The 62,401-nt window shown below is 34.2% G+C and overlaps 7 protein-coding genes across 9 annotated transcripts; 3 read left to right on the top strand and 4 right to left on the bottom strand.

Annotated features, from left to right (window-relative positions):
- Window positions 1-2,278: 2,278 nt before the first annotated feature.
- LOC111395127 (kinesin-like protein KIN-14Q) lies at window positions 2,279-4,730 on the bottom strand. The gene is made up of 9 exons (XM_023021139.1): window positions 4,504-4,730; window positions 4,324-4,401; window positions 3,415-3,962; window positions 3,158-3,326; window positions 3,013-3,071; window positions 2,708-2,918; window positions 2,559-2,635; window positions 2,380-2,479; window positions 2,279-2,298 (listed from the first exon to the last, which is right to left on the bottom strand). The coding sequence occupies exons 1-9, from the start codon at window positions 4,601-4,603 to the stop codon at window positions 2,279-2,281; spliced, it is 1,362 nt and encodes a 453-aa protein (XP_022876907.1). The 5' UTR covers window positions 4,604-4,730.
- A 1,118-nt stretch (window positions 4,731-5,848) lies between these two features.
- On the bottom strand, window positions 5,849-15,272 carry LOC111395781 (translation initiation factor IF-2, chloroplastic). Its single transcript, XM_023021931.1, has 12 exons — window positions 13,440-15,272; window positions 13,324-13,356; window positions 13,104-13,217; window positions 12,783-12,932; window positions 12,590-12,688; window positions 12,440-12,502; window positions 11,954-12,109; window positions 11,727-11,792; window positions 8,927-9,163; window positions 7,884-8,159; window positions 6,639-6,827; window positions 5,849-6,363 (listed from the first exon to the last, which is right to left on the bottom strand). The coding sequence occupies exons 1-12, from the start codon at window positions 14,853-14,855 to the stop codon at window positions 6,202-6,204; spliced, it is 2,961 nt and encodes a 986-aa protein (XP_022877699.1). The 5' UTR covers window positions 14,856-15,272; the 3' UTR covers window positions 5,849-6,201.
- A 2,961-nt stretch (window positions 15,273-18,233) lies between these two features.
- On the top strand, window positions 18,234-20,955 carry LOC111395780 (potassium/sodium hyperpolarization-activated cyclic nucleotide-gated channel 4-like). 2 transcript variants are annotated; one of them, XM_023021929.1, is made up of 3 exons: window positions 18,234-18,472; window positions 19,133-19,382; window positions 20,737-20,955. In XM_023021929.1, exons 1-3 carry the CDS (start codon window positions 18,384-18,386, stop codon window positions 20,938-20,940), a joined length of 543 nt encoding a protein of 180 aa, XP_022877697.1. In that variant the 5' UTR covers window positions 18,234-18,383; the 3' UTR covers window positions 20,941-20,955. The 2 variants fall into 2 exon arrangements, with proteins under 2 accessions (XP_022877697.1, XP_022877698.1); XM_023021930.1 differs by lacking the exon at window positions 20,737-20,955 and adding an exon at window positions 20,326-20,361.
- Window positions 20,956-22,699: 1,744 nt separating this feature from the next.
- LOC111395779 lies at window positions 22,700-38,750 on the top strand. 2 transcript variants are annotated; one of them, XR_002702867.1, is made up of 9 exons: window positions 22,700-22,934; window positions 23,595-23,844; window positions 30,889-31,012; window positions 33,259-33,602; window positions 33,694-35,434; window positions 36,718-36,974; window positions 37,355-37,411; window positions 38,215-38,281; window positions 38,447-38,750. XR_002702867.1 is itself a non-coding variant. In XM_023021928.1 (8 exons), the coding sequence occupies exons 1-7, from the start codon at window positions 22,846-22,848 to the stop codon at window positions 37,406-37,408; spliced, it is 2,859 nt and encodes a 952-aa protein (XP_022877696.1). In that variant the 5' UTR covers window positions 22,700-22,845; the 3' UTR covers window positions 37,409-37,411; window positions 38,447-38,750. The 2 variants fall into 2 exon arrangements, 1 of the variants encoding a protein (XP_022877696.1); XM_023021928.1 differs by lacking the exon at window positions 38,215-38,281.
- Window positions 38,751-43,764: 5,014 nt separating this feature from the next.
- On the bottom strand, window positions 43,765-46,483 carry LOC111396485. The gene is made up of 2 exons (XM_023022910.1): window positions 46,247-46,483; window positions 43,765-45,977 (listed from the first exon to the last, which is right to left on the bottom strand). The coding sequence occupies exons 1-2, from the start codon at window positions 46,272-46,274 to the stop codon at window positions 44,542-44,544; spliced, it is 1,464 nt and encodes a 487-aa protein (XP_022878678.1). The 5' UTR covers window positions 46,275-46,483; the 3' UTR covers window positions 43,765-44,541.
- Window positions 46,484-47,009: 526 nt separating this feature from the next.
- LOC111395778 (DNA-directed RNA polymerases II, IV and V subunit 12) lies at window positions 47,010-50,020 on the top strand. Its single transcript, XM_023021927.1, has 3 exons — window positions 47,010-47,139; window positions 47,229-47,321; window positions 49,768-50,020. The coding sequence occupies exons 1-3, from the start codon at window positions 47,100-47,102 to the stop codon at window positions 49,788-49,790; spliced, it is 156 nt and encodes a 51-aa protein (XP_022877695.1). The 5' UTR covers window positions 47,010-47,099; the 3' UTR covers window positions 49,791-50,020.
- Window positions 50,021-50,106: 86 nt separating this feature from the next.
- On the bottom strand, window positions 50,107-51,380 carry LOC111395777 (CASP-like protein 2A1). The gene is made up of 3 exons (XM_023021926.1): window positions 51,080-51,380; window positions 50,881-50,998; window positions 50,107-50,559 (listed from the first exon to the last, which is right to left on the bottom strand). The coding sequence occupies exons 1-3, from the start codon at window positions 51,283-51,285 to the stop codon at window positions 50,287-50,289; spliced, it is 597 nt and encodes a 198-aa protein (XP_022877694.1). The 5' UTR covers window positions 51,286-51,380; the 3' UTR covers window positions 50,107-50,286.
- Between the last annotated feature and the right edge of the window lie 11,021 nt (window positions 51,381-62,401).

The following is a 62,401-nucleotide window of genomic DNA, read 5'->3' as shown; positions in this document are numbered from 1 at the left end:
CCTCGCATCAGAAATGTTTAATTCAGCCTCTACTTCCTGATCATGTTCCGCTTCGGGAACGTCAATATCATCCAAATTAATTGGATAATTTGGATTGCCGCTTACATGATGATGATGATCCAAATCTGGAATATTTTCAGGTAGGGGGTAGGTCATTTAGACCTTCAAATTGATTCTAAAATTGACTTTACGGTGTCATAGGCGATTCGTTTCCTCCCACACCGAATAAGTTTTCGACAAATGAACGTGGATCCATTTGTTTAGTTGTAATAAGTAATAACTAATAGAAGAATAATTGTATAAATGTAGTGAGAAATGAAAATTGGATGAAATTTCAATAAATATAGTGAGAACTGAGAAATGAGAATTGGATATTATATAAATTGTATATAAAAATTGCAAGTTATCAACACAATAAAAGAAAGTTGAGAGAAAGATAATTGAGAGTTGAGAGAATTGTAAAAAAATTTGTGACTAAATGCCACTATTTATAGAAGAAGAAAAGAAAATATATATATATATATATAAGGACCAAAACGGTCACTAAAAAAATTCAGTGACCGTTAACGGTCAAAAAAAAGAAAAAAAATGGGGGACTGAAACGGTAAGAAAGTTGAGAGAAAGATAATTGAGAGTTGAGAGAATTGTAAAAAAATTTGTGACTAAATGCCACTATTTATAGAAGAAGAAAAGAAAATATATATATATATATATAAGGACCAAAACGGTCACTAAAAAAATTCAGTGACCGTTAACGGTCAAAAAAAAGAAAAAAAATGGGGGACTGAAACGGTCACTGACAAAAGTTGACAGTGACCGTTTGATAATGTGACCGTTTCGGTCACATTTCACACGAGCCGCTCGTGGGTTCGCCGCGAGCGGCTCGTTTTTTGTGCGAACCGAGCGGGCTCGGCTCGCCCACCGAACCAGCCCGCTTGGCTCGTGCTCGGGCTCGTGTTTTTACGAACCTGAGTCGCCCACGAGCTCCGTTTTCGCGAGCCGACGAGTCGCTCGGCCCATTTGCCACCCTTAGCTAAAGGTTATAGTTTTTTTAGAAAAAGTGACACAATGTCACTTTTAAAAGTTTAGTATCACTTTTTTATTAAAAAATTACATATAATGTCACTTATATTTAAAAATGATGTTTATCACTAAAAAAGTGATAAATTTTCAAAAAAGATTGAAAAAAGTAACAAATAGTAAAAAAAAAAAGTGACAAAACTTTAAAAAAAAATAAAGTGAGAATTACTCAAAAAAGTAACAGAAACTCAAGGAAAGTGAGGGGCATAGAAATCAAACGTTAAATGCCATTTTTTTTTTTTTTATTAAAAAATGACATACAATGTCCCTTTTATTTAATAGTGATGTTTTGGCACTAAAAAAGTGGTAAAAACCAATAATGTGACTAAAAAAAATGACAAAAACTTTAAAAAGGTCAGCGAAACTCAAATGCAAACAAAATTCTTATCTTAAAAACAATCACATTGTGACCGTATGCATGAGCATGAATCACTTTTGTCAAATACTTGAAAAGTGATAAACATTCAAAAAAGTAACACAAAAAATGACATAAACTTAAAAAAGTGACATAAGTGCAAAAAAAAAGTGACAAAAACCCAAGAAAAGTGATATAAAATGTTGTAGTATACTAGTTTATGTGTGAAAAAAAGGGTTTTTGAATTTGTTCCTTATTTTAAGTTTCCTTACATTTAAAACCCTATCATGCCAATTCAATAATTTAGCCCTTGTTTGAGCCTTATTTTGAAAAGAAAATGCATTTTTAAAGAATGTGCAGTTAAAAAGTAAGATTTTTTATTTTATTTACGTATATAATTATTTTAATGTTCTCAACCTATTATAAAATTTCTTATTTTAGGTAGCAAACTATAACAAAAAGAGAAAAATCTGATGCATCCAAGATCAGTAAAATGGAAACAACCAACTGATCACCAAGAAGGATGAAGAAGTGCATCAGCTTACCTATTAATTAAGTGAGAGTGTGTGTATTTCATAGCCCTGATTTTTTAACAAACTCCACTAAATTTTGCATCAGTCACAGAGAAAAAACATACCCCAGAACTAAGAGGAAAGCAGCAACTCACATAACAACTTTTGCGTTTAAGGCATCCCAATCCCAATACAACCAACCAACTCACATAACAACATATATTAGTCTTCACTTTGTCCCCTAGACAAAACCAATTCTTCACTTCCCCTATACTCTTTCATCAGTCAAGTCAAGTCAAGCCTCACACTAACATCACTTTCATTTTCCTTATCATAGTGTGTGCTCATTTACTGTCAACAAATGCACAAGTATAAATTAAAATAACTAATGTTTATATTGATGACCAACTTGTATGATATGCAAAAAATTACTTTTGGAATGAATGATAGAGCTAAAACCGTTCATATCTGCCATGCATTGCTTAAAAGATGTAGCCTCTTCCAAAAGCGTGATATGATCCATCTTCAAAAGCTGTAGTAAAAGAATTTTCATAAATAAAAATAAAAACCTGTTTTTTGACTCGAGATGCATCAAAAACACTATAGACTACCTTGAGTTTTCTTGTCAAGTCTCTCAGTGATGAAAACCATTTGCTCTTTTCTTTCACTTGCCCCTCAATAGCAAAGGCTGAAGAATCGAAAATCAGAAGAAAATCTAACTATATAGACTATAAATTTAATTAGAAATGATCTTCCTTACCCAGAGATCCAACATGCATCGATTTACGCATAAGCTCATTCCGAAGCTCATTCAAAGACTTCAAAGCTTCTTGGCATTCTCTGCTTCTGAGCTCATTCTCCCTCTTAACCTCCTCTAAAACCTTTTTTGTTTCTGCAAGTTCCTTCTTCTGGGATTCATTCTCTATTTGAAGCCTATGAAATTCTTCATCCATGGAACCATAACCAACATCCTAGACACGTGTAATTTAGGAAAAGTTAAAAATGAGACTATGTATGTTGAAGCCAAAACTCCTATTTTGATAGGTTTCGAAAAAAATAATTTACTTGCGGTGACTTGCATTGGGGCATGTACGTCAATCCCATTCCTTCTACCTCTTCAGACTCTGAGATAAAATATATATGCATTCATGAGAAGTTCACAAAATTTTAAGCAGTTGAAGTGCAAGATAACACTTAATTATAAATTTACCTGCCGAAGCACTATTCCTAATGGAAATACCACAAACTATTGGACTCCCAATTACTCCCTCAAATCTAATAGACAATCCCTCATCTCCGTTAATGCAAGTTTTAAGATCAGATATCACCAGCGGTGTATTTGAGCCAACACTAGCATAAATATCTAAGCAAGATACAACCTGCAAAGTTTCAACTAGTTTAACACATTTGATCATTTTATGCACCACAATGAAGTAAGAATTTGTTTGTTACCCCATGAATTCATACCTTTTGGTCCTGCAAGCAAACATCAAAAACTCTCTTTCCTGGAGGACCATCAGTAAATACAATCTCAGCAAAGTACAGATCAACCATGTAAGTTCTGGGTTCTAAATGATCAAAATGATACAAACAATTCCCAAAACGTGCAGTCTGGTAAAGACTAAGGCCTTCTCCATCCCCAGTTACGGGATCATTAGTCCTCACAATATCACCTCCATTGAAACAACTATCTTCAGAAAACTGTACTTCTCTTTGGAACATTATACTGTCTGTTGACCCAGCGTTGATGCTCATAATATGAGTGCAGTATTTGAGAGAAATCTGTTCCACAAATGGTGATGCAGCAAGCTCGAAAGAAGAGTCTGTATAAATATCTTCAGAATTTCCTGCTCGATTCTCAAGGGATTCTTTCATTTCAGCCCCCTTGATTCCATTTTCTAAAGAGACATCAATTCTATCACCCTTCAAAAATTCAGGTGAAAATTCATATCCTGGACTAGGAACATCAGGTGAACCCATACATATTACCAGATCAGGTGATGCCACAGACCTGCCTGAAATAATCAAGAAAAGTCATGACTTTTGAAGCTGACACTGCTCCGGATAACCCATGCAGCTTCGCTCACGAATCCTTAGGAATCATTAGAAAAGAAAATCCCCACTTGAATTATTGTTCATATTGAAATGAATCGACATTATTGATTCGAAGAAGAGGGGAGTCGAAATAGATATACATATTTGAGTGTTTCTACACCAATTAAGTCAATTAATTCGATCATAATCAAATTAACAAAAATTGGGACTTTCCTGAACTTCTAACAGAGAAATATAAGCAAAATCTGATCAAGATATGTTCATGAAAAACTAAAATTTACAACTACCAAATTTCAGGATTCAAAATGTCGAGCTAAATACCATCAATCTCGGTTTGACTAGAGTCATCTGAATTTGCCATGATTAAAGCTTCTGAGATACACAACGTGGAAAAAATGCCTGCCAATTAAAGCAAAACCAAGAAAATAAAGAACCCATAAAATATATGAATAAAATGTACTAATAAACAAGAACACATGAATGTAAAATATATTTTCTTACACTTAGAGTGAGTATGAGAGTTAGTATGGGTAAGATCTTGCTGTTGCAGGAAAGCAACGTCAGTTATAAGAAGTGGGTCATACCATTCAAAATCTTCCATTGATAAAGAAACAGTTTTTTTTTCTTTTAATTTTCTTTTTGAAGATTTGAAATGCAAGAAAAAGAGTGGTAGTAATAAGTAATCAAAGGTGAAAAGGGAATTCAATGTTTTTGTCGAATCATTAATGTTATAGAGAGTGTCAAAAGGAGAATGCCGTTAATTTCGTTTTGCTGAAGAAGATCCCTGTTTTCGAAATTTGAATTATTTGAACCGGGAAAAACGGCTATTTTGTTCTCTCTTGGCGGGCAGCCCGCATGAATTATCGCCGGTTTGATTTGGATATTTTATGAAATAACATTTATTTATTTATTTTTATTTTTTTTGAGAAATACAGATAAATTTATCCTTCGTCATACCTTCTAATTCTTGACTTCGATTTAGAGTTTTGATGGAAATTTGTCATGTTAAGTAACTGTGACCTTAATAATTCTTGTGTGGCCTTGTGTAGTGTAAACTATATGTAACATTAGTAGTTTGATTAGTTTTCTTTTATTAAGCTCGTGGTAGGTACAGTTTAGAATTCATATTTCAATCTAAATCAAAGTCAATAATTAATTTTAATCACATCTTTCATGATCTCACAACTTTTTAATCACACATTTTATCAACTTTTATCAAAATATGATTTTAATCTCTACCAAACAGGGGCTCAATGTTGTATTTAGTTAAACTCTTTCAATGCTTGATTTCATACGTAACTTTTCAAATGTTGAGATTTTGTCTTTTTATTATCCAGAGGAGACCTCAAATTTAATCTTGAAAGCAAATATGATGTCTTTAGTAATAGTAACGTTATTATCCAGAGGTGATCTCAAATTTAATCTTGAAAGCAAATATGCAGTCTTGGGAGTGGAGATAAAAATTTTCACTGAGATTTTTTGTGTTTTCACGGTTCTAATTTACAGTGTTAAATTGAGTTATTAATTTCAACCTTGAATGGAAATGTCATGTCTTGAACAATAGTGACCTTATTTACTCGTGTGTGACATCAATTCCACAGCCGCGAAGGGAAAAATAGGGATATCTCATTCAGTTTTTTGTGTTTTAATAGTTGTAATTGAGTTATTTTAAGAGAATCGACTGGTGAGAAAGAAACTATTTTAAGAGATTCTGACAGAAAATACTTTCATTTTAATTTCCTGTCTGTCTTGATTTAAAAAAAAAAAAAAAAAGACTAAAACCCTGAATAATCAAACAATAATACAATTGCAGTATTTTCAGTACAAGAAACTTAAAGATTCATTGTTTTGGGAAAAAATCTTACTGTAAATATATTTCTTCTTTTCTTGAACAGAATACAATTGATCCTACAGAGGCACAATGGAACTTGAACTGTTACATGAGGAATGGATGTTTCCCGATTGAATTTTGTGAAATAGATGAATGTTTAACCTGTTGCTCTTTACAAAAAGAAGCTCAATCCTAACATATATGAATATTTACAACCAAACAGCATAGAGTCGAGGGCAAGAATGCCTGCATCTTTAATCGGCAGCATAAAATAGGATGAGGACAAGGCCATGATGAGTTGTGTCAAATGCCTGGCCATTCTTCGGGAAAATCCAACTGGGTTCAAATTTATGATTTGATATCTTCTTCTACAGCTCAATACCCGCTCCTTCAAGCGCAGCTGTCATTGAGGCCGATGCCTCTTCAAGTGTTCGTCTCTTTTGAATGGAGTTGAAGGCCTCGATACTATCTCCCTCCTCCCAGTCATTGAATTCCTCCACCCCAATGCCACATTCGAGTCCAGCATTCACCTGTCAAATGGAAGAGGATAAAAAAACACACATTTCCACTTCAGCTCCTCTAGAGTTGCTTACATATTATTCTCAACAAAGAAATATTAAGACAATGCGTATAATATTTCAAAGAACAAATAAACCAATTACAAACAATTTTTCCTATTGAGTTACAACACACACACACACACACACAAATATAAAAAAATAAAAATAAAATTACGACATCATTTCAAATAGTTAAGAGTGCTCGTAGAAGAAGAAAGAAGCGACAAATAGACTTCTAAATGTACCTCTTTCACAAGCTCCTTTACCCGTCTCAAAGAACTAAGGACACCAACATGAACTTCTTTGCCTTTTCTCAAAACACGAATTCCAGAGTCTTTAACTATCTTTCCATCTGTTACCATGCATCCAGCAACACGACCACTGCCACTGCTGAATACGGCCCTTACTTCTGCTGAACCAATTGGCACTTGTTCCTGCAAAAATACAAAATTAGAAGTGTTGCTATTTTACCAGTGACAATGATATCATGAAAGTACATCAGCCCCCATATGCCAAGATTAAGCCTGCAACCCAAGAGATCAGGAAACTGAATTCTAAAAGCATCTTACTAATGCAACCTTCTAAAAGACAACGAGAAACAGGTGACTAATCTCCCGAGGAGGATAAGATCTCTCTTTCTTTTCCAATTTTTATTCTTTTCCTCTTCTTACACAAATTCAAGGAAATTTCAAAACATGGAAAACGTTGTAGTTGCATCATGCTTATGTATTAATCTATGATACACCGACACAGACATGTGAATCCAACACAATACATGTTGGATACGCCGACGTTGATTGAATTTTTTAAAATTCATTATTTATATAGTATAAATTTAGTTTTATACTTGTTATTAATTTTTCTTGTTGAAATCTTTAAAATATGAATACTTATTTGTTATTTACTTTACTAATAATTTTGAGTTAAAAATATATAATATTTATAGTATAAAAAATAAAATGATTGTGGTAGAGTAGCCGAAGTGTCTCGTCAGACACGGACACGCTATTGTAGTTGAAATGTCCGTACAACAGAGGTATTAACTGGACAACTGAAAACTTTGTGAGACCATCTCGGTATCTTATCCGCTTGGGGACTTCTCGTTTGTGGGGAATCAAACTATCACACAACTTGCATTCCAGTTGTCTAAGGATTCCGTGTTGCTGGCATAGCAGGGACTAAAGAAAGCATAGTTGCACAGAAATTGCCTTTTGGAGTCCATATAATTACACAAGTTTTTATTAACTTTCAGCCCTCTCTACGCCTTCAACAATGAGATTTCAAAAGATTATCCTTTCTCCTCTGCTTCCTGACGAATGATAGGTTGGTTAAGTTTCTTGCATGCCTAAAGTCGGATCAACCACCTAAAGTGTCCTTTGATACTAAAACAGGCCAAACACATTCATCCAATCGTGAAGTATCTTTCCTACTAAAGATACTCGTGTAATTAGAAAAGGCAAACCCAAAATAGGATATAAAAACATGGTTACCTCAACAGGCTCCAGAAGTCCCTCCATTGCGTTTCGCACATCATCAATGAGTTCATATATAACTCTGTATAGCCGAATCTCAACGCCTTTGTTATCTGCATAGCTCTTGATAGAGCCAGTTGCTTTGACATTAAAACCAAAAATTATGGCTTTACTTGCTACAGCAAGATCAACATCACTAGTGCTCACATCCCCAGTTGCTTGTAACAAGAACTTCAGAGTAACATTAGTTTGTGGGAGCACCTGAAGGGCTCGTCTGACAGCCTCAATGGATCCCTGGTCAAAATTTAAGATTTTAACTTGACTGCAGATAGTACTAACCTTCCACATTGCACTGAGATGCTTTGAAAACATTAACAATGCCTTCAATTTTTTTTATTTTTCTTTAGTAACGTCTGTTAACAGCACCAGTCAATAGTAGCATCTCAATACATTACAGCTATAATTTAAACACTACTAGTTTAGCAGGATGAGCTGATCTTTTTATCCATGATCCATCAATTAGTTAGATTTTTCCCTCTTGCAAGATAGAATATAACTGAGCTCACGGTAAACCTGGAGAAAAGGTCTTACCTAAAATGACAGAGAATAAGGTAATTACAAAATATTTGAGTATTTATGGTGCAAAACTGTTCATATGGACCTTCATAGAGCAGAGTCGAAGAAGAAGATTCATGTAGCCAACCAATACAAATATGGGTTAAGGTTTAGTTGCATTGATTTCAGACTGCAAGTGTCGAGTTTCATTGCGATTCCACAAACATTTGACCAAGTGACAATTTAGAAATGCAATGGATATACAACTGTTCTTTGCAGTGACAAGTGTGATCTATGAAAGATACAAGGATATTCAAGATGCATATTTCCTGGTAGTTGTATAAAAAATTATCACACAATATTATCAATTGACAGATTTTCAAAATTTTAGTTTGTATATCCAGCTCTCAATCAACTCTAAACCATCACTCCGTCCTCATAGTACAGCTAATTTTGCAGCATATATAACAAAAAATTGGGTTATGGAGCATCACTGATATGCATACCTGAAGATCAACCTTCAGAATAATATTGAGTTGGTGCAAGTCCAATCCAGTAAGCTTTCCTGCTGAAACAGCAGAAGCCAAAGAGGATAGTGTCACCTTTCCGTCCCCAGCTTTTGCTGTTATACGCTTATTTCTCAGATACTCTGCCCGTAACTCTGCTTTTTCACGAGCAACATCAAGGGAGCCAACAACATCAAATTCATCACCAGCTAAGGGAACATTGTTCAATCCAATGACCTGAGTGTGCAGCATAAATATTTAAATTTAAGTTTTGGGAAAAACACAGCTACATAAGAAAAGTAGAGTCCACTACTTATCAGAGCTAAAGAGACAAAGCCTTTGAAAAGTCATCAAATGAGAAAGAAACTTAATACAGATTAGATTGTTTTGAGTTCATTGAAGAATGAAAGCCAAGTTGCTTATTATATTCTCTCTAACTCAACCAATTGTTGTCATAGAATTTTTCTACTCGCTGTGAAACATAATCTATTCTAGATCAAGTACCTCGTCTTTAAGATTTCACTTCTGAAAGAGGAAATAAGAAGATAAGAGAATTTTAAGCAGGTGAAAATTATATCTTTATTCTTTCTCGTATACATTATTTTTGGAGGAAATTCAAGTTAGGCTACTTTTACAACAAATAATCAGTTTGTTTTAGCATTAGTAACAACAAAAGAGTGATTGATGTGTGCAGATCCTAGTCCAAAATCACCCAAATTAGGATGCAGGAAACAAAAATAATAATCATGATAAGAAATTAAAAATAAAGTGGAAAGGCTTAGAGATTAGTGACAAATCTTATTTAAACTAGGATCTTCACTTTGTTACTTACAAGTATCCTTTCTTGCACCTTTATCAAAATATTTGAATTCTTTTGCCATCACAACAATATCAATTTTGTCTCCTTATCTAATATTTTAGGATTCATTAATATTTTAACTTTTCATAGATGTAAAAAACAAATTGTTGTTATCTTGAGCTGCTTAAAATGCCTTTACTTGCAGTAAAAAAAACATAGGTTTATCCGAAATTCTATCCAAAAACATATGTAAAGGTTACTACTTCACAACAAGCAAAAATCTTTCTTTTTCATGATTCCAGGCAGATACTTTTTTAATACTTTTTTTTATTTTTATTAATTTTATTTCTTGAACATACAATTCTAAATTGTAGCTATTGGGACAAGGCCTGAAGCATACTCTCATTCAACTTTTGACAGAATGAATTTCTAGAATGTTATGGTTAAATTTGGGCAGTAAGAACTGTGGCCCATTTGAAGATTTCTACCCGTAGTTTTTACTAGGGAAGTGGAAGAAAATAAAGGACATAATTATTCCTTTCTTTTGGATTCACACGAGGGGACAAAGCAAAATGAAGTGGAAATAATTACTTTCCATTTTCCCCATGAACCTCTTGAAAAACATATAAGAACAAATGTCCAAATATGGGAAGGCTATATTTCCATCCAGAAATCCTTTTGGGCCACGGGTTTATTTCTCTTTTACTTTTTCCCAACTTTATGAGTGAATTACCCAAATGAACTTTGCAAAAGTTTTTACAAGGTCACTGAAATTCAGTGATTTTTAAAGTTCAGCGACCCCGTGGAAACCTTTTGCAAAGTTCAGTAATGAATTGAGTGATTTTTAAAATTCAATGACCCCGTGAAAACTTTTTGCAAAGTTCAATGACTATTTGGGTAATTCACTTCAACTTTCTTCATGACCAAATAAAGAAAAAAAATCAGAAAAGTAATTTATTCTCTTCTTTACTCTTCTCTTTCCTTCTTTATTTTTTGTTAAGAGATATAATTTCACATCGAATAAAAATGAAAACATAGATCAATTTATAAATGTTTGGATTACTCCTCTTAACAAGGTTGATATTTTAAGATAGAATCTCAAGTCTTAACATGATATCAGAACCTATTAAATTCTAACGAGCGATTCGATCCGATTAAGACTTAAAAAAATGAGCACACGGATTTAAAGATTGGTCTGCTCAAAAGAGCCACATCTTACGGAGGCATGTTAAGGAATATAATTCTATATCGAGTAAAGAAGAAAGTGTAGGCCAATTTATAAAGATTTGGACTACTCCTTTTAACAAAGTTGACATTTTAAATGGAACCCCAAGTCTTAACACCTCTCAACTGAACACAGGTAGTTATTTTCAACTTCGGATATGATAGTGGGTTACTTAAGAGTCAAAGAAACTGAATATCAAGTTAATAAAATAAGCAAAAGACTAAGAACTTTTAGCAAGAGAAGGCCATTACCTTCAAGTTATGATGGGGAACAGAATAGAAGAAAATGACCAAAATTTAAGTATACAACATACTTGAACGTAAAGATTCTTAAAGATAAAGCAGAGTAGCATTTAGTTGTTGCTCAAGTTGTACTTCAGGGGTGAATCTTAAAATTCCAGACAATGTAACGAGGAAAAAAATCTAATATATTTTCCTGATAACTGAGTTAATAGTACATGCAGTCACAGAAGACCCAAAATAACAGCTTTCCCAATTGGAATAGCCATAATGAACCAACCAGCTGGAAAACCCAGTACTTGATAGAATGCTGGAGAAGTTAATGGCCTCAAACATGGCATCTTCCCAATTGCAACAGTCATTTTGGAGATCAGGCAGAAACTCAAATTTGAAATTGAAATAATAAAACTGTAAATATTGAGAAGAGCGTGGCCTCTCTTGAGTGAAATTAGATACAATATTATGACACCATGTACATATGCAATAATAAACAAGAATTAGAATATTAAAAAAAAAAAAGAGTAACTAGCAACATACCTGTACAGGCATAGAGGGTCCTGCTTCATCAACACGCTTCCCTTTATCATCAAACAGAGCCCTCACCTGATTGTTGGCAAAATAAGGAAGTCCTTGAATATAGGATAACAAATTTAATCAATTCAAGTACCTAATCTGGCACCCACTATCAATCACATTTTAGAGAACGTAACAGTGAACTTTTATATCATAGATAAGTTCAACACATTCAAGTCTTCTCCACCAACCTTTCCAAATGCTTCACCACAAACTACAACATCTCCTCTTTTCAATGTGCCCTTCTGCACAATAAATGTAGCTACAGGTCCCTTAGATTTATCAAGACCAGCTTCAATTACTGTTCCCTTAGCATTCCTATGTGGATTTGCCTTCAGGTCTTGTAACTTGGAAGGAAAATCACAAAACCCAAATTTAGAATTATACACAAGAAGAAGACATACAGGTATGTTCAATAAAAAACATAAAAAATCTAACATCTGCTAGAACCTTCAAAATTTTTTATTCTTAATATTTAGGGGATGTGCCCAAGAGAGTAAGATCGTGAAAATGTGCCACTCAAGTACAAGGAAAAGCCAACACATGCATATTAATGCTATCAATAGATCATTAAATGCCTAAAGCAGTAAAATGGATGAAAGTCTCTATATAACCAGAACTGCTAAGAGATTAGGAATCAAAATCATTTTTTCATTGAAAGAAGAGCGTATAGCTACCTCAGCCACAAGCATAATGGTTTCCAGCAAATCATCTACATTCTCCCCTTTAAGAGCACTTATCTGTTATAGAATATTAAGCAATAATTTTGAATCAACAGGACACGAGATTAGAATGCAAATAAAACTTCCCGGTTGCTGTTTTGTCACCTTAACCATTGGGATGTCACCACCCCATTCTTCTGGCATCAAACCAATTAAGGAAAGATCTTGCATTACTCGATCAGGATTAGCTCCATCCTTATCGATCTAAAATCATTGAATAAAATAAAGAAACACTAAAATTCTGAAAGCCAATAGGAAACAGTTAAACAAGCAATAACCAACAGCATACCAAAGATACCTTATTAATGGCAACAACAATGGGCACTCCAGCTGATTTGGCATGAGCGATTGCCTCATTTGTTTGTGGTCGGATGCCATCATCAGCTGCTACAACAATGACAGCAATGTCCGTCACTCTTGCTCCACGTGCTCTCATTGCTCCAAAGGCCTATGGAAATGGATAAAAGGATTAATATTTAGTACAAAAAGGAGCTACCATGTTATTCCTGGAGTTGATCTCGTGACACTGTTAAAATGCATGTGTAATGGAGAGAACAAATGAATTCAAGTACGGCAATAAAACCTTAAGATAGAAACACAAGCAAAATAATAAGATAACCTCATGTCCAGGAGTGTCAAGGAAAACACATGTTTGTGGCTTGCCATCAATTGGTACTTGAACCTTATATGCCCCAATTCCTTGTGTAATCCCACCAGCTTCAGATGCTGCCACCTAAACAAAAACAATAATAACACATGTTGCCAGTATGTTGTAGGTCATCACCACATTAAATATGGGAAAATAAAAACAAGAAATGAATGTCATGTTAACAGCATACCTTGCTCTTTCGTATGTAATCCAAAAGTGTTGTCTGCATATGGAGAAAAACCCATTAACTGGAGCTTGCAATGATAAAGCATCTATTAAAACTTTGAAGAAACTGAGTAACCTGACCTTTCCATGATCAACATGGCCCATTATAGTTAGAACAGGAGACCTATCTTCTAATTTATCTATATCGTCTTCATCAAACATTTCCTTCTTTTTTGCCATTTCTTCCACTCTGACAGGGGCAGCATCAATGATTTCCACCTCATACTCTCTGCATATCATTTTTACCATGTCTTTGCTAAGCTTTTGCACGCCATCAGGCTTAATTCCCTTCGAGTATAAATGCCCAAGAATTTCACCTTCACTGATGGCCAAGTTGAAGGCCAACTCTTCAGTTAACATACCATCTTCATCAACCTCCATAATTTCTACTTTCACAGGTGCAGCATCTTTAGCTGCCTGAAGTCTAGCAGCCTTCCGGCTTGCCTTGGTCCATTTTCTCCCCTTCCTTGCAGTAGCTGCCCCCGGAATAGAAACATCAAGTTCAGATGCATCTTCGTCAGGCATTTCATCATCAACCATTCGTCTACGCAGTCCTCCGGATGGACTGCCCTTTTTCCTAAACTCATCCTTAAACTTTCCAGGTGGAGGGCTCTTCCCAGGTTTCGTAGGGGCTAAAACGGCTTGAGAAATCAGAGGATCAACCACAGGTTTCTTAGAGGCAAACTTGTCAATCAAAATTGGCTTGCGCTCTTTCATTGCTGCAGTTGAATTGGTTGCATCAGCAACAGAGGACTTTGCAGCTGCATTTACATCCTTCAAGATGACAGGTTTTTTGACAGAAACCGGTGGAGCTACAGAGGGTTTTGCTTGTAACTGTGGCTGAATTTTCTGTGGTGCCTGAGGCGGCCTTGGTGGTTCCTTCACAACTTTTGGTGAAGTAGCCACAGGATTCCCCTTCCGCCAGACACTTTTTGAAGTCTTAGACTTGCTATTTGAATCGGCCACAGAGTTAACTGGTTTACCATTCTTTAGGCCTGCATTGTGATTCGCTGGTGGTTTATTTACAGAAACAACTGGCTTACTTTTCTCTAGCTTCTCGGCCATCTCCAACACCTCTCCCAGTGACTCGATTATTTTACTCCTCTCCTCCTCACTGTCACTTGCCTTTTCATTGTCTGAATCCTCTTTAAGTTGCATTCCATCCCAAGGCATATTAAGAACGGGTTCAACCTTCGACACCGGTTTCAAAATTGGCTTGGGTGCCGCCTTGAGAAATGTATCAATGTCATTATCTTTACTACCTCTACGTGTAGAATCAAGAGATTTTGAAGTCCCTTGTTCCGTGACGTAATTAGTTGTTACAGAATATTTACGCATACCCACATATCTCCATCTCTTGCCACCCAAAAACCTCACGAAATTACTCCCATCTCCACGAAAAGCTACACGTCTAACTAAACAAACAGACCCTTCAAAATGACCAGAAGAAATCATACTCACGCTTCCCAAATTTACAAGGGAAGCTAAAGAGGCCATGCGTAACACTTATATATCCTTCACCATTAACACGAATTCCCCCAAAAAGAACAGATTTCGTTATCAAAATCAGAAAAATCTATCTTTTAAAACCCTCTTCACTTTAAATTCTCAGTAAGATATTTCCAAGAATTGATAAAATACGTAATATTCTTCGACAACTAAGAAAACTCAGTTCGGAGAAACATCATCAAGAAGACACATGCATATTACAAGATGAAAGAATTGTATGTACCTGTAGAAATTAGAGAGTGGTGTGTCTTTTCTTGATAGGATATTGAAATTTCCCTGTAGTAAAGAGGTGAAGAAAACAGTGTGTCTGAAGAGCGAGGATGCAGAATTTGGGATGGCCCTTTAGTCGTTGGGTTATGCTTGTGTGGCTGGCTCTCTCTGCGCCTATCAACTGGCGACGTTGCATGATAAGGCACTGGCTAAGGTTTTTCCCCAAAATTTTCTTAATTGTCCGAAAAATAAAGCTGAATTACATTGGCTCTGTAATTACAGGGGCGCCACTTGGCGGCCCACTGCCCAAATGGTCACTGTTCCTAAGTAGGATTGCTCCCCAAAATTTAAAATATCGAGTTTTGACAATTAAATTTTTCAAAACGTTAGACTGTACTACTTTAAGAGTATGTTTGATTGGCATGAAAAATATTACCTAGAAAAGAAAATATTTTTCATCTTTCGTGGAAAATAAAAACCATCTCCACTCAAGGAAAATATTTTTCTTAAAAACAAGGAAAATTAGACATATTTTCAAAAGTTGGAAAATATTTTTCATGGAAAAAAATAATAATCAAACACTTCAAGTAGGAATTTGTGCGAAAAAATTGATATTTTTCATAGAAAATAAATATAATCAAACACACCGTAACAAAATTAGTGATGTGGCGAATAGAATATACATATGGTGCCCCATCGTACGCATTAATAAATTGTTACGTCTTTGATTGCTTGTCGAACTTTGAGGTGATCAAATTTTGACAACTAAATTTATAAAAATGACTTTGACCTATTTTCGTTAAAAAACATGTAGCTCAATCGTATAGGTCGCGTAAAAATAATAAAGTTGACAAATGAATTCAAATTGTCGTTTTCATGAGAAATGATTACTTAATTACACAATAGTTAAATTTAATTTTAATATATTTTATAGAATTTTTATTTTCATCACTTGAAAAATTCATATTTCTTGTGTATTTCATTGTTCAAATTAAATTAATATTTGAATTTTGCAATGAAACAACCAATAAATTTAATTAAATTTGGATTTTCATAACGAAATACAATCAAATTTCTCGGAGGGACCAAAAGTGAGTGAAATTCAATTAATTAAATTTATTGTATGCTTGGTTGCAAAATCTAAATATTAATATAATTTTAACATCGAAAAATACAATAAATTTGAATATTGCAAATGATGAAAATAGCTTAAAATTCTAAAAAAAAATGTTAAAATTAAATTTAACTATTATGTAATTGAGTAATCATTTCTCGTAGGATCAATAACTTGGATTCGTTTGTCTATTTTATTACTTTTATGTGATCCGTGCGATTGTACCATATATTTTTTAATGAATAGTAAATTGACATCATTTTAGCCCTTATTTGATTCCTATTCTTCCAAAAATTAATTTTCTCAAAACTCATTTTCAATCACACATTTTTCAATAAAATAATATTAGACGTAAATTTAAAAATTTTCCTTAATTTTTAACCACACATTCTCCATCAATCACTAATTAAAAATGCATTCTTTCACTTAAAATGGAAATCAAACAGGGGCTAAATAAGTTTAGTGATCAAAATTTGACATCTTCAAAGTTTAATGAGCAATCGAATACGTTTTTCAAAGTTTAATAAGCAGTCAAATATGTTTTTCAAAATTTAGTGAACAATTGAAAACATTTTTTAAAAATTGTTGAGTAATTAAAGATGTAACAATTTTTAATGACATTATGAAATGTAACATGTATATTCGGTTAGCAATGTCATTAATTTCATTAAAAGAATTGAAACGGATGTTAAGATAGTGAATAACGTGCAACATTTTTGATAAGTTTAATGGTCAAAATTTGACATTTTAATCTTCAATGAGCAATAAAAAACATAGACATACGTTCAATGGCCATTGGGACAATTAATTCAATTTTCTTTTGATTTTTCATTATCCTCTAATTCTATTTTCAAATATTTGGGGCCAAGACAATTTTTTACTATCAAACAATGAAACAATACAAGTCGAAGACATTTTAATGCATGTGATCACGGCTTACCTCCGATTTGATTTTGCATTATGCATCGCAAAACAGGGGCTCAACGAACTTTGATATTGATTTCTGAATAGTTGAAATTATAAGTCACGAAAATAAAACTCAATTTTAAGACTATCATACTTTTATGAATTTATAAATAAAGTGCTTGAGAAAATTCTCTCTCCTCATATAGCAATGAAGGATGCTAATGATAAAGAGAGAGAACAGTGAAAAGAAGGTAAAGAGAAAAGAGTATTAAATCCAAATTTTTATTTTGTTCCCTTAAAAACTATCATAGCATCACTACAATTTCAAAGTTCAAAGTGTAAATTTTTTAAAGATTGTAGTGAAGTTTGCTTAGATTATGACATTTTAAAATTTCAGTGATGTGTTAATATTATATTATAGGAACAACAAAAATAGAATAAATAATTTAACCTCTAAATAGAACTCAATAGACTAGCGAAAAGTTAAAATTAAATATCTCGATCCTTGCAAAATTTTAAAGAAAAAATTTATATTCTTGTACATAAAATAAAAAATAGTACTTAAGTTAGCACGGATTAAAGAAACTTGGATTCAGATTGAGTTAGAAATTGTCAGGTAAAATGATTCATTAAGTTATATCATAGCAACAATAATTGAGGATGTAAAGTCTAACGTTTTTAATTTGACATGTCGAGTGGGATGCATCCAAAAGGAAATGATTATTCATCTTTATTGCCTTGATTGTTGCTTATAGTTTTTATACAATTCAGACCATGCATATATGCATTATTGTGGACGACTAAATTTGAGTTTAATTTTAATAAAAATGTTTATAAATTTTTTTTAAAATAAGGCAAAACGTGTATTAAAATCGTTTTTGAACTTGCAAAAACTGTACAATAAATTATTTAGATATAACGAAATTGACCAAACTATTCAGCTTGAATAATAAGTTAAATTCGAATATTTCTTTATATGCCACAATTTGATCAAAATCGTTATACTGTGACCACGTAATAGCAAAATTGCTACTCTGAAAGTGCGACTGTAATTCATAACTGATCCCTGCACTGAATGAGATAAAAAGATAACGCTTTTGACCAGTGACCACCTATAATCACGCGGGTTATACGTGATGAAGCACACGCGCCACAAATTGAAGGAATATTCTCTACAAGATACCACTGAAAGAAACCCACAGCACAGAGCTGACTCCAAGGGCTGACACTTAGAGGGAGAGGAAGAGAAGAGAGCGATATAGAGAAGGAAGTGGGAGGGATTAATTATGAAGGACGAGGTTATAAGCTCTTCAGGGGACCCGCTACTGCCCCCCAGATCTTCTTCTCCGCCTCCTAGCCTCACTCCTGCTGCCAGGTAAATCAATTACCTAATTGGCTTGCAGTGTGATGTGTTATTGGGATTTGAGTGTTTTAGGAATGCCTAATCGTACCGGTTACACGGAATTGGGAATTTGGGATTTTTTTTATTTATTCATTTTTTTAATCATTTGTATGTAAAAAATGTTCTTTTTGGGGGAGAAATTGTTCTGGAAGTATGTGATTATTTTGAATGCCTTTTGATTGTGAAATATGGTAGCGTTGAATGAAGTTTGGGTGCTGGAAATCTAAAAGGCCTATCTTTTGCTATACATTTTTCCTTTTTTTATTTTTCCTTTTTTATTATTTTTTTAAATGTTCTGGGTTTTCATCTGACAGTAGAGACATGAATTGGAGAACTAAAGTTTAAATATTAGACATGTTTACATTACAATTATGCATGAAATTTGATGGAGTAGCTTTGTAGTTGCTATGATGTTTCACTATGGAAAAGGAATTTAAGTTTTTATTGTTTGTGGCTTTGTCCTCATCATTGTTGAGAAAAATTCTGCTTTGAAATAGAATCTGAGAAGTGGAGTTGTAGGCTTAACAAGTGGTCTCTTTTTAAAAGATGATGGTCTGTTACAAGCTACCAAGAAATATCTACTATCATTCCTCTATATGATTCACATTGTTTCTTTCCTCTTCTTTTGGGCAGTTCTGTAGGGGCATCATCTCCTGCTGTTCCTACAAATGCTGGCAGCACAGACTGGTTTGGTCAAGTACAGAACTCGAAAGGGGGTTCTCTTTCTCGCATTGGGTCGCAGCCCATATGGACTTCATTGAGCACTAGTGCTGGTGATTCTGCTCTTGGATCATCTCAACCTTCGTGCAGACCATGGGAAAGAGGTGATTTACTGAGGCGTCTCTCAACTTTCGAACCTGCCAATTGGTTTGGAAAGCCCAAGGTGTGATCTTGTTCTTCCTTTGACAATTTTGTTGGATGAAGTATCAAATCTTCTGTTGCAAAATTATCATATTTTCTTCATGTAAATAACTGGACTTTCTTTTTGTTCTTATATATGTACTCTTTGTTATTGTTCTTGTTGTTTTTGTTTATTCCCCACATCATGACAAGATCATTCCTCGCTGGATTATGTTAACTAGATCCATGGGTCCAAGCATGAGATCAAGTGACAGCTATATTATGCATAACATTACCGACTCAGCCAATATAAGATCCTTAAAGGACAAAATTTACGGTTATGTCTCAATTAGGTTCATTACATATAAAAAGCAAATTTTGGTAACTGAGGTTTTGATTTAAGAACTAAGCGTCATGGCTCTACAGATATGGAGAGACTCTGGAGCAATGAACTTAGGGCTTTTTATAGTGGAGAAGGCTACACAAGCAAAAGGATTAGTTATAACCATATTTTCAAATGATGGATGGTGTAAAAACTAGAGAGAATTTGATGGATATCTATGTTCTATATATTTTCACGTTGGCTTTTTATTTGTTTCCTTATCTAGGAGATTTAATTGAATTTCATTTTTGTTGGAAGGACGTATTATGTTAAGTATTTTAAAGGAAACATAATTTTTAATTTTTTAACACAAAAACTAAATGATGTTCGATATGAAGATGATGGAGCCAAATTTGGCTCTATCCAATAATATTTTTTTTGGCACTATTATTTATTTTAGATAGAATAGCCCGGTTTTTTACTTATGCACCTGTTCATCCTCCCTTAGACCCTAAAACACAGAGTTGGGAAAATGACAAAAGATTAACTGATAGTTTAGGAACGTTAACACACTCTAGTGAGAGTGGTGGTGTCAAGACAATTGCTTTTTGGTAAGTCGCTATGGCTAGTTTCTGGTGGTCAACTTTGATTTTTTGGTTTTCAGGGCAAGGGCTATAGCCTATAGGAAGTGAATTGATGAGATGAATCTGTGATATGGTTAGTTGCCCATAATCCAATCTCCTGAGCACTAGAGCAACGGAATTTAGAGCACCGAAGGCAAGAGTTAAAAAGTACTTACATATTTTGCCAATGACAAAAGAATTTTATCTAGTGATGCTGACAATTTACATAATGATTCGATATCTTCCTTATTAAGGTCGTTGATTTCTGTTGCATTACAGACTGTATTCTCCTGGTGAGAATTATCCTTAGAATGAGCTTGGTTGGTCTATCGAGAATTATGGTTCCCATTGTTTCTATTAACTAACTATGATTTTCATTGAAGTTATTAGAAATTCTCCTTAGTACGTCCAGTAGGCATACTCGGATTATTTTTGTTGATCATTCTATTCAGGTTCAATTTTGGTCAACTTCCAGAGCTGTGCTCATTTTTACAGCGCCCAGAGGCAATCCTTCTATGGCAGTAGCGTTGGCATCACATCACACACCTTTCTCAGCTGTGACGCCCCAAATTTTCATAATTTTGAAGTGTTACCAAATATTTACTTTCCTTTATATCAAAGGCGAACCGATAAAAATAAAATTTCTTAAAGAATAAAATAACTGAAATATCCATGAATTTAAACTAAAGATGGAAAATTGTACCTTTAAAAAAATAAAAATATTCAACTAACTAATTAAATAACATGACTTTGAAACAAATTTAACTAACTAAATACTTTTTGTTTTCGAATCCTCTAGGCTATCCGCATTACATCCCGCCACAGTTCTAATCTATCCGAACTAACTTTGTAACATTTTGTAAGAAAGTATTTAAAAATATCCAAAAAGATATGTGCAGTTTTCGTACACAATTATATATAACAAATAAATAAACACTTCATATAACTCTTTTCTTATGGAGCATATCGGTGACTAAGTGACACACCCATATTAGGTCATTTTGAATTCCCGAAGGATTTCATATCTCTTATTAACGAACCCGAAAGTTTACTGACAATTCATGCATATTTAATTGAATACATAAAAGTATAAAGAAACGAACAACTTGCATATAAGTATCTTACCTTGATACATCAAATGAATAGACATACGTTCAATGGCCATTGGGACAATTAATTCAATTTTCTTTTGATTTTTCATTATCCTCTAATTCTATTTTCAAATGTTTGGGGCCAAGACAATTTTTTACTATCAAACAATGAAACAATACAAGTCGAAGACATTTTAATGCATGTGATCACGGCTTACCTCCGATTTGATTTTGCATTATGCATCGCAAAACAGGGGCTCAACGAACTTTGATATTGATTTCTGAATAGTTGAAATTATAAGTCACGAAAATAAAACTCAATTTTAAGACTATCATACTTTTATGAATTTATAAATAAAGTGCTTGAGAAAATTCTCTCTCCTCATATAGCAATGAAGGATGCTAATGATAAAGAGAGAGAACAGTGAAAAGAAGGTAAAGAGAAAAGAGTATTAAATCCAAATTTTTATTTTGTTCCCTTAAAAAATATCATAGCATCACTACAATTTCAAAGTTCAAAGTGTAAATTTTTTAAAGATTGTAGTGAAGTTTGCTTAGATTATGACATTTTAAAATTTCAGTGATGTGTTAATATTATATTATAGGAACAACAAAAATAGAATAAATAATTTAACCTCTAAATAGAACTCAATAGACTAGCGAAAAGTTAAAATTAAATATCTCGATCCTTGCAAAATTTTAAAGAAAAAATTTATATTCTTGTACATAAAATAAAAAATAGTACTTAAGTTAGCACGGATTAAAGAAACTTGGATTCAGATTGAGTTAGAAATTGTCAGGTAAAATGATTCATTAAGTTATATCATAGCAACAATAATTGAGGATGTAAAGTCTAACGTTTTTAATTTGACATGTCGAGTGGGATGCATCCAAAAGGAAATGATTATTCATCTTTATTGCCTTGATTGTTGCTTATAGTTTTTATACAATTCAGACCATGCATATATGCATTATTGTGGACGACTAAATTTGAGTTTAATTTTAATAAAAATGTTTATAAATTTTTTTTAAAATAAGGCAAAACGTGTATTAAAATCGTTTTTGAACTTGCAAAAACTGTACAATAAATTATTTAGATATAACGAAATTGACCAAACTATTCAGCTTGAATAATAAGTTAAATTCGAATATTTCTTTATATGCCACAATTTGATCAAAATCGTTATACTGTGACCACGTAATAGCAAAATTGCTACTCTGAAAGTGCGACTGTAATTCATAACTGATCCCTGCACTGAATGAGATAAAAAGATAACGCTTTTGACCAGTGACCACCTATAATCACGCGGGTTGTACGTGATGAAGCACACGCGCCACAAATTGAAGGAATATTCTCTACAAGATACCACTGAAAGAAACCCACAGCACAGAGCTGACTCCAAGGGCTGACACTTAGAGGGAGAGGAAGAGAAGAGAGCGATATAGAGAAGGAAGTGGGAGGGATTAATTATGAAGGACGAGGTTATAAGCTCTTCAGGGGACCCGCTACTGCCCCCCAGATCTTCTTCTCCGCCTCCTAGCCTCACTCCTGCTGCCAGGTAAATCAATTACCTAATTGGCTTGCAGTGTGATGTGTTATTGGGATTTGAGTGTTTTAGGAATGCCTAATCGTACCGGTTACACGGAATTGGGAATTTGGGATTTTTTTTATTTATTCATTTTTTTAATCATTTGTATGTAAAAAATGTTCTTTTTGGGGGAGAAATTGTTCTGGAAGTATGTGATTATTTTGAATGCCTTTTGATTGTGAAATATGGTAGCGTTGAATGAAGTTTGGGTGCTGGAAATCTAAAAGGCCTATCTTTTGCTATACATTTTTCCTTTTTTTATTTTTTATTTTTTATTATTTTTTTAAATGTTCTGGGTTTTCATCTGACAGTAGAGACATGAATTGGAGAACTAAAGTTTAAATATTAGACATGTTTACATTACAATTATGCATGAAATTTGATGGAGTAGCTTTGTAGTTGCTATGATGTTTCACTATGGAAAAGGAATTTAAGTTTTTATTGTTTGTGGCTTTGTCCTCATCATTGTTGAGAAAAATTCTGCTTTGAAATAGAATCTGAGAAGTGGAGTTGTAGGCTTAACAAGTGGTCTCTTTTTAAAAGATGATGGTCTGTTACAAGCTACCAAGAAATATCTACTATCATTCCTCTATATGATTCACATTGTTTCTTTCCTCTTCTTTTGGGCAGTTCTGTAGGGGCATCATCTCCTGCTGTTCCTACAAATGCTGGCAGCACAGACTGGTTTGGTCAAGTACAGAACTCGAAAGGGGGTTCTCTTTCTCGCATTGGGTCGCAGCCCATATGGACTTCATTGAGCACTAGTGCTGGTGATTCTGCTCTTGGATCATCTCAACCTTCGTGCAGACCATGGGAAAGAGGTGATTTACTGAGGCGTCTCTCAACTTTCGAACCTGCCAATTGGTTTGGAAAGCCCAAGGTGTGATCTTGTTCTTCCTTTGACAATTTTGTTGGATGAAGTATCAAATCTTCTGTTGCAAAATTATCATATTTTCTTCATGTAAATAACTGGACTTTCTTTTTGTTCTTATATATGTACTCTTTGTTATTGTTCTTGTTGTTTTTGTTTATTCCCCACATCATGACAAGATCATTCCTCGCTGGATTATGTTAACTAGATCCATGGGTCCAAGCATGAGATCAAGTGACAGCTATATTATGCATAACATTACCGACTCAGCCAATATAAGATCCTTAAAGGGGAAAATTTACGGTTATGTCTCAATTAGGTTCGTTACATATAAAAAGCAAATTTTGGTAACTGAGGTTTTGATTTAAGAACTAAGCGTCATGGCTCTACAGATATGGAGAGACTCTGGAGCAATGAACTTAGGGCTTTTTATAGTGGAGAAGGCTACACAAGCAAAAGGATTAGTTATAACCATATTTTCAAATGATGGATGGTGTAAAAACTAGAGAGAATTTGATGGATATCTATGTTCTATATATTTTCACGTTATTACATATAAAAAGCAAATTTTGGTAACTGAGGTTTTGATTTAAGAACTAAGCGTCATGGCTCTACAGATATGGAGAGACTCTGGAGCAATGAACTTAGGGCTTTTTATAGTGGAGAAGGCTACACAAGCAAAAGGATTAGTTATAACCATATTTTCAAATGATGGATGGTGTAAAAACTAGAGAGAATTTGATGGATATCTATGTTCTATATATTTTCACGTTGGCTTTTTATTTGTTTCCTTATCTAGGAGATTTAATTGAATTTCATTTTTGTTGGAAGGACGTATTATGTTAAGTATTTTAAAGGAAACATAATTTTTAATTTTTTAACACAAAAACTAAATGATGTTCGATATGAAGATGATGGAGCCAAATTTGGCTCTATCCAATAATATTTTTTTTGGCACTATTATTTATTTTAGATAGAATAGCCCGGTTTTTTACTTATGCACCTGTTCATCCTCCCTTAGACCCTAAAACACAGAGTTGGGAAAATGACAAAAGATTAACTGATAGTTTAGGAACGTTAACACACTCTAGTGAGAGTGGTGGTGTCAAGACAATTGCTTTTTGGTAAGTCGCTATGGCTAGTTTCTGGTGGTCAACTTTGATTTTTTGGTTTTCAGGGCAAGGGCTATAGCCTATAGGAAGTGAATTGATGAGATGAATCTGTGATATGGTTAGTTGCCCATAATCCAATCTCCTGAGCACTAGAGCAACGGAATTTAGAGCACCGAAGGCAAGAGTTAAAAAGTACTTACATATTTTGCCAATGACAAAAGAATTTTATCTAGTGATGCTGACAATTTACATAATGATTCGATATCTTCCTTATTAAGGTCGTTGATTTCTGTTGCATTACAGACTGTATTCTCCTGGTGAGAATTATCCTTAGAATGAGCTTGGTTGGTCTATTGAGAATTATGGTTCCCATTGTTTCTATTAACTAACTATGATTTTCATTGAAGTTATTAGAAATTCTCCTTAGTACGTCCAGTAGGCATACTCGGATTATTTTTGTTGATCATTCTATTCAGGTTCAATTTTGGTCAACTTCCAGAGCTGTGCTCATTTTTACAGCGCCCAGAGGCAATCCTTCTATGGCAGTAGCGTTGGCATCACATCACACACCTTTCTCAGCTGTGACGCCCCAAATTTTCATAATTTTGAAGTGTTACCAAATATTTACTTTCCTTTATATCAAAGGCGAACCGATAAAAATAAAATTTCTTAAAGAATAAAATAACTGAAATATCCATGAATTTAAACTAAAGATGGAAAATTGTACCTTTAAAAAAATAAAAATATTCAACTAACTAATTAAATAACATGACTTTGAAACAAATTTAACTAACTAAATACTTTTTGTTTTCGAATCCTCTAGGCTATCCGCATTACATCCCGCCACAGTTCTAATCTATCCGAACTAACTTTGTAACATTTTGTAAGAAAGTATTTAAAAATATCCAAAAAGATATGTGCAGTTTTCGTACACAATTATATATAACAAATAAATAAACACTTCATATAACTCTTTTCTTATGGAGCATATCGGTGACTAAGTGACACACCCATATTAGGTCATTTTGAATTCCCGAAGGATTTCATATCTCTTATTAACGAACCCGAAAGTTTACTGACAATTCATGCATATTTAATTGAATACATAAAAGTATAAAGAAACGAACAACTTGCATATAAGTATCTTACCTTGATACATCAAATGAATCTTTGAAGGAAAAAACAATGATTTCACGTTCCAAATCTTTTTCTTTACTTCGATGAATATGGGTGTGTATAATGCTTTGCAATAATGGTTAATGAATGAAATTTGGCTTCCTGCTTTATGATTCCCAAACCTATTCTCTCTCTCTGCGCCGTGTGTATATAAAATTTATGTGGTGAATTATGGGACAATTGCACTCTTTATAGTAAAAAAATTGTAGTCGAGTCATAGTACAATTGTTATGGAAGAAAACATGTACCAAACTTGGATAGGATTTAAATTTTGGTAAAACAAATCATGTTACGACATATGTACTTTGATTGAAAGCTAGTACTTGAATATTCTACAAATAGGATAACAATTTAACTTTTCATCTTTATAAAAATAAATATAGGATACCCATTAACTTTTTTTTTTTTCCACACGTGAGACATGGCTGCCACCAATACATTAAATCCTAAAGCAACTTAATTAATTACAAAGACATCCATTCTTAGAACTACAATATCTTGAGCCTAACTTATCCAAATTAACTTTTTTTCGAATCAAAGACTTCTAATAATTACAACATACAAAATGAGTCCAATATTGATATACTAAATCTCATTCCATCAATATCTAATTATTTGGCCTAAATAAAATATGAGTTTTAATACCTAATTCATTTTGGTCCCCAAATTTTCTAAATATAAAATATAAAACAAATAAATTTCATTCTAAAAATTTTCGGGCACTACAATCTTCCCTAAAAGAATTTCGTCATCGAAATTACATCTGTTCGGGTCTTTTATGGCCTATTCCTAGGCTAAAGCAAAAGGTCGAGCCTTTTCCTTTTCTGGCTCATAATGCTTCTTCGAAAGGTCTTCTTTGCAATTTTTGGAAATATGCCCTGTTTTGCCTCATTGATAGCACACATGTTTCCCAAACAGACATTCATCCCTATGCATCTTGTCACACTTTAGACAGGGTGAAAAGACTTGTCCAAAACTTGATCCGAAGTTAACCTTCTTGTTTTGTCATTTTCCTTTTTCTTCGTTGGACCCATTCCATTTCCACTTTCCTGAAGGCTCGTTCCCTTGTTGAGAAGTTTGGTCAATCTCTAACCTATATGAAATTGCTTAGACAGTCTGCAATGCTTGACTATAGGTGGTAAATTGGTGGGATACCAGTATATCACGAATCTAAGGACGCAATTCCAGTTCGAACTTCCTTGCTTTCTTTGCTTTCGTGTTCATTAGGTGTGTTGCACACCTAGAAAGTTTTTCGAATTTTCTCTCATAATCCTCAAACTTCATCTTTCCCTGTTTAAGTTGAAGAAATTCTCTCCCTTTGATCCCTCGGAGCTTGTGAGAAGTATTTTCCTATCACGTCATCCTTGAATTGTGTCCAAATTAGAGCACATTGTTGTGCTTTTGTCCTAGTGTGCGATACTGACTCTTACTAGTGGCTTGCAGCATCAACTGACATGAACTCCACGCATAATATTTTTTGAGCATCTGTGCAAGAAAGATGTTTGAAGATTCGCTCCATTCCTCTTATCTATTAATGGGTCTGCCTTGCCATCTAAGGTTGGAGGTTTATAATGACGAAACTGTTCAACAATTGAACTGGTGTTGTTTGCATTCTGGGGACCAGCATATGCTGATTGTCTACCTAAATCTTGTGCCGCACTCAACAAATCTCCGATGATCGTAGCTTGGTTTTGGTAATCTTGCCATTTTTTTAACACAAATAAAACTTCAATTTAAAAATATTTGATTACACAATAATAATAATAATCTTTATAATGGCGAAAAATTTAAAAATTTCCAAATCTTTACATATAGTATTTTGTTTTCCGGAAAAAAATATTAATAATATCAAATAGATAAATAAGTAAACTTTTCCTAAGTAAGCAAATAACATTTATTTCTAATTTCTATGAGTCTTCAGAATCTTCTTTTGGTAGAGTCTCATCGTCTGAAGTAATGCCTGATTCGTGCTCAAAATTCATAACTAAATCAATAAAATTTTGTGGCTCGAATTCTTATTCACGTTCTTCCGGCTCCATTTTGATTTCCTCATCTGGGTCCTTCTCAGGCTCTTCCTTTGGGTCCTCATTAGGGTTTTCCTTTGGCTCTAGTTCGGGCACTAGCTCTTGTCGTCCTTGGTTTTACAGGATTATGATTCATAGTATCCATTAAAGTCTATCATATCACAATCTTGTTGCAAATATAGCCCATGATCCACATCCCTCACGAAATAAGCCATGTCTCTCCATTGAGGTTGCAAAGTACTTATAAGATGGTATATCGAGGGGACTGTCCCCTCATTATATCCGAACGATCTTGCTTGCTCCTTAGAAAGGAAATCTTCAACATGTAACACCCGAAAATTTTTAGAATGAAATTTATTTGTTTTATGTTATATTTAGAAAAGTTGGGGACTAAAATGAAATAGGTTTTAAACTCCTATTTTATTTAGGTCAAATAATTAGATATTGATGGAACGAGATTTAGTATATCAATATTGGACTCGTTTTGTAGATTGTAATTAATTAGAAGTCTTTGACTCGATGAAAAGTTAATGTGAATAAGTTATGTCCAAGATATTGTAGTTCTAAAAATGATGTCTTTGTAATTAATTAAGTTGGTTAAGGATTTAATGTATTGGTGGCAGCCATAGCTTACTTGTGAAAAAAAAAAAGTTAATGGTTATCCTATATTTATTTTGACAAAGATTAAAAGTTAAATTGTAATCCTATTTGTAGAATATTCAAGTTCTAGCTTTCACTCAAAGTACATGTGTAATATCATGATTTGTTTTACCAAAATTTAATTCCTATCCAAGTTTGGTACACGTTGTCTTCCATCACAATTGTACCATGACTTAACTTTTTTTTTTTTTTTTAAAAATGTCTACAGGAGGGTAGACCTATGGCTCTGATACTAAACTGTAACACCCCAAATTTTCGTAAATCTTGAAGTGTTATCAAATATTTACTTTTCTTTATATTAAAGGCGGAACGATAAAAATAAAATTCTTAAAGAATAAAATAACTGAAATATCCATAAATTTAAACTAAACATGGAAAATTGTACATTTAAATTTTCAAATCAAATTTGATTAAAATTTTGCCTGGATTTCGTTCATTGTCATGTATCAAGTAAAATTTGACTAAAATTTCATCTGAATTTTGTTCATTGGTGCGTCTTCAGTCAAATTTGACTAAAATTTCCCATGCGTTTGGTTCCTTGGCGCGTTTTCAATAAAAATTAACTAAAATTTCACCAAGATTTAGTTCATCGTCTTGTTTCTAATCAAATTTGACTAAAATTTCATTAGGATTTTGTTCTTTAGTGCGTTTCACATCAAATTTGACTAATATTTCATCTTGATTTTGTTCATTGGCGTGTTTTCAGTCAAATTTGACTAAAATTTCACCTGAGTTTGGTTCATTGACCCGTTTTCAATCAAATTAGACTAAAATTTTACACGACTTTGGTTCATTGGCACATTTGGTATCAAATTTGGCTAAACTTTCAAGCGAATTTTTTCGTTGGTGGGTTTCCACCCAAATTTGACTAAAATTTCACATGAGTTTTCTTTAATTTCACGTTCCAAATCTTTTTCTTTGATTTGGTGAATATGGGTGTGTATAATGCTTTGTAATAATGTTTAATGCATGAAATTTGGCTTCCTGCTTTCTGATTCCCGAAACTATTCTCCCTCTCTTCTGTGTGTGTATAAAATTTGTGTGAATTATGGGACAATTGCACACTATTTATAGTAAAAAATAGTAGTTGTACTATTATGTGAGCAATAGGTATATACAACCTTAGGGAGGAGCAAAGCCCTACCTCTACAAAAGATGACGACATAGATTAATTCCAATTGATAGCTACCTCTACCTCTAGTAGATGACGTGAGAGTTAACCTATCCAATACAGGTCTCATCAATGAAATGAATAACTCAGCTCGAAGATTAGAAATGCATATAAGCTATCAGTACACAATAAGTTACTCTACCACACTATTTACAAGTGATAATGATTCTAGAAGATTGTGAAGAAAGACCCATTGTTGCTAAACAATCTGCCACACCGAATGAAGCTAGTAGTTTCTGGTCTTCATTTTGTGGTTGTTGAGCAGCAGTGGTATAGCAATCATGGTTGGCAGCAACGTTGGTGGTTGCAGAGGAATTTATAGAGTTTTCAGACATGTGGAAAGACATGGATAGCTGGTAAATCAGTAAGAGGTTTAACTGAAGCCTGAAGAGGAACTCTGGCAACAAAGCCAATGAAATTTTTTTCTATGGGCACTGAAGGGCTAGAACTTCTTCGGTCTTTTTTTTTTTTTTGTTCTCCTTTCCCTGGAAATTGAGGCAGGAAGAAACAGAAGAGAGTAAAACTCAAGGAGAAGAACTTAGGGCTCTGATAACATGTGATAAAACATTTTTTTCCCTTCTTCTTTTTTTAAAAATCATTTTGAACAAAATTTATCTTATTTACACCGAAATTTTACAACCTAAAAGTATGATTTTGAGCATCTGCTTCTATTGATTCAGCCCTATTGACTCTTATTAATTAAATGGCAACACTTCAAAACAAAATATTTACGAGAATCAAATTTATATGAAGATAAATTCATATTTCTATGAATCAAAAGTCAGGTAGGAAATGAAATTTTTTCTTCCGAAGGGATTTTGAATTCATTGATACTGTATTATGTTTACACAGATGTGAGCTTGATGAGATTTGTGTTTATATATTTCTTTTTGTGCTATTTTTAATTCAGGCTGCTAGTGCACTGGCCTGTGCCAGAAGAGGGTGGGTGAGCGTGGATGTTGACAAAATTAAATGTGAATCTTGCGGTGCAAGTCTCAAGTTCATTTCGTCAGCTACCTGGACTCCTTCTGAAGGTGAATCAGGATAATAATTAATTGTTGCAATTACGTTCACTTGCGGTTCTCATTATTTAGATGTATAAATGCTTCAAGAATCTGAAGATTTTTAGATTCTTCTTGAGATTTTGTGAAATTATCTTGTCTTTGTTGATGCGGTTTTTAGTTCAAGGTTCCTTTTGAACATTCTCATGATCAGCACTGCCGTTGTGGACATCTTCAACAGGATGTTACAGGCTTCTTTTGCTTGTATACATCATTATGAGTTCCACATGCTATGCCCACCAACTCAAACACTAATATAAAAAATTTGAACGTGGTTTTTTTTTTTATAAATATCGAAGTTCTTAATACAAGTAATGATGACGAAATAATATTTTACTAAGAATTTATGGAACTGAGCCCCCGTTTGGCCCCTATTAATTTTCAATTTATTACATTTCATTTTTATCTCTTCTATTTTCAACCATACAATCTTCCATAAAATAATATTACACGTAAATTGAAAACTTTCTCTTCTTTTTCAACCACTCATTTTTCAAAAATACACTATTTCACCCATTAATTTTACATAAAATGGGGGCCAAACTGGGGCTGAATCTGTTATATGTTCCGAAGTTGTCAATTTCTAGATTATTAATACCACTTTGAGGATAGTTAGTAGATATGATATATTATTATATTGTAAAATTTCGAGAAACTATATCCTATGCTTCTATATGTTTGTGAAATTTTTTGGCTACGTAAATATTGAATTTTGTATGTGGTATAGATATGACACTTTGCGAGTGAGACTAGCAAGTTCATATTATAGCAATCAGACTATACAAGTATGTCTAAGTTGAGTCCAAATCCTAGAAGAACATTCTCTTATTATCTAAGCTTAAGTAATTTTCAGCGAGCAAATGCTTGCCACAAAGCCTCTTCTTTACTCTCAAGACTTGCCTTTTTTATTTACCCTTGAATCCTCTTTTACTCTTTGTCTGCCTATGGTTCAGAACATCATCTAATTCTTTGAGAAAATGTTTCATTGATACTTTTTTTGGACAAAGAAGCTTCAAAATGCGTATTTTCTTTGGAAAACTTACAAAATCTTTATTCAAAGAGATTTAAACAGATTTTTCCAAACCATAGATCAAATTTCAGACCTATCCTACTGGTATCTGTCCTTTTTATTTAGAGACTAGGATACTGTAAAGGTTATGAATACATTTTTTATTTTTGTGTCACTATATCATAATTAGGCATGCTACTTAATTACTCAAGTCTCTAATAGAAAATTCTAGGAATTTTTGGCACATATAATCTATATTCATATGAGCGTGAATAATACTAATTTTGAGTCCTATCCACTGACATGCAGAGCCAATAAATATTTTTTATCCATAATCTACTTAACAGATAACATTGAAGGTAATGTTCTGGTGGAACCTCTACAATTAGCTGCGAAGAGAGCCTAGCTTCAGAAACATGAATCATTAATAGATTACTATAAATAGTTGATATTCTGTTTTATGAAGAGAACTTTTTCCAACTTCATACCCTCTATGGTCCTCTCAACAAGTTCTCAATATCAACGATCGATAACACTGAAACAAACCTTCCATGAGTCAAAAGGTATGAAAGCCATCTGTTAGCTGGAATTTATCTAATGTTTTTGGGAGTTTCAATTTCGCTGAAGTCTTGCCATTTTTCTTTTTATGTTTTAAACTTTACAAAGCTGCCAAGAGATACTTTTCCTCAATGGCTATTTGATGTGGAACTGATGCATGGATATTCCCTATTTTTTACTTTCATATGATGAAGAGAAAGTTAGCCAATCCAACCAAACTCCAAAAACGTCTTTCTTATATTATTATTTCTTTGATTATGTGTAATACCTGAAATTAAGTCAATATTGTTGTGTAGTGATCTTGAAGATTGTGTGAGTGTCATCTTATTACAGCCATCAGCCAATTGGCAGCTCTTTAATTTGGTGTTATCCAGTTGGTCATGTTCCCTGGATATTGTAGAGCTCATTTGATTGCTTCAATAATCTAACAATATTACAAAGTAGTACAGTGTAAGATTCTAGACATCTTAAGTTCGCATATATTTTTTTAATTCATGGTATGGGATCTTTTCTTTGCACTTAGTACTTCATATTCCTTTCTCGTCATGCTTGTTTGCTTAAACCGATCAGTAATAATAATGTCATTTATTTTAATGTGGTATATACAATAATCTAATTCAAATTATTCTCATGTATTGATTATCGTTTGCAGCTGATATTGCTGGGGAAGACTTCACCCAGAAACTAGATGGCGGGCATAAAGTTAACTGTCCGTGGGTGGGAAACATCTGTGCAGAAAGCTTGGTACAGTTCCCTCCTACTCCACCATCAGCATTGATTGGTGGTTATAAGGATCGTTGTGATGGACTACTGCAGTTCCCATCCCTGCCCATTGTAGCTGCATCTGCATCTGAGCAAATGCGAATTTCTCGGGGTCCAGAAATTGACCGGCTTTTAGCTCAGTCTCAGTTAGAGGGCAATGAATTGGGCTTTAAGCTGGAGATTATATCGGGGCCTGAAAATGCCAGAGATGATATCTTCTTCATATACTCTCGTGTATACACACTTGATTTTTTAAATTTTTTTACTTGTTTCTAGACTCATTGGATATTAATTTCAAGACTAAAAACTTTACCTCAAATTATAGGCTCAAAAGCTGATAAGCCTGTGTGGATGGGAACCAAGATGGCTTCCAAATATTCAGGACTGTGAAGAGAATTCAGCTCAATCGGCCAGAAATGGATGTTCAACTGGTCCTTCAAAAAATCGTGGTCACCGTGGCAAGAAGAAATTGTTTGCTTCCCCAAAAAAAGATTATGGCATAAATGAAGTTATGGCTCCCAAGTCAAAATTCGTGTCCAGGTCACCTTTATTGGATTGCAGCTTATGTGGAGCCACAGTGAGAATCTGGGACTTTCTCACTGTTGTACGTCCTGCTTCTTTTGCCTCCAATAGCAGTGATGTTCCTGAAACTAGCAAGAAGATGGCATTAACACGTGGAGTAAGTGCGGCAAGTGGCATCAGTGGATGGGTTGCTGTGGATGGGATGGAGAAGGAGCAGGGAGAGGACCATGATGAAGCTGCAACAGACGAAGGGAAGTCATTGTCAAACATGGGGGTGGATTTAACTCTTACAATATCTGGTGGGTTATCCTGTTCTCGGTTGCAGATGAATGTCATGCCTGAACAATACCAAGATGCACCTGGAGGAAGAAATTTAGTGGTTAGACGGCCTTCCAGCAGCGAGGTTGGTGATCGTGCAGTCTCATATGAATCATGTGGTCCTAGTTCTCGCAAGCGGAACTTAGATGAAGGTGGAAGTACAGTTGATAGGCCACCACTATTGATGCAACATGTTGACAGTATTGAAGGCACTGTCATTGACCGTGATGGTGATGAAGTCGATGATGTTAAACAGCATGTTGGTGGCCCTTCAAAACGTGCCCGTGACTCTGATATTGTTGACCATCGTTCCTCGTATAGGAAAGATTCTTCTGTTGCTGGTCCTAGCCAGCCATTGGGAATGGATATAGGAACAGGGGCTCTGAGAGATCTTTCTAATCAGGGTCCTGAGCTAGCATTTGGTTATCCATCAACTAGAGATTCTACACACGCTTCCTCCATCATTGCGATGGACACTGTATGTCACAGTCCAGATGATGATTCAATGGAAAGTGTTGAAAATTATCCTGGAGATTTTGATGATGTTCATTTTCCATCTACGTCAACCTTCAGAAATACAGATGTCAATGAGACATCTGAATTGAACTACAGTAACCAAGCACAACAAAGTACTTGCCCAGCTGTAAGAAGTGTTGGTGAAATGGGTGTTAGTAGTACAAATGATGAAGAAGTGCTAAACGCAGATACTGCAACTGGGCATGGGAGAAATGGTCCTAGCTTTGGAATTAGTGGAGGAAGCGTTGGAATGGGTGCTAGCCATGAAGCTGAAATTCATGGCATTGATGTGTTGATCAACAGAGCTGATAGTGTCGTTGGTGATGTCGAGCCAATTGCTGAAATCACTGATATCCAAGGTCAGACTAGTGAATTTGCTCCAGATCCAGGGCTAATGGGTGATTTTGTCCCGGAAGAAATGGACCAAGAGGATCGTGCTGGTGATAGTCAAGATTTTTTGTCTCGGTCTATGGGAAGGGCTGATAGGGGCTCAAAAATTTTGGGTTTTGCCAAGGAAGGATCTGTTGAAAGTGGTGAGAAGACCAGTAACATACGTGCAGCACCCCATGGGAACAGTCCAAATTATTCTCTTTCTTGCAATGCCATATTATATTCTGGCTGTGATGCGTCCAAGGAAGAAGTTACACAGGCTGGCAAAGATTTGACAACTGATGACTGTAACTCAGGCTATATGTTTGCAAAAGGGACAGGTGATATATTTTGTCTTTCAACTTTCATTATGCATCGATCTCCTCTCTCTACACCCTTCCACTCCCTCTCTCCTCTTAAAAAAGGAAAAGAAAAAAGAAGAAGAAGAAAAGAACTAAATAAATGATGATTAAGTGCATTTATGATGATAGCACTCGTGTGGACCAGAGACGTTGTAGGGTATATGCAAGGGTGTTGGAGGCCGCTGATGATTGATTAATTAATTAATTAGTTGCTAATCCTATTTTAATTATGATTAATTTAGTCCAAATTTCGAGGGACAATTTTTATTTGAGAATTGTAAAGAGTTTCCTTATGGAATGACATGATTCACAGCTTTAGTGCTTTATAAATGAAAATTATGGATAAACAATAACTAAAGACTTCTAATGTTGCTTTAAGCACATGGTCATCTTGCATATAGTGTGCTTAAGAAAGTGATACAAAGCTTGAATCGTTTCCTCCCATTATTGATGAATTTTCAACCATCTAATTTTGATTTTGAGACCTGTAGAGATTCTAAACTACTTGTTGATGTTTAAGAGAATAGTAACCCTTTTGTCCTTATATTATTGTTATTTTTTGAAGCAGACCTTCACTCTCTCCTCTGCCTTCTTTTTTCTTAGTTCAATCTTTGTCCTAGCACTGCATTGACACTTTCTTTGGTAGACAATATGTTTTCTTAGGGTAAATATTTTCTCTTCTATTCCTCCCATCATGTATCTTTTCTTTTAATTTGTTACTTTCTGCATGCCTTCTTTGTTCTCAATTTAGGAAACTTTATTCTTGCATTGCACTTTAAATGGGATAATTTTTTCTATTCTTGCAAGATTTTATGTTAGAACAATTAACAACCAAATATATTGTGCTGGAAAAGTTTGGTTTTCTCTTTACTTGTAAAAACTTTGCAAAACTTGATGCAAACACTAATTGCTATTTTAAGGATTGACATATATGTATGGGACAGCATGAAGGACAGTTGTGTTCAGTTTTGAAATCTTAAATGCAATTCACACTTCAAACTGTTTCCCCTAGTTGGCCACATTTGAAACTATTTAAATAACCTGAAATTGATATTAAATTTTTTTCAGACTAATAGATTCATAATGCTGCAATTAGCAGTTTCCATATCATGTGTCAGGGTTCCATGATTGATTAACAATCAAATGATTAGCTGTACATAGAATTCAGTTGCTGCCTCTTATCTGGCTCACTGGCTGTTTCTTTTATAAATTTGTCATCGTTCAATGTTCAGTGTTTTCTTGAATATGTAACCATCATTCAGGGCCACCAAATGATGGATGCAACTATGAGGAATTTGTTGAATTCGATCCAATCAAGCATCATAATCACTTCTGTCCATGGGTGAATGGAAATGTTGCCGCAGCTGGTTGCAATAGCAGTAGCGGATCTGGTTCCAGTGCTGGTGCTCAGGCACTATGCGGTTGGCAGCTGACACTAGATGCTTTGGACGCTTTCCAATCGCTAGCACAAGTTCCAATTGAAACCAGGGAATCTGAATCAGCTGCATCCATGCACAAGGTTGGTGAATACCTATGATAACATGAACTTGTCTATTTAAACAGTATCCTGTTTTGTCCTTGACTGTTATTGGAATGGATCATGTTCTTTTTTCCTCATTTTCTTTTATTGCATAATAGAATCTATACGAGGGATTGTTGATAATAATAAAACATTTAAGTTATAAAATGTCATTGTGACACAATTGTGGAACAAGATGACAAACATGAAAGGAAAAAATTTGGTTGCATGTTCTGACTAGTGTTTCGCGTTACAATGGGAATAAGATGTTATATCTCAGCCGTCAGACCATTTCTGTCCTCTTCTATTGATCTTCAGGCTTCCTCAATTACCATTCCTTTAAATCTGTGAGAACATTAGCTAACATGACTTGTTTGCAGGATGAGCATCTGACTCCTGGTCGAAAACTCTTGGCACGCGACTCACTCAGCTAAAATGTGAGTTAGAACTGAATGTGAATTTCAAGGACAACTGGTATTTTTCATCATATTTTGAGAACTATGCAATGATAATCAATATCTCCGACATTGTTTTACCATTTCCGGGGGGGGGGGGGGGGTGATCCTGTATGAACTAGCTTATTCTCCTGTGAGTGCTAGACAATATTTTCGAACACTTGCACCCAGTTTGCTGAATTTAAATATGTTCTTTGACGTGGTTTCACCGCCACCCACAATATTTTGGTTGGCCAAGAGGGGTTTGTTAGTATTATACGTGGGAATGTGCCCTAGGCATCGTTTTCTGCATTCAGGAAGTTGGTTGAACCATTTGCATCTGTTTGGCCGCCGCAGGAATTAGTTTTGCTTGGATCCCAACAAAAAACTGTATATATTGAGTTTGAACAAATAGAAGACCTACTTTCCTGATGACCTGGTTTGGTTACTTTTTGATTTTCTTCGATTTTATTAAGCTGGTTTTGTGTGAGAGGAAGGAGATATAAAATGTCAGTCTTGTTTGAAAGATTGAGATTAATTCTCTTATCTGTTTTGTCGAAAAACACTTGGAATATAAAACTGGCTCTAGCTTGAATATATTTGAGTTAGTTTTAGCCCAAAGTTTGGAAAAGGTTTTTTCGGTTGGCATCTTGATAAAATGTTCAGAGTGAATTATTCTCGTTTCACCCAGTAAACTGATATTGAAACTTCCTAAAGGATACATTTAGGGTCATCTCTGAACTCGATTTTATCAGATGATTTTTGGTCAAGAAGGTTCAGATTTGCATAATTTTCTTTCATGGTAGGCAAGAGCATTGATCACGGCGAATCTAATTTTCCATGATTCTTCATAGGATGAACATCTTGGTTAAGGTTAGTACATGTACATGTGGCTCAATTATAGCACATCACAAAATGCTGCTCGGAATAATGGTCCTGCTCTGGTCTAATATCATCGATTATGTTTTATCTATTTCATGTTTTTTCCGAAAAGTGCTGTGTATTTTTTCGTAATTAAATTTGTGAATATTCTTGCAGTTGAGGATGCTGCCTGCAGCAGTCATCACAGATCAAGGTCAAGTCTAAGTAAATCGATTGTCGAGAAGTTGTTCGTTACTCTTGTGGGCCATCTTTATTTGAAGTCAAAATTCCATCAACTGTAATGTTTATCGAGGTACAAGTGATCATTAGTTTCCTTAATTCATAATAATAGTAGTATAATGGTACTTCTGTAGTGGTATTGCAAAACCTTAAATCCCTTTTGTTTTCGAGATACCTTTGCACACTTATTTCTCAGACAAATGACTCCAGCAAAATTTTGATTCTTGTGTTTTGTCACATATATGGTTTGTTGATCCTATCTTGTCATATTTACAAGTAATGAAAATCAGTATTTCTTATCACTATTTAATTGACATGTCATGTCTCGATATATAATATACATGTCGATTAAATAGCAACTAAGAGTATTGACTTTCATATTTCAGGGGTAATGAAAATTTTCTCATGATACAAGCTGTGAATATGAATGCTTAGAGGAATGTTAAGATTTTAGATAGGATGATTAAATAGACGATTGTGATATATATATATACAATGGTTTTACATACAAATGATGTGGCGGAATATGATTGGATCAAAATTTCTTCAAACAAATAATAATAATAATAATAATTTCTACTCTCTTTTTGACGTATTACTTATGTATAAATTATTATGTAATTTCATTATGTACAAGTAAAATTATTCTTAAAAAGAATACACAATGATTTCATGTGTAACTATACCCATATGCTAGAGTGACTATTTGGTATGTTTGATTTGTCACCATTGAACAAATTGATGACGAATTTCGTATATACTTTTTCTTTAAATCTCTTGCAATAAATGTAATTAAGGGGCAATTTTTCAAATTTTTTAATTTAAAGTTATAAAAGGAGAAACTTATAAAGAGTAGTAGTAACCATCTTAGTTTCTCGCTGGGAGAAACACCAATGTACTTAATGGTAATTATTCAAACTAGCGAAATTTCAACGCTAATTATTCGAACTAGTGAAATTTATGCATGAAACCATATGCTATGACTTGTACTAAAATGCTAATGTATTATTGCTAAAGTAATCCGGTTGTTACTCCTTAATACAATAAGGCGGGGCATTTATTATCATCTCTGTCTAGTTTTATTGAGAGTCAGAGCAGGGCTAAGATTAGGGATGGCAACGATTCGGTTTCGGTTCGGTTTGATCAAAATCATCGCTAAACCGTTAAATTTTTTGCTATACCATAATCGCACCATAACAACGTAAATCGATTCGGCTCAGCTCGGTTCTTTTAATATTATGAAAATAAATTATTTTTTATAGGTTCATCCGTCAAATTAATATAAAACAATTTATGAAAAGACAGTCAACGAAAACGAAAACACAATATTCCAAATGAAAATGCAAACATTATCCCAAATTTCAATTGCAAAATACAAATTTAACAAACAATATTATGAATATAACAATACTAAAATTTTCCTTCATTCTTGATTCTTGTGCATTGTAGTTACTTGATTCATGATCAATAATTCAAAAGTTTCAACCTTAACTCATATGCAATTATCATTCTTCCCAACTCTTATTAGCACAGATTAGTACTCAAAATTGGTTCATATATAATAAATAAGAAATGTAAGTAGAGAATACAATAATACCATCTAATCCAGAATGATTTTAACTAATATTTAAATAAAAAAATGTACCTCTTCGTCAATTTCCTCCTCATTAAACATTGTCATCCCTAATAAAAGAATGATTTTTTAAAGTAGGTAATCGGTTTGGTTTCGATTCGACGGCATAAATACCATACCCACACCGCCACGAATTGGTTCATTAAAATCAAATATCATATCCGCCCATTGCACCATCGGTTCGGTTAACCGCGATTTTCGATTTTAACGGTTCAAATTACCATATGATTTAATTTGAAAAACATAAAAATAAAATAAAAAGAATCAAGATGGTGAGGAGGATGAGGACAATATTCTTCGTTCTCGCTCCGTTTACTATTCGGGACGGGTCATGCAAGGAAAGGCAAACTCCCCACTCTTCTCAACGGTTATTTCACTACTTTAAAGTTTCATGTAATGCACTCTTCTATGCAGCTATGCTCAAAATCGAAAGAAAATTGATAAAGACAGCTATCCTCTTAAGAACACAAGCAACTTATATCATTAGTGTTGGTTTGTCGTTGCTAGTAATATTGAGAATTTGTTTGGAAGAGAATTATTTTTATTTATTTATTATTTTTTTGTGAAATTGATTTACGTGAAGAATGAATGAATAAAAAGTAGAAAAATGTCATGAAATGTGGTTAAAATAAATTTTTCTCTTAATGAGATAAGTTCTACAAATGGGATACAATCGGTCCAATTCTTATTTTTCTTAATCATATAGGCAATAGTATGCATGACCTCATTACCTTCGAGAACACAAAGAAGCAAGATTTCGTTTAGTATAATTTTTACTTTGGGTTAATTTCACGAATGGTCACTGAACTTATAGAAAAATTAACAGTCACTAAAGTTTAAAACTTTCAGTAACGGTCACTTAAGTATTGTAACGCTTTAAAAAATGGTCACTGAAATTTAAAAATTTTTGAGCTACTTTTGCGGCAATTTTTCGACCACCTATACCACCGAATTTTGATACTGTTGGAAAGCCTACAATGTCCTCTTCAATTACAACAAAAAATCTCCCCCAAACTCCAAAGGATTCGGCTGAAATAAACCCACAAATTTGGCTGCCCGAAAAGGCAAAAATCTGCCCAAATTTTCAAATTTTTGGTGGACATTTGCAGCGATTTTTTGACAACTTCCGATTACCAAAATAGCCAAATTTTGATACCGTTGGAAAGCCCACAATGTCCTCTTTAATTAGAATCCAAAATCTCCCCAAAACTCCAAAAGATTCGATCGGAATAAACTCACAAAGTTGGAATCCCAGATTTTCGCTTTTTTGGGATGCCGATTTTACGGGTTTATTCCGGTCGAATCCTTTGAAGTTTGGGGGAGATTTTGGATGGTAATTGAAGAGGACATTGTGGGCTTTCTAATGGTATCAAAATCCGGCGGTTTTGGTGGTCGAAAGTCGCTGGAAAATTGCCGTTAAAGTCGCCCAAAAATCTGAAAATCTGGGCAGATTTTCAATTTTTTTGGGGCAACTTTTGCGGTGATTTTCTGGTCGAATTCCTTGGTGTTACGGAGAGATTTTGAATGGTAATTGAAGAGGACGTTGTAGGTTTTCCAACGGTATCAAAATTAGATGGTATCAGTGGTTGGAAGTAGCCGAAAAATTGCCGCAAATGTAATAAAAAAACTAGAAAAGTGTTTTTCAACTTCAGGGACTGTTTCAGAAACTTTTTAAACTTCAATGATCATTTTTGAAAGCGTCCCAATACTTAAGTGACCGTTACTGAAAGTTTTAAACTTCAGTGACCGTTTTGTAATTTTTCTGTAAGTTCAGTGACCGTTTGTGAAATTAACCCTTTTTACTTTTATTTTTGTTGTTTGTAGAAGAGATTTTAGAAGAGATTTACCTTAATTTCTGTTTTAAAACTAATTTTTAAATGAGCTTCCTATTTCGAAAGCCACGTTAAACCAATTTTCTCTAAAACTCTTCTAATACCTAGAAAAACTTTCATAAAATTAGTCAAACAAGTCATAGAGCAATTTTTTTATTCTTAAAAACTCATTTTTCAAGACATTGATTCTACTAAAAAAAAATAAAATAAATCAAAAGTCAAGTTTCCAGATATTTTGTTGAAAATTCCAACTAAGTTAAAAAAAATACTTTCCTTACAAAAAAAATTGCCGCAAATTTTCACCAAAGGTCACCAAACTTATAGCTATATTTCATGTTATTCAATTTTAATTTGGTCTCTAAACTTTTAATTTGCTTCAATTTGACCATTCCATTTATGATCATTACCACACGGGACTTTGCCAACAAAATTAGGGTTAATCCTCTAAATGGTCACTAAACTTTGCCGAAAGTCCCCAAAGGGTCACTGAACTTCAAAAATCCCCTGGTTAGTCACTCAACTTTGCCAAATGGGATCCCATCCTTCACCGACCTGACTCTGTTAGTAATATTTGACAATTTGGTCCACTTGTTTGACAAAAGAGGTGATGTGGCAAGGTTTTAAAGCTGGAAAAAAAATTCTTGAAAGAGAGAACCACGTAAAAGGCTGGGAAAAATCATTTTAAACACCTAAACCCTTATTTTTCCCCAAATTCAAAATCTCTCTTACCAAATTGGAGCTTATGGAACTCTTGGTGGAATTGCCCCAAGCATAGTTGATGTTGGCCGAGCTGGCCGGCCGGGGAACAACATCGACGGGCCGCTAGCTGGATAATTATGTGGATGCTGGTCGAGCTGGGACCTGAGGAGGCTATTGATATGGTGAACGACAGCAGCATGAGAAGAAGGGAATGATGGTAAAGATTAAGGATAAGTTGCTTGATGGTCGCTAGATGACATAATTAAGTCTGTCTGTGTGTGCTCCAAAATCATGTTTTATGCTATGCTTAATCTAGATGGATGTGTTATTTTTGCTCAATATGAGAGACCGAGACCTCCTCCATCTTTGAATAATGCACCTACATACAACCAAAGCTGATTGGAAGAAAGGTCCAATGGTCGAAATATGCCATTATTTTGATCAAATAGAGCATTTAAGTAACAATTGATGTGTGGTGCTTTTAAATATCAAATAAAGCTAATTGGAAGATGGTCTGGTGTTGCTGTTGGTTGGATTTTTAATTTCTTCTTGTGAGTGGTGCATTTCAGTTGCTGGGTTTTTTTGCCAAGAAACTCAAAATCTCATTCATGATCAATTAACACTCCATCTAGCGGGGTGGAACCACGGGTGGTCAGTGACAAAAGATCAAGCTAGTTTTTTAGGAAAAATCCACATTGTTCCAGGGGAATTTTGTCATGCCCTGCCAATGAGCTTAAGTCTAAGAAACCACTCTCTGTTGCAGATCCCATTACATCAACATTGGTCTCTAGCACAATTCGAAAGAGCTCTAGTATTATATATAGCATCTGTTGTAGGAACTTCAAATATGTTGTAGTTCTCGGTTCAATTAGAAAAATATAATATGGAATGTTGTATTACTTTTGTTGTAACATCTTTCTAGTAAATCAATGGGATGTTATTATTATCAATGGGTTATTATTATTATTATTATTATTATTATTATTATTATTATTATTATTATTATTATTATTATATCTTCCAATGGACCAAATTTTTTATCACTGGACAACCATAAACATAGCAAAATTGAAATGCAGGTGCACAAAATACTCATTAAATTCAAGTGTAATTACATTGCTCCAAACAAAATCATATCATATCTTCTAAATAGCCGGACAACCAAAATACTACAAAACAAACTCCGACATTTATCAGATAGCTTGGCTGCTTCCAAACAAAATACAAACCAAAAGATATCCACATTTTTATCCCTGCTGGTGCTTTGGCAGCTTCTAATCTCCATCTAACCACTCTCCGCTTTCATGAACTTCTGGTTCTACGAACTTATGGTGCCTTTTGTTATGTTCCTTTTCCCCACAAATAGAACATGTCATGTATACAACACCCTTTTTTCTTACTTGTGATTGTGACTGTGAATGTGTCTGTGACTGGGATTGTCCATCTTCATCAGGTCCTTTTCTTCTCTTTTTTTGTTTTCTTCCTGTTGAAGGAATATACCAAGGGGGAGGCAAAACAGGGAAATTTGAACATTCAAGCCATAACGCCTTACCATTAATAGGGTATATAACATTCTCGTATGTGCTCATGTAGGTCTCAACCTTACACCAGTCGGAGACGTAATCTCTTATCTTGTGACCCATATCCAAAATGCAAGCAATGGCATGTGGACATGGAATGCCAGAAATCTGCCATCGCCTACAGGCACACGTTCGACTATCCATGTCCACAACAAATTCTCCATATGAACTCTCAACTTGATATTGGTTTAGCCCGTTCCATCTCAAGATACATTCACGGGCTGCATCACAGCACTTCTCCAACTTCTTTTGTATTTTGGCACATATGGGTTTGTTATAATATCTTAACTAGTCTCGCTTTACCTGAATTCTATGGATGAGTTTCATCTGAATGCCTACCAACATATCTAACAATGATTTTTCCCTTTCTTCCAAAATGAAGTTGTTAAAGCATTCACAAAGATTATTAAGGAGCATCTCACACTTCGATTGATTTGAAAAATGAGATATACTCCATTCGTTTGGTGACTTTGTCATCAACCATCCATGTGCCTCCTTCTTGGCATTTTCAATCTTAGCCATCCAATATTTAAAAGATGCAAAGTGACTAGATTTTGCTGCACCCCACAAATAGTCTTTCAATTCCTTACCCTTAAAGTCACTCCTAAAGAAATTCTGATACATGTGTCGGACACAAAATCTATGTTCGGCTTCTGGAAATAATTCAGCAACAACATTAATTATTCTCCTTTGTCTATCGCTCATGAAGGTCACAGATGGCCAATTTTCTATAGCAAGATCTTCAGACAACAACGTCAAAAACCACCTCCACGAACTAGTGTTCTCCCTCTCCACAATTGCATATGCAATCGGGTATATACAATCATCTGCATCTACGCCAACTGCTGTTAGCAGTTGACCACCATATTTCCCTTTCAAAAAACATCCATCAACATCGACAAAGCGTCTACACCCCTGCAGAAAACCCTTCTTACATGCCTCTATGCAAACATAAATACCCCTGAACACATTATCCACTTGAGAGATAAGCACGGTTGAACCTGGATTTGTTCTCCTTAATTCGTCAGCATAGCATCCTAACATCGCAAATTGTTCCTCATCACTCCCCTCTACTAATACTTTGGCGTACTTTCTAGCGTTTGAAGCTACTTTCTTAGTAATGTGCACTTCCGAATCCATTCTAACTGTAGCTCTAATATTTTTTGTCTTCCAATTAGGATCGGATTTGAAATTATCCAAATAGTAATCGGCCAACCACTTATAGGTTACGTACTTATTTGCACGTGCCTTAAAGCAAGTGTGCCTAGGGTCATACATTTTAATCTGGACCATTTCTCGACCTTGTATCTTCGAAGCCCACAACTTCCATGGACAACCTTCCTTGCAAACACAATGCAATTTATTTTTCTCGTTGCATTTGAAAATCGGTTCAACTTGATTGAATACCGCATAATCCCTCACCGCAGATTTTAATTCCTCAAACGTCGCAAACAATAACCCCACCTCAAATTGAGGATTTCTCTTCTCACTACCAACATAATATTCAGGATAATTGAGTTTACCACTTAATCCCTCCGAATCTGAACCACTTAAGAAGTTTAGCTCCTCCGATGATGCATACGAAGAACTATCAAATTCTTGGCCTTCTACCCGTTCCACAATATGCATACCCATTTCGATGCCTTCGGTCACATTACGATCGAATAAGCAATCATCATCATCATATACATTGTAGTCCGAGTCGTTGAAGTCAGGGTCTTCATCTGCAATCATAAAAACAAGTACATAAATCTGCATACCCATAAACTACAGAGACACTTATTACAGCAAAGGTTGAAAAATTCCAATCCAACGGGCAAAATAAACTACAGATACATGCAAGTTGTAGATTTGGGACAAAATGACTATATATATATATATATATATTCATGATAAGCATGAAAAATGCCATGCAAATCTTCTTCATTAATAAAAGAAAAAAACTTAAATAATATGTATTTGAAGATTTGTGAGTCAAAGAACTAACAAATACCTGTAGATTCACTCTCAACACCAAGCATGTCGCGAACTCAGCCACGAACAGGTCGCCAAATCAGCCGCGAACGGGTCATTATTTTGGAGTTTTTGGGCTTGCAATTTTTCAACTAAAATCGTCGGTGTTTGGATGTGTCGATTTCCAGTTTAGAGCCATTGATTGCCGACGACGGGAAGAGATGGTTTGAGGAATCTGAATTTAGGGGAAAATAAAGGTTTGGGTGTTTAAAATGATTTTTCCCAGCCTTTTACGTGGTTCTCTCTTTCAAGATTTTTTTTCTAGCTTTAAAATCATGCCACATTACCTCTTTTGTCAGACAAGTGGACCAAATTGTCAAATATTACTAACGGAGTCAAGTCGGTGATGGATGGGATCCCATTTGGCAAAGTTGAGTGACTAACCAGGAAATTTTTGAAGTTCAGTGACCCTTTGGGGGCTTTTGGCAGAGTTTAATGACCATTTAGGGGATTAACCCACAAAATTACGACCCAATTTTATTTCTTACGGTGCACTTTGCTTATGTTTTATAAAAGAGTAAGCCTTCCATGGTAGAAAATGAAACGTGCTAAAGAAAAAAAAAATTGGATCAAGCAATAAATTTTGCCGATCGAGATGAAATAGTCAAATTGAAACAAAAATATAAGTTGAGGTCTTCTTTGACAAAAAGTTAAAATTTAATGACCAATACGAAACCTAAAGCTACTATTTACAACTGGCAAACGGTGATTGGTAATTTCGGTCAAGAGAGCAAAAAAAAAACCAAAAACCCTATTTCGTTTTTTAATAAACCCTAATCTTTTTCAATCCGAGACCTTAAAGACCTAAATTGCTCTGCGTTTGATAGCTAAGAATGGATCCTCAGCCTGAACCCGTCAGCTACATCTGTGGAGGTACTTTGAACCCTATAATGTGTTCTTGACTTTTTGTGTGGGGTTAAATTTGCTTAGCTGATTATAGAATGATAAAAGTGGGTTTGCAGATTGCGGACAAGAGAACACGCTGAAGCCAGGGGACGTGATTCAGTGCCGCGAGTGTGGTTATCGAATTCTTTACAAGAAACGGACCCGCAGAAGTAATTTTCTTTATCGATTGCAGCAATTTCTTTATAATGGAATATATTTTTGTTTACTTTTTTTTATTCGATAATTTTGTAGTTTGTTATGATTGATTAACAACTAGGTTAGTGGATTAGTTCTTTTGTTTCTTTATTATGGAATATATTTTGAGGTTTTGTTTCTTTGCATTCTTTGTGGGGTAAGAGTAATATCAGAAGGGTTCTTGCAGTAATTTTTGTTTGATTAGTTCTTTTTATCCTCTGGGATGGATGTCCAAGGCTCGACTTTCAGCTGAAGCCTCAATATTTCAAGTGGTTTTCATGTTAGAGATTTTGAAAATTTTGGTATTTGTATTATGTTGGTAAAGATAAAATTTCCCGGTTTTGCTTGGCTAGAAAAATTCTCTATGTTTGGTGGTCTAAAGCTCCATTTATTTCCAATGAAAGTGGAGAAAAGATAAATGTTGGGTAAATCTAAATTTCAAAGATTATCTCTGGAAAGATAGTTTAATTATTCCCTTGAGTTTAGTAATACTTCCAAATTTGTAGAAAATATTACTTAATAATTTATTTATTTTTTGAGCAATCTTTACAACTTTATGTTACTGAAACTGGTCTATATTTTTCAAGTTTTTACGCATAATTTCTGTTTAACAAACTGGAAATTTGCCTGTATAAATTCTGTTTATACCCACATTTCTCGGAAAGAGAAAACAAATTGCATTTTTTTAAATTTTAATGAAACAGGGTTATGGTAAATTTAGTGCTGGTTTGAGAAAGCTCAAAAAGTTGAAGTCTCAGTGAACCATTAATTTTAGAATAATATTCTTCGCAGTGAAGACTACCGGCAGTCGCCTTATGTGGCGTAGACTTGACAGTTTTTCATTTGATGTATAATTCAAAAAATAACTACCATATCTATTTATCAAATACCAAATTGTCAAGTATATGCCACATAGGGCGATTACTAGCAGTCTTCATTACGAATAGCAATACTCTTAATTTTAACTGCACATTTAGGACCCACCACATCATTTTTCAAGATCAACTTTTTAGCTCTCCCAAATAAGCACTTAATATCGTATAGCTGGAAAGTGGACTGGAGTCTCACGATCAATATTAATGAACCTTTTTTTTTGTACCATGAAATATGTTTGATTAAGAGATAAGAATGCTTTATCATAGTTAGGTAGTAAAGGAGATGATAATTGTGAAATATGCTAGGTTTCAATAACTGGTGAATTTGACCTTTAATAAACATGCTTGTGATGTGTAGTTGAAATACAAGTTTAAAATGCTGAGTTTCATCTTGTTGTAATGATGAAATTTTAAGGGCAATTTTAAGGCTACTGCATCTGGTTATTATGGTATGTAAATTGAAGTCTATTTGTCTTTGACAATTCTTGAGATAATAGAACAGCCAGGTGCAAAGGGATAAAGATAAGCGTGGTCTTCTTGATTCGTAGGTGGATTAATGAAATAAACTAAATCTTGTGATAATAATATGGTTTTAGCTTCTTATATATATTCTTGTTTTTATGGATATTAAGCATATTAACTATTCTGCCAAGTTAATATCCTAAAACAAAAAGAATACAGTCTGTTCCATATCCAACACCTTTTATTTGTTGAGTGTTCTTCTCTTTCTTGCAAGTTGTATGTTGTCCTCATTTTAGACAAATTCTGACTCTCCACCTACCTATGGGGTCTTGAAATAAATGAATGGCGAGCAACCACTATGGAGTAGACTCGAGCTTTGAATGGAGCTCATCACAGTCGGAGGTGGGGGCATAGATTTTTAGATGGGAGTCCTTTTAAGTAGGCTGATGTTGCTTAAAATAAATATGACACTTATTGCAAGTCTTCCAATCACAATTTCTGCTCTTCGATAATCTAGGGTATCACATGGTGGATTGTCTGACCTAGAAGATGCACAAACGGTTTTTTAATCAAAACCAGCTATGGTAGGGTCCCATTCATTGATTTGAGGAGAACTGTTCTCTATCCTCTCACCTCTAGAATTTTACCCATTTAATAATATTCATGGATTTTGGTTGCCCTAACTTCAATTTTTCTTGAATAAGCGTGGGAATCCATGGTAGAGGGCGATAAAGAACATGGGATCTTCTTGAAAATTGTTGAAATTATAAAGGACAAAAACAGCGCTCTACAAGACTTAACTATTATATCTTTCCATTTTTAACCTGTTTTAATCTTGTCTTCTGCATTACACCTCTGTTAATTATAATGGATTATTGGTTTCAGAACACGGTTCACATCGATATATTGCATTTCATATGGGTACTTCTAAACTCCAGGATTAGTCTTGATCCTTTTCACTAAGTAGGCAATGATATTGTCCCTTCGAAAATGCAACATAAGCTTTTTGAGACTAGCTGATTGAAGATTCACATAATTTCTCTTTGGTAATTACTGTTACTATGATTTATATTACCCTTTGCAGTTGTCCAATATGAAGCACGGTGAATCTGGGTGAAACAGCCAGACTCGAAGCTCCAGTGCAAATGATATTTTCAACATTAAGCATTTTTTACTGCCCTACCACTACTACATGTTTACTGATGTTTTATAAGTCGATGGGGACTGTTATTCTGTAAAAATTCACTTATTGTGTCGTGCTGCTTGTTGATTGAGTTGCACACTTGCTTTGTGTTCTGAAAACATAACTTGGTTCTATTATATTAGTGATTAATACTTGTTACAGGCCCTTTAGAATATATCTCGACCCTGGAAACTTTGATAAGCAAAGTTTCGCATTTAAACACAGAAAACAGAAGCAAGGGACTCTTGAATAAAGATTTTACATTTTACTAGATGTGCTGTTTACAAGACTAGTCAGGATCATAGATTGGGAGGAGACTGCTGTTTACAAGACTAGTCAGGATCATAGATTGGGAGGAGACGACGGTAAAATCAGCTGTAGGGCGTGGATGGTGGAGATTGGCCGAAGATGAGGTCGGAATTAGCCATGGAAGGTGGCAATCTCAACCCCTCTGTTATTATGGGCAACTGGTGGATCATATTTGCTGAAAAGCCTATAAGAGGAAATGAGTGTGAGCCCTGCATAGCAAAGAGTAACAATGAATGTTATTGCTATGGCTGCGGTGGCCCTTCGGCAAAAACCACCGAATGATCCGCAAGCTTGGCTCCATGTAATGGCGGCGTCTCCTTTATAGGCCAAGTACACCACCTCCGCCGATATGGCAGCCGCAGCCAGGATCATGTAGGTCAGAAGCTGCACGAAACAATACGAAATTTACATCTAAAATAATAATAATAATAATAATAATAATAATAAAATAAAATAAAACTAGTCTTTTGCCTGGTTAGAATCATTTTATGTGACGGGACTCTGAAAGTAAAGAAATAGAGCAGAATAAGTGCTTGATTCTATTTTTGTTTCTAGAAGAGGATATTCATGAGTAAGTTTTCTTTGGTTAAGTCTTCGTAAAAAGCTCCTTTTAGATATACTTAAGTTTAAATGTACTTTCTCAGTTTCAAAAGATATTTTGACTTTTCAAGAAACATATCACACAGGTTCTGAATATGAGCATACCTGGTCGAGAATGAAGAATGTCCAGGCTCGTGACATGGTCGATTGCTTTGGTATGGCGGCAGCGACGGCAGAGAGAAGAGAATAACCAGCACAAATGCCACTAGCATGCACTAAATATCTGCACAAACACCCCCCTTTTCATAATCGCCAATGCGTCTTAATTTATATGCTAAAATCACAAAAACTCATTAAAATATACCTGAAAGCACCAATATCAGAATAGTGCAAGGATCCAAAATCATTAATCTGTGAATCCTTGAGCATGATGACTAGCGCCCCCATACACAGAGCCATCGGCAGGATGCGCAGAAGTGTCTCCACCGTGCGCATGGTGGAGCTTCCATTTTCATTTTCAGTTGTGCCCTTTTCAATCTGTGCATTATCTTTCATTCTCTTGCCCTCCATTGCAGGGAATTTTTGTGTCTACTTGCCTCTTAATGTTTATCAAGAAAGATGGGAGTGACTAGGGAGAGTTGGTAACCGTGCACATCACTACTTATTGATGAATATAGGTAAGGTTTGGTGTAAATGAATTAAATGTTCATTAAAGGATTACACAGTTTTCAATGCACTTGCATGGACACTTCCCGCCCTCTCTCTGCGTCTGTATGTCTATTTATGGGAAAACAGCTATGATGAGAACATGCTATGATCTAGGCTGGACACGATCAAATCGTACCAAGCTACTGTTTGAGCTCCATTATTTTTCATTACATTAAATTAAAATTTTTTTTCTCTCATTTTTAATCACACAATTTCATAAAATTATATTACACATAAATAAAAAACTTTTCAACCACTCATTTTTTAAATAAAATACTATTCAAAACATTATAATGAGAAATAATGGGGCTCAAACTGGGTGCAAATCTGACTGAAATTTTATGGCGTTTAATAAGTGGAACGATCGGGTTCAAATTTAATTATGAAATCCTTGAGGTTCGATTTCATTTGGTTCTCGAGTTTCGTATTATTTAAATTATTTAATATTTACAAAGTTATATTAATTCAATTAGTAATATGTTCAATTTGAGTACTTATAAAATAACGCAGTTCAATTTTATGTATCTTTTGCATCTCTCTCTCTCTCTCTCTCTCTCTATATATATATATATATATATTTTTTTTTTTTTATAACTTTGATTGTTAAAATGATAGAAAGAAGAAACTAACGAGCTTACAATAATTAAGAGAGATGTAGTCGAGTTTCAATTCAATTTCTCCAGAATGTTTAAAAAAGGTATTACAATAGAATAATGGATTTGACTAAAATTTATGTCAATTTAATTAATTACATTGATCTTAGATTTAAAATTAGAAATAGAGAAAATCATATATTTGTGTCTGATCTAAACTAATTAGTTAATAAATTTATTTAGAGAAAAAAATAATTTGATTTATTTAAAATAAATAAATAAATAAATTTGGGTGATTTGATTCTTAATTTAAAACCAAGAATTGAACCGAACATGTCGATTTTCAATTTAGATGTCCGTTCAAATATTTAATTTTAAAAAAAATCACTCGATTAGGTTCAGGTCAGGTTGATTTAGGAGTTTTGTCCAACCCTAATATGATTTCTTAGACGGTGCTCATTTTAGTTTTGAGCATGATAAAAACTTATCGCTAGTGATGTGGAAAAAAATCTTATTTATGATCCTCTAAAATGATTATAAATACAAAAAACTATAACTAAGATACTCTTGATACATTAGCGTGTGAAGTTTTTATTCTAACAGTTGGGGCAGGAGATCAATTCTATTTCACTAGATGGTGATGATTACGTACATAATTTGTTCGATCGAGCTCCATTTAAAAGTTAATTGATATTATTGAAGGAATGTTGAACATTTCACGACAGTCTATCAATACCGATCTATAGTCCCAGCGGCATGGTTAGAGCAACTTGAGGGCATGATTTAAACAAGGAATTTTTTTCAACATTTCACGATATACTACTATCAATATTTGAATGATCCAATATGTAAGTTTCAGTCGCTGAGTTAGAGCAACTTTGAGGGCATGATTTAAATAAGGATTTTATTTATTTATTTATTTATTTTTCAAACAAAACGTAAGGATAGCCAGGGGAAAAAAAGGTTATAATTTTGTACTATTTTTGTCTATATATTTTACTTCTAAACGCCGTGTAATGAGCTTTGTGATGATATCAAACAACAAAATAATATAATAAAATTGATAATCTTTTAGATTTTACAATTTGAGATCTTAGTCTAGGAGTAGGATAGATAAGAAATTTGTGTAACATCAATTTCTTCACTATTTAATTTAAAACAAATAAAAAAAATCTTTCAATAATTCAAATTCCAAATTATATCATTTAAACAAATTAATACATGACAATTTTGTTGGAATATTGTGGTGATAATGAAACTGGATTATAACATACCGTATGTGTAGTTTAGATACTAATTTTAAGCATACTGTATATGTCGCTTACCGTATATGCAGTCTACCGTATTTGTAGCCTACCGTATTTGCAGGCAACTTACCGTATTTGCACCTTTCCATATATGCAGCCTATTATATTTGCAGAAAACTCACCGTATTTGCTTGATACCATATATGGAACTAACATACCGGATATGCACTTGCATACACCAAAATGTAGAAATACCGAATTTGGATATATTATATAAATAAACACCGGTTGGAAAACTACCAAACAGAATGTTATCAAATTAATTAATTTTCTTCAAAAATTTTTCGACATACATATAATAAACTGTAAAATTATATGAAGCACATATAACAAAATAAGCTAGAAAATCTACGAAACATAAGATTAAACAGCAAGTAAATTCCAAATAAATCTACAAGAATAAATCGTAAATATGTGAATTGTAGAAAATAAATAACTTTTCAACCCGATGTCTGTGCGAGCACAGTTTCCTTAAAAAAGATTCCCCCCTCGCCGTGAGTGCTTATGGTTTAATCCGAGCGTTTGTTTCTCAGGATACAATGGTAAAACCTGTAGAATCTGAGCAATCCAGAAACTATTTCGGTGAACTGATTTAGCGTCTAAACAATATCATCACGACCTTACTGGACAGATTTGCATATGCAAGAAACTACAACCCTACTGGAGAGATGCTGAGAGGGAAGAGAATGATTTTTTTTCATCTGAGAAAATTGTTGGAAACTAACTTTAATTATATAGACTTAATTTGTCCATTAACCATTGGTTTTATATCAATTTCTGGAGTTTCAAAAACTCAAAAGTCAATGGAGAAAGCAAGAAAAATTGCAAAACGTGGACTCTCCAAAGGGACCAATTTTTGCTTCGTTTGGTCCGATATTCGTGAATCCAGGCCGCGTTCGTACACAAGTTTAAGGTTCGAAAGCAATTTCGGTCCGAGATTTGCACCCCCTACGCGCGCACGTGGAGAGAGCCTCTATGCTACACATGATTACACCTTTCCAATATATAGCTATATTTAAAGTGGTTATTGCTTTCATAATTTTCGTATGTGGGATTAAACTCATTTTTCCCACATAAACCATCTTTCAATGGTCATCTTTGAGCTTCAATTTCTCATTCACCCAAGCTTCATTTTTGGCAAATAAATATATGATTTTGATGCTCTCACGAAGAAGAACATGGATCAACTTTGATCTTCCAAATTGGATCGACGGGTCCTATCGAAAATTTTGCCAAAAGTGAGTCATTTCCTCATTTTTTTCCAACAATCCCCCACATTAATGAAAATTGGGAGAGAAACGAGACCGTGAGACACAAAACTTGGTGATAAAGTTCAACGGTTAAAGCCTGTATAGGATAGGTAGGTATTACCCTTTGAACCTTTCCTTGTAAAAGCATATTTACTTTACTATTTGACCAGTAAACGTGTTGTCCTTGAAATGTTCTGCCGTTTTTGTAAATGATGATATACTTCACACAGAATTCTTCCTAACACAATTCAATTCTCATTATTATGTTCGTTTTGGCCATGAACATATGCCTGGTTCTGTGAGAGTTCTTAAGATTTGAGCCCCACACAATTCTCTTAGAAGCGACCCCATTTCTCTCTCACATAGGTGATTTCTTATTACAAGTAACCCACATTACTTGGCTCGATTTTTAATGCATAAGAATCATTAAAAGCCTATTGCTTATCCTTCATCCTTACGGGCATCATTGTTACCTCATAGGAATGGACAGTAGGTAACACCCCCCACAATGATTTTATTAAGTTTTTACAATTAGGTTGTCCCTTTGAACCTAGATCTTGGGGTCTCCAATCAATTAGGTTGGGTTTCCTTTGTAATACTTATCCATTCAAGGGCTTAAGTCACATTCCTTTCGATGACTTCCCAACTAACTCTCTATTTAACCCTTTGGTTAGCGGATCTGCAATGTTATCTTTTGAACTTACATAGTCAATAGTGATAACTCCAGTTGAGAGTGGTTGTCTTATGGTTTGTGTCTTCGACGTATATGTGTAGACTTACCATTGTACATCTTACTCTGTGCCCTTCCTATTGCTGATTGACTGTCACAATATATGCAAATAGTTGGCACAGGTTTTGACCATCTTGGAATATCCTTTAAAAAGTTGTGCAACCATTCAGCCTCTTCACCACATTTATCTAGAGCTATAAACTCAGATTCCATCGTAGATCTGGCTATAATTGTTTGCTTAGAGGATTTCCACGATATGGCAGCACTTCCCAATGTGAACACAAATCCATTGGTGGACTTTGACTCTTTTATATCAGATATCCAATTAACATCACTGAATCCTTCAATGATCGTTGGATATCTGGTATAATGTAGTCCATAGTCACGAGTACATCTTAAGTACCTTAGTACTCTTACAATTTCTTTCCCGTGATCAGTTCCTGGATTACTCGTGTATCTACTCAGTTTACTGACTGTATAGGCTATGTTTGGTCTTGTACAACTCATCAAGTACATTAAACTTCCAATAACTCTCGAGTATTCTACTTGAGAGACACTTTCACCTTTGTTTTTAGATAGATATTGACTTGTATCTATCGGTGTTCTAGCCAAGCTAGTATCATCTTTATTGAACTTTTCCAAAATTTTATCCACATAATGTGACTGAATTAGAACAAGTCCATCTGATATTTTTGAGATTTTGCCCCCAAGTATAACATCAGCTAAACCCATATCTTTAATGTCAAATCTCGAATTCAACATATTTTTAGTGGATTCAATTATCTTATTGTCACTACTAACAATAAGCATGTCGTCAAGGTAAAGACACAAAATGACATAACCATTTTTATTATCTTTGACGTAAATACATTTGTCACACTCATTGATTTTAAATCCACTTTCTATCATGATATTATCAAATTTTTCATGCCATTGTTTGAGTGTTTGTTTCAAGCCATATAGTGACTTCACCAATTTACAAACTTGTTATATAGTAACTTCACCAATTTACAAACTTTCTTTTTCCGCCCTGGTAACGAAAACCCCTTGGATTGTTCCATATAAAATTTTTCTTTTAAATCTCCATTTAGAAAAACAGTTTAACATCCATTTGATGTATTTCAAGATTTCGTAAGGCGACAATCGTAAGTATCAACCTAATAGATGTTATTCTCGTCACTAGAGAATACGTATCAAAGTATCAAAGCCTTCCCTTTGTTTGTAACATTTTATTACTAATCTGGCCTTGTACTTTTCAATAGTTCCATCTACTCTCATTTTCCTTTTGATGATCCATTTATAGCCTAGTGGTTCGCTTCTTAGAGGAAGATCCACTAGCTCCTAAATCTATCTCACTTTTAATGGTCTCCTTCCACTGAGGTCCTTTCAAGGAATTCACAGTCTCTTGATAACTTTGAGGTTCACTTTCTAGCATATAAGTCAAAAAATTAGGACCATATAATTTTTCTGTCATTTTCCGTTTGCTACGTCTAATCTCAATCTCCTCTTCTAGTTTTCGTCATGACTATTTTCAGATATAGTCTCATATGTTCATTTGGAGGAGCTTGCTTCTTCTTTGGACTTGTACGGAAATATATGTTCAAAGAATGAAGCATTTCTTGATTCTACTATCGTGTTTTTATTTATGTCAGGGATTTTAGAATTATATACAAGAAAACAATAAGCACTACTATTGTATGCATACCCAATGAAGATGCAATTTACTGTCTTTGGCCCTATCCTTACCTTTTTTAGTGTTGGAACAGCCACTTTAGCAAGACACCCCCACACTCGTAAGTATTTATAGAAAGATTTTCTTCCTTTCCATAACTCATAAGGGGTCTTTTCCATTTTCTTTTGGGGCATCTTATTTAAAAGGTAATTTGCTGATAACACAGCTTCCCCCCATATGTTCTGAGTAACCCAGAATTTACTAGCATTGCATTCATCATTTCTTTTAAAGTGCAATTTTTTCGTTCAGCAACACCATTTTGTTGCAGTAAATAAGGTGCGGTGGTTTCATGTATGATTTCGTGTTGTGCACAGAATTCAACAGACGATGCTTCATACTCACCACTTCGATCGCTTCTTAACACTTTAATTTTCTTATTAAGCAAATACACATAACAGTATTTGGTGCTATCGTCGACAAAAGTAATGAAATACTTGTTGCCACCTCTTGTTTGTACGAGTTTTAAATCACATACGTCGCTGTGAATTAAAACAAATGGTTCTGTGTTCTGTTCAATTGATTTAAATGATGACCTTGTCAATTTCATCTTAACACAAGTTTTACACTTATGTTTGGAATCATAGTTAACATGTCCTAGTCTACTATACCACAAATTGAAAGACTCAAGCAAATAAGCAGAAGAGTTTGCTTTATTCATTTTTGATTTGACAACCATATATTCAGTTTAAACATGCCGTTGGAAACATATCTCTTTCCGACAAACATTTCACTTTTTGACAAAATAACTTTGTCTGACTCAAATACAATGCGAAACCCATGCTTATTCAAAAGCAACCCGAACACTAGGTTCATGCGAATTTTCGGCACGTATAGCACTTTGTTAAGAGTCAGCTCCTTTCTCGAGGTCATCTTCAGAACCACCTTTCCTTAACCCTTAATTTCAGAAGTTGTTGAATTTTTCATAAATAACTTCTCCCCATTCTCAATTGCTTCGAACGCAGCAAACAGCTCTTTATCAGAGCACACATGCCTCATAGCACCGATGTCAATCCACTACTATTTAGGGTTTGAACCCACCATATTCACTTCAGAAACGACGGCTGAGATATTTAGCTTCGACACATCTTGTGCCATGTAGTCAAACACATTTGCTTCTCTCTTTTTCTTTGGTAATCTGCACTCTGAAGACTTGTGACCCACTTTATCACAATTGAATCATTTCCTTTGAAATTTCTTCTTAGAAATTTCACATTTCGATCCTTGCTTGGTCCTTTTGACACCGGATGACCCAGACTTGTTTTTATAGTTCTTACTACTTTAACCAAGTTCTACAACATTGGCTTTAGCCATACTAGGATTGAACCATTTCTTTTCAGAACTCTTGTTGTCTTCTTCAATTTGAAGTCTGACAATTAGTTATTCGACGTTCATTTCCTTTCGTTTGTATTTTAAATAATTCTTAAAATCTTTCCATGCGGGAACCAATTTTTCAATAATTGTAACCACTTGAAAAGTTTCACTCAAAATCATTCATTCTGCATAAATTTCATGAAGAATCACTTGGAGTTCTTGCACTTAACTGATAACTGTTTTGGAGTCCGCCATTTTATAATCTAGGAATAACGAACAATGAATTTTTTAGCCCAAGCATCATCAGTTTTATATTTTCAGTCCAAAGACTCCTACAACTCTTTAACAGTTTTCATAGTACTATACACATTGTATAGCGTATCTGCTAAGCTGTTCATAATATAGTTTCGGCACAAATAATCCAAATGGTTCTAAGCATCAAGTGTATTAATCACTTGAACATCTCCCTCACACTCATTGAGTTTTGAAGCAGCCTCAGTCAAGAATCTCGCAAGATTCAAAGTGGTCAAATAAAATAACATTTTCTACTGCCACCTTTTGAAATTCAAGTTATTGAATTTCTTCATTTTTTCTCCATGATTAACCGAAACATTAACGGTATGACCAGTTGTTGGAGCCACAGTTTGACTCATAACATAACTTGGCAATTTAGCTACAGTCTGAGCCACAACAGAGCTTGATCCTTGAACCACAAGTGAGCCCATAGCCTGATTTTCAGTCCGGGCACAATTTAGGTCACATCCATGTTGGTCGATTCGGTTGCCATTTCTGAAAATTAAACAAAAAAAATTAGTTTCCAAAAAATTAACAATATAAGAAACCAATTTTTTTCTTTAGGATTCCATTTTAAGTTTGTTGGAATATTGTGGTGATAATAAAACTGGATTATAACACACTGTATGTGTAGTTTAGATACCAATTTTAAGCATACCATATATGCCGCTTACCGTATTTGTAGGTAGCTTACCATATATGCAGCTTACCGTATATGCAGCCTACTGTATTTACAGAAAGCTCACTATATTTATACAAAATTTTCACAAACTGTTTTTATTCCATTTCATACACAGTGAGTGACTTTACACATATTTGCTAGATACCGTATATGGAACTAACATAACGGATATGCACTTACATATACCAAAATGTAGAAATACCGAATTTGGATATATTATCTAAATAAATACCGATTGGAAAACTACCAAACCGAATGTTATCAAATTAATTAATTTTCTTAAGAATTTTTTCCGACATAAATATAATAAAATGTAAAATTATATGAAGCACATATGACAAAATAAATTGGAAAATCTACAAAACATAAGATTAAACTGCAAGTAAATTCCAAATAAATCTGCAAGAATAAATCGTAAATATGTGAATTGTAGAAAATAAATAACTTTTCAACCCGAGTCGCCCCCTCACCGTGTGCTTATGGTATAATCCGAGTGTCTGTTTCCCAGGTTACAACAGTGAAATTCGTAGAATCTGAGCACCATAGAAACTACTTTGACGAACTGATTTAGCGTCTGAACAATATCACCACGACCTTACTAGACAGATATGCATAAGCAAGAAACTACGAACATACTAGATAGATGCAGAGAAGGAAGAGAATTTTTATTTTTTATCTGAGAAAATTGTTGGAAACTGAATTTAATTATATAGATTTAATTTGTCCATTAACCATTGGAGTTATATTAGTTTCTGGAGTTTCAGAAACTCAAAAATCAGTGGAGAAAGCAAGAAAAATTGCAAAACATGGGCTCTCCAGAGGGGCCAAATTTTTTGCTTCGTTCGGTCCGGCATTCGTGAACACAGGTCGCGCCCGCACACAAGTTCAAGGTTTGAAGGCAATTTTGGTCTAAGATTTCCACCCCCTCCGCGCGCATGTGGAGAGAGTCTCTATACTACACATGATTACACATTTCCAATGTATAACTATATTTAAAGTGGTTCTTGCTTTCATATTTTTTCTATGTGGGACTAAACTCATTTTTCCCACATAAATCATCTTTCAATAGTCATCTTTGAGCTTCAATTTCTCATTCACCCAAACTTCATTTTTGGAAATAAATATATGATTTTGATGCTCTCACGGAGAAGAACACGAATCAACTTTGATCTTCCAAATTGGACCAATAGGTCCCACTGAAAATTTTGCCAAAATTGAGTCATTTCCCCCCTTTTTTTTTCAACAAATTTATGTCTATCCAAATTATCATGACCCCAAATTGAAATATACAAAAATAACACACTATTACACTATGCTTGAAAATTTAACAATGAGAATTTGTACGGGTTGTGATGCTGATTGCAATGAACAATAATAATAGAGAAGGAGAATAGAGTGGGAAGAGAGAAATGAGGGAAAGATTGTAGCTTTTATTCAATATTCAAGTGCGTCTTATTTACAATTAAAAAATCTCAATTTATAGGTTCTAAATAGCAATGAAAAGAAAAAAAACTAGAATTTTCCTTTTAAAAGGAGACAAATTAACTATTATACCAAAAACAATAAAATGCAATAATGAAAATTCGATCTTTAATTGATTTGATTCCGTTTATACCTAGAATACACTTTCCAATTTGTATCATTTTTTCTTTTAAAAGGAAAAGAATAACTATTATACCAAAACCAATAAAATGCAATAATGAAAGTTCGATCTTTAATTGATTTGATTCCGTTTACGCCTACTTTCCATTTTGCATAGTAAGTCTTCATTCTATATATCATAGTAAAGAGAAAACAAATAAAGACATGAGTTCAAAACAAATTGCAATTTTCTTATCTAATATGGTGCAATTTCGACAATAGCATTGGTGCAGTAACTCTCACATTGAAAGTGAAAGCATGATATATTGCGTGTTATTCTTGCTTTTATTTTCTTATTTTATGTGATTGTTGTACTTGGTAATACAAATTACTCATTTAATCCATAACAAATACTGAAATACACACACCATTCTTTTATAAATTTTATTTACTTTAATCTACATAACTTTCCAAATTCTTTTTATTGACTATTTCGACTAGCTTGTTTATATAAAAAAAAAATGCTAAATGGACAGGGCCTAGGGACAGGCCCTGTCACTATAGCATCTCTATTTTTATATTATGAACTTCCTGAAAAGATTCAAAAGAATAACATAATGCACACAACTGTTTCTTTGTCCTTTTGCATTCAATATCTAAATATTGAACCTAGAAAGTGAGAAATATTTAGAATCTCTCAGTTATGTTTGCATCTTTTAACATACTAGTATTGCACGGGTACAGTTATTTTAAAAATAATATTAGTGTGTTAAATGTATTGAATTCTCGTGAACTACGTCTTCAATTGAATATTTACTCGAATTGAGCAAACTAATGTGAAGAAGTTCGACTGGATCAAAGTAGTAAAATAAAAAATCATAGACAGAAGCTAAAATCAAACACGCTATATATTAAAAGCATTTTTAATACAATAGCAAATCAATCAGGAGCAATTTAGAAATTTCTATGTATGCTCATGAGACACAAGCAGATATATACAACATGGTTAGTTCGAGATGAGCACAATTTCATAACTATAATCGTTCCCAACAAATTATATAACACCTCTAAAAATATAGATTTAGCATTGAACATACTAGGTATGCACATGTGCAGTGCTTTAGCAATAAGAAATAACTCCATGTGAAATAAGTAAAAGTATTTGTGGTCAATGAAATTAGAGCACGGTTAAGGATGTCAATGAGCTGGGGCGAGCCGGCTCGCGAGCCGAAACTCGAGGCTCGAGCACGGCTTGATTAAAATTGTCAGGCTTTTTTTCCAGCCCGAGCCTGCTGAGCAAAATCTTACCCCAAAATTTTAGGCTCGACTCGAGCTTTCAGCTCGGGCATTTCCGAGCCGATCTGGGCAGGCCCTTTTTTTGCTCTCTCTCTCTGTTTTTTTTATATTAAGCTGCTGCCTTAAAAATGGTAGCAGCTGGCTGCCTCGAAAAGGCAGTGTTCACTGCCTTAAAAAGGCAGCAAACTGCAATCTTACTTCT

This window comes from Olea europaea, chromosome 6, assembly GCF_002742605.1.
Source record: "Olea europaea var. sylvestris chromosome 6, O_europaea_v1, whole genome shotgun sequence".
NCBI lineage: Eukaryota > Viridiplantae > Streptophyta > Magnoliopsida > Lamiales > Oleaceae > Olea > Olea europaea.
This window is presented reverse-complemented; position numbering and strand designations above follow the sequence as displayed.

Coding starts and splice junctions, on each gene's coding strand:
- LOC111395779 (XM_023021928.1), top strand. CDS start 22,846: ATGAAGGACGAGGTTATAAGCTCTTCAGGGGACCCGCTACTGCCCCCC. Junction 31,013..33,258: donor TACCTGGACTCCTTCTGAAG/GTGAATCAGGAT, acceptor TATCGTTTGCAG/CTGATATTGCTGGGGAAGAC. Junction 33,603..33,693: donor TCTTCTTCATATACTCTCGT/GTATACACACTT, acceptor CTCAAATTATAG/GCTCAAAAGCTGATAAGCCT.
- LOC111395781 (XM_023021931.1), bottom strand. CDS start 14,855: ATGGCCTCTTTAGCTTCCCTTGTAAATTTGGGAAGCGTGAGTATGATT. Junction 12,933..13,103: donor TTGACACTCCTGGACATGAG/GTTATCTTATTA, acceptor CCATTTCCATAG/GCCTTTGGAGCAATGAGAGC. Junction 9,164..11,726: donor GACCCTCTATGCCTGTACAG/GTATGTTGCTAG, acceptor CTGCACACTCAG/GTCATTGGATTGAACAATGT.
- LOC111395777 (XM_023021926.1), bottom strand. CDS start 51,285: ATGGAGGGCAAGAGAATGAAAGATAATGCACAGATTGAAAAGGGCACA. Junction 50,999..51,079: donor TCTGATATTGGTGCTTTCAG/GTATATTTTAAT, acceptor GTGTTTGTGCAG/ATATTTAGTGCATGCTAGTG. Junction 50,560..50,880: donor CATTCTTCATTCTCGACCAG/GTATGCTCATAT, acceptor TGTTTCGTGCAG/CTTCTGACCTACATGATCCT.
- LOC111395127 (XM_023021139.1), bottom strand. CDS start 4,603: ATGGAAGATTTTGAATGGTATGACCCACTTCTTATAACTGACGTTGCT. Junction 3,963..4,323: donor TAGTCAAACCGAGATTGATG/GTATTTAGCTCG, acceptor TGATTATTTCAG/GCAGGTCTGTGGCATCACCT. Junction 3,072..3,157: donor TAGGAATAGTGCTTCGGCAG/GTAAATTTATAA, acceptor ATTTTATCTCAG/AGTCTGAAGAGGTAGAAGGA.
- LOC111396485 (XM_023022910.1), bottom strand. CDS start 46,274: ATGCTTGGTGTTGAGAGTGAATCTACAG. Junction 45,978..46,246: donor TGTTGAGAGTGAATCTACAG/GTATTTGTTAGT, acceptor TTATGATTGCAG/ATGAAGACCCTGACTTCAAC.
- LOC111395780 (XM_023021929.1), top strand. CDS start 18,384: ATGAAGGACGAGGTTATAAGCTCTTCAGGGGACCCGCTACTGCCCCCC. Junction 18,473..19,132: donor AGCCTCACTCCTGCTGCCAG/GTAAATCAATTA, acceptor TCTTTTGGGCAG/TTCTGTAGGGGCATCATCTC. Junction 19,383..20,736: donor ATTGGTTTGGAAAGCCCAAG/GTGTGATCTTGT, acceptor CATTCTATTCAG/GTTCAATTTTGGTCAACTTC.
- LOC111395778 (XM_023021927.1), top strand. CDS start 47,100: ATGGATCCTCAGCCTGAACCCGTCAGCTACATCTGTGGAG. Junction 47,140..47,228: donor CGTCAGCTACATCTGTGGAG/GTACTTTGAACC, acceptor GTGGGTTTGCAG/ATTGCGGACAAGAGAACACG. Junction 47,322..49,767: donor CAAGAAACGGACCCGCAGAA/GTAATTTTCTTT, acceptor TACCCTTTGCAG/TTGTCCAATATGAAGCACGG.